General features: G+C 32.3%; 3 protein-coding genes and 1 long non-coding RNA gene across 6 annotated transcripts; 1 reads left to right on the top strand and 3 right to left on the bottom strand.

Moving 5' to 3' along the window:
* Positions 1-14,316: 14,316 nt before the first annotated feature.
* Positions 14,317-29,239, bottom strand: LOC111711706 (transmembrane protease serine 12). Its single transcript, XM_023486122.1, has 13 exons — positions 29,186-29,239; positions 29,034-29,082; positions 28,376-28,435; positions 27,299-27,354; positions 26,161-26,205; positions 25,337-25,363; positions 23,080-23,178; positions 22,892-22,934; positions 22,441-22,518; positions 18,685-18,707; positions 17,499-17,547; positions 15,671-15,709; positions 14,317-14,395 (listed from the first exon to the last, which is right to left on the bottom strand). Exons 6-13 carry the CDS (start codon positions 25,353-25,355, stop codon positions 14,317-14,319), a joined length of 429 nt encoding a protein of 142 aa, XP_023341890.1. The 5' UTR covers positions 25,356-25,363; positions 26,161-26,205; positions 27,299-27,354; positions 28,376-28,435; positions 29,034-29,082; positions 29,186-29,239.
* Positions 29,240-36,546: 7,307 nt separating this feature from the next.
* On the top strand, positions 36,547-41,188 carry LOC111711708 (cytochrome P450 2J6). Of its 3 annotated transcripts, none has more exons than XM_023486123.1 (8): positions 36,547-36,859; positions 37,053-37,366; positions 37,887-38,071; positions 38,446-38,577; positions 39,025-39,117; positions 39,993-40,094; positions 40,486-40,627; positions 40,944-41,188. In XM_023486123.1, exons 1-8 carry the CDS (start codon positions 36,555-36,557, stop codon positions 41,126-41,128), a joined length of 1,458 nt encoding a protein of 485 aa, XP_023341891.1. In that variant the 5' UTR covers positions 36,547-36,554; the 3' UTR covers positions 41,129-41,188. The 3 variants fall into 3 exon arrangements, with proteins under 3 accessions (XP_023341891.1, XP_023341893.1, XP_023341892.1); XM_023486125.1 differs by lacking the exon at positions 40,944-41,188 and adding an exon at positions 40,800-40,904; XM_023486124.1 differs by lacking the exon at positions 39,993-40,094.
* A 4,755-nt stretch (positions 41,189-45,943) lies between these two features.
* On the bottom strand, positions 45,944-55,013 carry LOC111711702 (uncharacterized). Its single transcript, XM_023486108.1, has 17 exons — positions 54,961-55,013; positions 54,841-54,899; positions 53,749-53,822; positions 53,327-53,400; positions 53,005-53,081; positions 52,642-52,680; positions 51,982-52,059; positions 51,140-51,208; positions 50,840-50,921; positions 50,138-50,180; positions 49,988-50,039; positions 49,832-49,884; positions 49,265-49,331; positions 47,584-47,669; positions 47,157-47,284; positions 46,659-46,768; positions 45,944-46,054 (listed from the first exon to the last, which is right to left on the bottom strand). Exons 3-17 carry the CDS (start codon positions 53,771-53,773, stop codon positions 45,991-45,993), a joined length of 1,047 nt encoding a protein of 348 aa, XP_023341876.1. The 5' UTR covers positions 53,774-53,822; positions 54,841-54,899; positions 54,961-55,013; the 3' UTR covers positions 45,944-45,990.
* A 1,052-nt stretch (positions 55,014-56,065) lies between these two features.
* On the bottom strand, positions 56,066-57,511 carry LOC111711704 (uncharacterized). The gene is made up of 4 exons (XR_002767306.1): positions 57,259-57,511; positions 56,907-56,957; positions 56,640-56,739; positions 56,066-56,109 (listed from the first exon to the last, which is right to left on the bottom strand). It is a non-coding gene; the product is annotated as an uncharacterized LOC111711704 (long non-coding RNA).
* Between the last annotated feature and the right edge of the window lie 14,578 nt (positions 57,512-72,089).

Genomic DNA, 72,089 nt, shown 5'->3' on the forward strand with positions numbered 1-72,089 from the left:
ACATGATAAATTTTTGTTCATAAACTGATTTGTATTAGGCCTTTGAGTATTTAGATTATTTACATTATATGTTGGTCTTTTATTTTGATATGGCAGGGATCGATGTCCTCTATGTATGGGAGGGGGATAAGAGTAAGATCTAGAATTATAAGTTTTATTATTATTATTTACTCGAGTAGAGAATGTATTGGTTTTAAAACGAGGGTTTATGTATCTGGATGGGTGAATTTTATTTGTCCAAGCTCCATTTTGTTTAATATCATCATCAATAGAAACTCTTAGTCCATCTAAGGATGAAACTAATTCAATAAATGTAGGGGGTCTATGAAATTCAGTCATAAGAATTCTATACTGCTTATTTACTTCAGCAGCAGATCGAGGGGGCAAAGCTCTAGGCAGGGCTTGAATTCCCTTGAAATCAGTTATTAGTTTTTTCTCTTTATCGGAAATGCAAATTTTAGCAATAATAGAGGCCTTATCAAGTATATATGCTTAAGCTATAGCAAGATTTTTGTTTCTTTTTACTTTATAATCTAAGAGAAGCTGCTTCACGGCTTCTGGGGCTGGACTTTGATCATATAAAATGAGAAGTTTAAAATTAATTGTTTCAGGCGTGGCTTTTTCTTTAACTAGGGCTCTGACAAAGCTATGGGCCTCTTTTGTACAAGAATGAGTTAAAAATTCTAAAAATTCGGGCAATGACAGTTTACATTTAGATTGTGCCATGTTCATGGCATGCAAAAATTCTTGAATGTCTGGTCCCTGATTTGGGTGACCAGTAAATTTATCCCTCCCCTTAGGGAATATGCGGATTATGTCAGAGTACTTAGAAGGAGTAACTAAAATGTCAGTTGGAGATAAATAATCAGGGCATTTTATTCTAGGAGCTATAGTATGGTAATGTAATTTGTTATACAGAAGGCCTTCTTTTATATTCTCAGTTTCAATTTTTAAAGTGTCCTTAAATGTTTTTTCTTCACAAGATAATTTATGTTTGAATGCCTGAATAAGACCGGGCATGCTAATGAGCGTATCAGGCTCCTTTTGCTTACATGCAAGTTTATTATTTTTTGCTACTATGTCAATGAGGATCTTGCCTAAAGGATCTTCATTTACGTCATTATAATCCTTAAGAAACTCATCCTTATTTTGTAAAACTGTCATTTTGTCATGATTATCTAATACTAAGTTAATAGTTTGGTTGCTTGCATGGACATTTTCTTCTTGTTCAAAATTATTCAAAGATTCAGAAGATTGCCTTCTGCTGCTATTTTTTGAAGTGGACTTAAACATTTTCCCCTAATATAAGACCAGGTGTATTGAAAATTTGAGTGTGAGGTATTTATAACTTAGGCAGAACTAAATATTTTATCTAATATAGTAGAGTTTAAGTTGTATTTAAGAAATTGAAATTTTTCAGATAGAGTCTTAGAGCACCAAAACGAATATGTCAAAGTTAAAACAACTATAAAAATTATAAAAGATACGAACCGAAAACACATTCACTGTTATAATTCACTTTATCACTGTTAGAATTTGTCACTAATTCACTGTTATAATTCACTTTATCACTGTTAGAATTTGTCACAAAGGGGCAAGGGGCGGCCAAGGGAAGTTTTTTGAAAAATAAGATTAACAAAAAAATATCTATTTAGATGCACCAATTTATGTCAAGTTCTTTCGAATATTTAAATCAAAGCAAACAATTTAAAATTTGATAGATTTCAGTCTAAGTATCAAGTAAACCTTTTAATGAAATTATAAGACTTCTAATATTTAACAGTGTGCTCGCAGAATTAAATAACAGGAATTAAAGTTTGATTTATTGACATATAATATTTGCGAGTTAAAAATTTGACAAAATTCGAACAAGTACGAAAGGTGCATAAAAATACATAAGTTTCAAACTAGCCCAGTTTATAAGAAAAATTTACAAGTATAAAAATATGCATAAAAATGTTAAGTTAAAAACTAGCCCAGTTTATAAGAAAAATTTTACAAGTATAAAAGATGCATAAAAATGCTAAGTCAAAAATTAGCCAAAAAAATTTACAAGTATAAAAATATGCATAAAAATGTTAAGTTAAAAACAAGAAGATTTTAGAGAGGGAGGGTTTAGGGGAATATAAATATATAGAGGAACCTGGTTAGAAGAGTAGTAGTAGTTCTGCCTGTGAACCCCAGACTGAATCTATTAGGAAAAAGTGGCCTTTTTATACGGCCGGGTATTGCATAATGATGATGAAAAAACTAGGGCATATTTCATGGTTTGTAAAAGAGAGAACGTTCTAGAATATGCATATTGCACAATGATGATAAAAATATAAGGCTTGTGAAGGTAGAAATTGTAAGAATGAGCTCAATTTATAGTTCAGAGATTATAAAGATAGAATAGGAGGGGAAGGGGGAAAACATGTACAATGAATACAAAACATATATTTCTGTAAACTAAGTAAAATTTTCTTGATTCTTGATTGTCCAGAGTAACAAAAGGAAATGGTCTCCATCGATGCTGAATATCTTATGAGAATCCTCTCTGTCATTTATCTCATCTCCAGTAGGAGCAAAACAGTTGTTTTGATAGAAAATATCGTTAGAATTATAATCTTGGAGATTATAACATCTTGACACTTTCTTCTATTAATTGCTGCTCCCTGGCCTCTCGTAGAGATATTGCAGTCCTTTTGCTAGAAGTTTTACAAGTCAGGCATTTAGAACACTCTTGTCACTGGAGTCTTCATCATCTAGAGCATTCCTCAGTCTTGCAATGGGTATTCTGGCTTTGAACACTCCATTTAACCTTTCCACTGTTGGATGCTTCACCTCCAAGGCTATGATAGAATCACGAGTTGGAGTTTCACACTCCTCCGCGAATTCTTTCATATTCCCTGACTTATTACCTTGATCCATCTCTGTTTGGTTCTTATACATTCTTTCTTCCTTGTTTGTTGTAACTCCCTCGTCCAGGGCTGTGAGAGAACTACGAATTGAAGAATTACACTCCTCCGCAATTCCATGCACACTCCCTGAATTATTACATTGACCTATACTTCTTCCTTCTCCATCTTCTCTCTTATTAACAAGGGCTATGTTGGTATCACGAGTTGGAGAATTACATTCCTCCGCAATACCATCCACATTCCCTATCCTTTCAGGCTCTATTTGGTCCTTGATCCCTGCTTGATCCGATATGAGATAAATAAATGATTTTACCATTTTCATCCTGCTATGCAACTGACATAAATTCTCTTGATCTTCCAGGACTAAGCTTAACTTCTCGTGATCATCCAGAGACTCCTCAAATTCATCTTCTATCTCTCCATTACAATCTTCAATATCTTCTCTATTTATAGGATAAGGATTTACTGCTAAACCTATTTTCCTATTCGTTATGATGGAGTAACATCTTTCCTCTAATTCCATCTCCATCTCTTCAAACATCCTCTCTCTTATCAAGAATACTGCATTAGACATTTCAGAATGTTTCCCATCATCTCCTTTTGTGAATGATCTGTGAGGTCCTGCAAAGATCAACCTTGATCCACAAATATCTTTGAAAGGATTCATGTACACTGCTATACCTGATGGTAAAACCTTGATCAGAACAGGATCCAAGTTTGTGTTCTTGATCCCTAGTAACAGGATCCTCCTACTTTCTTTGGAAGTACTTGATCCCTTTCTTCTTCTGTGGCTTGATCCTTGTATTCCTGACATATCTCAGATAGGTCATAAGTACCAAATCCTTCGGTTACAAGGTCCATACCCACACATACAACCTTGTGGAACTCTCCTCTATCTCCAGGTCCTAGATTAAACCTGAAGGTTCAATGATTTGATCTCACCTTTCTCCCTCCTAGTACTGTTAGATTTGTTGGATTACTGGACACTTTCTGCAATCCCTCTCTCTCTGCTAGTGATCCATCTATAATATGGATGTTTGCACCACGATTAAAGAAGATCAACACTTCAGAATTTCCAATCTTGATCTTCTTCATCTCTGGGAATGGAGATCTCAACTCTGCATGCTCCTTCCTCCTGCAGAACAGTACTGATAGAAGTGCCAAGTTCTTAGTTTGGGCCCAGGACACACATCCTTGGCATTTCAGGGATTCCGGAACCTTGGCTTCAAAACTACACCTTCTGTTTACCCAGACAAGCATAGCATATTTTTCCTTTCTCCATCTTGTTCCACCTGTCTGTAGGATTTAATGAGATGATTTCTGCACAAGTGCTCATCTCATGCTGATGATTGCATAAAGAACAAGGGAACTTGGGGCCGGCAATGTACAATTTAGCATTGTTGAACTTTGTTGCAAATACAGTACTGATGGGTTCCTCTTCTGGCTTCTACTTACTGAATTCCCCTATTTTATGAGCAGAATTCACCTTATTCCTAGGGGATCTTGGAGTTCTAGGAAATCTAGGAGATCTAGGCCTACCAGATTGCTCAGGCTCTCTTGATCCTTCGCTTTTATTCCTCTCAATGATGCACAAAGTGTTGAAAACTTTATATGCAGTCTCTCCAACAGGGTTCTTGAAGTCTAGACCAGCTCTGGTCATTTCCGTAATCCAGTCAGCATAAGTTTCTGGAGGTAACACCAGGGATAGACCATTATACGTTGCCTGTGAGTATACACAATTCTCCAATTCCTCCTACCTTAGACAGTCTCTCCATCCTCTGCAGAGCTCCTGACATACATGCATAAAATGCAAACTTCTGAGCACTTCTGTTTGGGTTTGGTTAAGTCTTCTTGTTGAGATCATTCAAAATATCACTTATGATCCTCGATACTCCTCCATAGTTTGCTATTAACCAACTCTTCATCTCAGGATAAGAATCAGACATGTTTATAAGTTTATTCTTGATCTCCTCAGACAGATGTCTGTTATACAATCGATTGGCTTTCTGCTTGGAATTCCCCCAACCTAGATACAGACTCGTAGATGGTTACTTTGGCATTATCTGAGAAAATTCCTACATCTGCTGAATCTCCTTTGGATGTGTTGAAACTATGGACTTCAGCTCTATTGTACATTTCTTCTACTTTCAAACACCAGTTCTCCGCACAATCTTAAAACTCGTTCATCTCATCACAATACTAGTACTCTACTCAAGGAAAAGTCACGTACTTTTGTAAGATTTCTGGATATTTCCCACAGTAGAGTGTACTGCAGGTACATCAGCAGTTTTGTACTTTTTTATCAAAGAAATATCCAAAGGGTTCATCATTAGATTCACAGAAATAATCTGTTCCAATTGCTTTCTGACTCACTTAATACTCTTCCTCACAACCTCTCTCTCCCTTGACTTAGATTCAGTCTGCATCACGTCCTTCTCCCACACTCTGGAGTCCAACATTACGGAGTTCATGGAGCTATTCATCACTTGTTCCGATAAATCTACCACTAAACCTCTCAGACTTTCTGCTACTTGTTTGCTGGAATCCATAGAATCTCTAATCTCATCAAGTTCTACTCTCATCCTATTCACAGCTAAACCTGGTCAACTATCAGTTATCACTTGTTGGATAGAGTTGACGAGCTCCTCAGGGATAATCGTCGTTGCCTGTCTTGTCACATGTACAAACCATTCTTGAATCATTTCCACTTTCTAATCCAGCTATGTATCCAAACTACTCATGCTAGACTCTAGCTTGGATAATCTCTGCTCATCCGTCTTTAGTCGCTCCCATACTTCTGAGCTTGCGGATTTCAATACATCTACATCCTCCTGCAGAGTTTGGAACATTGCCTCAGCTCCTTGAAGAGCTGTAGAGAATTTGCTCATCCCTTTGAAAATTTTATCAACCTTCTCCTCCACCAAGTTCTGTCTGTGTTTCATCAGCTTAGACCATTATTCAGCTTGATCATTGACATTTAAGCTCCCGCCAGAGAATCTGGACAATACCTCATCCATAGAACCATTTACATCCAGATCTAACACTCTTCTAATAGGGGCTCCATCAGGTTGCAATACTATAGGAGTGTTTAGGATAGGATGAGCGGGTTCCGATTGAACAGACCCCATTCATCCCATTCCTGTAACTCTACTTCCTGAAGGAACACTAAGTTGGCATCCTGCATCCACTCTTCTCCGACCTGGGGTGTTACAAGTTTGTGGACCCTGTATCTCATTTAGCCTAGTAGATCCAGGTCCCAATTGAACAGGTCCTGATCCTACCATTGCTCCATTATTACTCCTGGATTCACTCTGGCTTTCTCCCCCCCTGTAAATGGGTGCGGATGCTATACTGTATGGGGATGATCTCTCTGTAGGTTCTTCATCATGGAACACATAATCTAGATCACAATTTCTCACCATCATCTCTTGATACTCTTTACCGGGATTACGTACCAGTACATGTTCTTCAAGCTGGGAACCTTGTTCAGGGTGCTCTTTGGATACTCATTTAGCTTGTTTCTGGATCACATTCAGTTTATCCTTAAGGCTAGCCAATTCTCCCACCAAAGACAGGTCCCCCTGGTTAATAAAACTTCCGAGAATTTCAGTTCAATATTCCCCAAAAATGTATTATGCTTAGACTCAATAACATCTCCCATTTGTGGAACAAAGCATGCAATTTCCCCCCACTTAAGTATCTTATTTTTAAGCTGGTGAAATCCTCTCTCAGTTTTAAATCAATAGAATTTGAATCAATGGAATTAAGATTATTAAATTGGTTTAGTCGTACGGCTTCTAGCAAGTTCAGGGTGCTACTCAATCCTTCCCCTTCAGATGTAGACCTCCTTCTACCTGCCCCACATGGTTTTAGAGAACCTTGAGTACTAAACCATTCAATAAATTCCCTCAATAAGTCTCCCCATAAATTTACAATTCAGGCATTCAGAGAAGATCAGGAAATAAATTGAAAACTAGTCTCAAACTCAAGTGAATGAATGCCCTGTTGTAACCTTTCCAGATATGGATCAGGTAGGTACAAATGTAGTAGTTTCCACAAATAAACATGATTCATTTTGGATTGACCTTACTTAATCAGTAATAAATGAGATAGGGTTATATAACAGGCTTATTCCTAGTGCGGACTAATACCTTATATTTCCCATATCTTTATAACCTGGTTGTGTCCCTTAAATAATAACAATGCATCAAGTATGTTAACATTTATTTAAATACATTACTAAATGAAACATACTAATAGTGCATAGAGTAGATAAGTATTGATCATGATTCTTATTTATTAGCATCATGATCAAGATCCCTAAGGACCTTCTCAACAAGCTTTTTACATCTATAATGAATTACCAAGATTGAGTTTAAACCTTCGGTCATCCTTCTATCCTCCTTATTCCAGGTGTGGTGCTTCACGCGGTTCTGCATGATGCTCAGCAGGTTGTAGACCTGATCAAAGAGACACTGATCTAGATCATCCAAGGAAGTGTTAGGAAACAACTTGTATTCCTTCTCCCAAGATCTTCCAGAATCCCAAACATTAACCTCAGAATCCGGAGGGGGCTGTTTGGCCCATGTGCCCCCTTGAAGGGGGGACGTGAGGTCTCTAAGACCCCTCTCCAATTCCTCCATGTTCTCCAGTGCATCACACATCATCTTAAACAGCCCTTCTACTCTATCATCCTCATACTCAACTTCCTCTCCATCCTCCGAGGCTGGGGCTGTTACAATTGGTGCAGAACCACTCATCAAGGGTGAAAGATCTGCAGGATCAATATCACCCACATCCTCTTGATCTTCATCTGCTTCCATGGCTACGTAGGTAGGGTTGCAGTCCATCTCTGATGCTCTATCTTATCAACACAGCTCATCCAATAGTGGACCCACTGTATATCGTAAACTGTATGTTCACTGTATGTAGTACAGGTCCCAGAGTGGCTCAATGTAGGAGACTTTATACAAATAGGGATTAGAATCATTGAATAAATTGGATCTCAAGGATTAGATTTGCTTGGCTCAATCATTCCCTGTATTTTTCCATACTGGCAAACACGACAGGAAGACAAGAAAGTATCTCAGATTAAATAGACTCAGGATCAATTAGACGCCCTGTTGTAATCATTACAGATATAGATCTGGTGATTACAAAGGGATTAAAAAAAGGAATTCAATCAAATTAAATTCTCCAGACAAGGATTCATTTCACTCAATCATTCTTTGTATTTTTCCAAGTTGGCAAACACACTAGAAGATAAGAAAATGTCTCATTAATTAGCTTAAAAGACTACTCGATAGTAACCTACTCTGATACAGATCAAGTAGATACGAAAGGGTTCACTTTGATTAATTTTTAAAATCAATTCTTTTTTTTTTAGGGTCTAGACTAGTTGGTACTCTTAAAAGGAATTGTGACTGAATGTTTCGCAACTGGCATTGCCCTGGGTTATACAAAGTTAGTACTGTGCGGTATTTCGTTGGGACGAACCTTAAGCTCCGTACTATCCCTCCTCCTCATCATAAATCAAAGACAGGAATAGGCTTCAATTTTATTTTTGGATCTGTGCTTCAGTCTGACAAAAATAAACAGCATAAGGTTACAGAAAAGCTTCAAAAAGTACAATCAATCCATTCTTAATCAAAAACATTCATTAGAAAGTACTAAACGGGCGTTAAAAACTGCAACCAGCCTATATCACATAACATACGATACAAAACATACAAAGAATAATTGAATAAATATATATTTACCGCAGTAGTCCTCCGACTTTTGCATGGTAAAAGGCATAAATAAAAATATATAAAACTCATGATTTGAATACATATGCTGGCTAACTGACAAAACACATGGGTTTAGACACATGCACAATACAGGATAATTGTCGGTAAAAAAACAGGTTATATAACTACATACTCTCTTGAAAACAAACATCTTGAACAGGGGTGAATAGTATGAACAGGGATACTTGACAGACTTCTATCACAAGGCGTGAGCTGCGTAACAAGAAGATATTCAAGCTTAATTCTCAAAAATATTTATATAATCTGTAATATATTTATATCCTAAAGTATCAGTAAATATATAATCTTTAAAATACCCTTACTAGTATTTTAGACGGGCTGTTACAAGAGCAACTGGCCCAGTCCCAGAACTAAAGGATATAAATCTCGATCTGGATGAGATTGAGTGGATCTCCTATTCCTGTCTGGATCATCTAGCTGCTCCAGATATGTGAAGACCTATCTACAAAGAGCAACCCCTCCAATCCCAGGATGGTATAGCACCTGATATCCTGGAGTATCTCATTCATATCTAGATATCCCGTCCTCATAGATCCTCGTTGTCAAAGTAGGAGATAAGTCTAGGACATCCTGGTCCTCTTAAACATTCTCTCGGGTAGTCCAGAGAGGCCGGTATGAGAGTATTTAAACTAGCTAGACTGAAGTAGAACCTCATTGTCTTAGATTTATTACTTTCGTTGTATCTCCAGTCGACCTCTAATTAGGCTCAGCTAGAATATATAGAGTAGTTGAATTATCTGGAGATTGACTCTATACCTCCAGTGAACCATAAAGGGAGGCTCTCCTAGAGTATCTAGAGTAGTGGATGATGAGAATGAGACTGTTCGAGCTGCTCTTGATCTCCAGTGTCTTTGTTCATAGATCAAGCTTGAGTATCTAGAATCCCATTGGAAATCTCTTTGTTCATAGTGTACTATCTAGCCTTAGTGAACCTCTCACTAAGCTCAGTTCTAACATCCAGAGTAGTCGAACTAGTTGTAGATTTACTCTGCATCTCCAGCGAACCTATAGGGGGGCTCTTCTGGAGTATCTAGAGTAGTTGAACCATCTGTAGATTTACTCCATACCATACCTCTAGTAAATCTATAGAGAGGCTCTCCTAGGGTATCTAGAGTAGTTGAACTCAGTGTGTATCCGAACCTCCCAGAGGAAGGGTGTCAGCAGAGCTTTCTAAGCCTGTTGAGAGAAAGGGCGCTATGTGCTTTGTACTTGTATAGAAGTCTAGATAGCAAGGACATAGTAATAAAGATGAATACAGAAGGAATACAGAAACTCAAAACATCAGGGATGAAGTACATGCTGATACAGGTTTTAAAGGGGGAACAGAGCCTTCAATAGATTTTAAATCAAATACTATAAACTGGTTTTTCACCCTCAAAATGTAAACTGGATTACTCATGGCAGACCTCTGACAATGATAGGCAAAGGACACACTCCCCGTGTTTTAAAGCAATGGGACAGCCTGCTTAGCAAGTTATTTTTACATCTAAATCACCTTGAACCTAGCCGAATGCAGTTAAGGCTAGGAGGTCTTTTAATTTCTTTCTAAATTACTGCAAGACACTGATACATGTAATGCAGCTGACAAAGGGAAGTTCTCATTACAACAATGTCAGCAATAAACCTGCATAGATGGCCGATATCAAAAACAACTGGAATAAATACAGAAACTCAAGAGCTGATATTGAAATACTACAAATTGCCTGATCAGCATCTCGAAACTGCATATTAACCACCCTAGGGGGGGGGAGGGGTATGCAGCTAATTGAATGAGCAAAACAGGACAGCCAAGAAACAAGAAGATTGGAAAAATGATTATCTGCATTCTGCATTAAATACATGTATCAAATAATTTGTTTCATAAAAAAAATTAAAAATAAATAAATTGATAAAGTTAAAAGAGTAGTTGAACTATCTGTAGATTTACTCTATACTTGCTTCAAGAGTATGAGATGACTCCACAATATCCAGAGTAGTTGAACTAACTGTAGGTTTACTCTATACCTCAAGTGAACCTACAGGGAGGATCTCCTAAAGTATCTAGAGTAGTTGAACTATCTGTAAGCTTATTATATAACTCTAGTGAACCTATAGGGAGGCTCTCCTAAAGTATCTAGAGTAGTTGATGATGAGAATGAGGCCATCCAACCTCTGGTAGTCCTTGTAAGATATATCATCCTGAGCACTGCCAATGAAGTACAAGTCCCCAGGCCCTGATTAGAAAACAGTGGAGCTAAGCTCTAACGTGTGTTCTATCTGAGATCTTGGAGTGTACTGATCCTATTCTCTGGGTCAGAGTCAGACAAATGGTTAAAGGCTTTTGCATCAAGTCATTCATCTAAATATTACACCATGCTTTAAATACAACACTGTTTTTATTGTTGCAAACAATAAATTTTTATAGGTTAAATAAATGGATACCCAAATAGGCAATCAGAAAGTTTATTTATTTGTTTAACATTTTGTTTAATGTGCTTCAGAACATATTACTCTCCAACAGCAGTTTGGAGGCTTTTTAGTTTAAAACAAACAGACAGTGTTTTTACAATTACTTTTGTATATTTGTTTCCCGAGCTAATCTGTTAAAGGTTGATTGGAAGTACCACTAAGCCTCAGACTCTCTTGGATCAAATCTACTTCTTTTAGACTCTCTCCTCAAACGTAACAGTGTTATGGTTGGTGATGATACAGTTCAATCTAGGATAGATTGACTGATATTATTTTATTTTTTAACAAAGTGTACATTTACACAAGATAATAGGAAATTAAAGATTTATCATATATTCGAACAACAAACAAATATACATTTTCGTTAATACAAGGATAAAATCCAGACATTTAAAAGCTCATAAAAAAACTGCGATAATCTCAATAACTCAAAACTCAGTTTATTTCTAAGATTCCAAGGAAACAATGTGATAAAATAATAGACAAGCTCATTCTAAAGGTATGATAATATATATAATGCCTAATTAATACCTTAATGCGTGGTAAGCAAATCACAATTTGGTATATCACAACTGAATATCAAACTGAGCATACAGTGAGCGGGGGAAGGCAGGCGGCCATGAGCAACCACTGTTTCCCCTTCCGTACCACATATTAGCTTTTTTCTCTTCCGGCAGCCATGAGCCACCACTATTTCCCCTTCCGTACCACCACATTTGACTCTTCCGGGCAAAACTACTTTTTTAAATGGTATATTTAGGGCCTTTAAAGTGTGATTTTCAAAAATCCAGCCGCGTCATGCAATACATATATTTTTAGATCTCAATATTTCAGTGTTAATATGTAATAAGGATGATTTCTCTTAATGTAAACTGTAAAACTTTTTTTTTNTTCAAAATCCACAAAATTTTTTCATGAAGTCCGCGAAATTTTTTGTTTTTGTTTAACAATTTACCGAGAGAACATGTTCACAATTTAGATAGAAGATGATACAAATAATAATAATATAATATTTTTTACAGATTACATAAATTAATTTAGGAAGATTAAAGCTAAAAGGTAGGTAGCCTTTTATTTGGTAAAATTTGTTAATGCCATGAACAATTGGGAAATCAAAATCAAATCCAATTTAAACCATAATTTGATATATTTCTTAAAATCTCTAAATATGCCTATGACTGCATGAAAACATGATTTTTCTCTGTTTATGGCACTCAGGTTTAGCCATGAATGCATATTGAGTAGGAATGGGCACTTTTGGTTGTTGTTTGAAAAAATTTTAAACAACCATTTTTAGAATTTGTCGTTTTGGAAAAAAATCATTTTCTGTTCAAAACGAAAAAAAAATATTTTTATCGTTTCAGTTTTGAAACAAAAAACGATATTTTATAGTTTTTCGTTTTGAAACGAAAAAGAATATTTTTTTGTTATCTGTTTAAAATGAAAAACAATCATCAATCTTTTTCAGTTTTCTGTTTCAAAATGGAAAACAATTTTTTTGTTTTGTTTTCTGTTAAAAAAACGTAAAACAAATGTTGATGAACTTTTTACTCTAAAGTCAAAAAACTAAAGAATGTAATAATACAATAAAAAATGCGGGAAATCAAAATGGTCGTGATAAATATGGAAGATATAGCTTAAAGTTGCAGTTTAAGTTAAGCCAGAAGTGGTGCCGGGCAGCACTTAAGCTGGAATTTTTTGTTCTTTAGTTTTAGACTTATAGAAGAATTATTTAACCATCTCATCCCTTGATTTATATTAATAAAGATATTGAGACAAGCATAGTAAACAAAAGCATACTAGTTAAAAAGTTTTATTGGAAACATGCCAATTTCTCATTTAGACGATTTTCCAATATTTTGAAAATGGACCACTAACAGATTAAGTTGGTCATTGTTTTTATCCATGTTTGTAGAACATTGAATCTGTTAATTGGCTTTCAGATATTTTAAATAATTCAGAATTTTATTCTTAGTATATTTATTTTGACTCTGACATAAGAAACAGGGTTTCCTATAAAATATAACACCAGAAATTTTTAAATTTTAATGGGCTGAAGGTTAAAAGGGAGTGTTAGCGATAAATGAAAGGGGGTATAGTCTTACGTCAAAAAATAAGAGCTTTTGATCGCTTCTAATCTTACTTCTATCTGATGAGTCTATAAAGAGAAATTTGATAAAAACAACTCATGAAAGTGAAAATGAACATTCAGAAAGTTGCAAGATTCAACTCAGACTGTATAATAATCAATTTAATTCATATATAGTTAATATTTCATAATATTTTTGATTTTTTTTTTTTATATATATATTTCACTGGTGCTGGATTTTCGAACATTCCTGGAAAATATGAAAATATTGTCTTCATTATTAAAAGTCCTCGAAACAGGAATAAATGTTTTCAAAATTAATCAGATCATAAAAAAAGTATTATAAAATGTCAGCTATAAACAAATGCGTCAAAAAATGATCAATGATTATTGGTCGTAATATCTGAATTGTTGTTGCATTGTATTTGCATGGACGATACTTTCTTCGGTATGAGTCGTTTTTAACAATTTTCTCCTGAAACAGATAGAAGTAAGATTACTAGCATTCAAAAGCGTTTTTTTTTCACCGTAAGCCTATACCCCCTTTCATGTTTCAGGAACACTCCCTTTTAATTCGGTCCTAAACCTTACAATTTTTCAAGTTTTCGTTTTTTAAGCAAAAACATTTTTTTTCGTTTTCCTTTTTGAGAATCGTTTTAGGGTTTTTTAAAACGATTTTAAAATTTCAAAACAATCGTTTTGAAAAAAATTGTTTCGTTTATAAACAAAATTATTTTTTTAATTTTTTAATGATGAAAAACAAACCAATATTATTTTCCAGATTTTATAACCTGCAATTATTAACATACTTTCAGATATACATGATTTTAAGGTAGAAATCCAGTTAGGTATTGAATCTAGGAATTGTTTTAATATAATCTTAAATTTGTTTGTGTTCTGTTTAACTAACTATACACTATTGAAAAAGCTCAGACTGAACGAGATCAAAGGAGAAAATAAAATATATGCAATATTACTGTACCAGTTTTGTACTTTCATATGAAAAGCTAAATTATCAAGTTATAAATTTGAAACATTAAACATCATATAAATCTTAAATGAAATTTACTTATTTTAGACGTGTAAGATGTATACCTGTATGTCCACAATCTTCTTCTCCAAATGATGTAATTCCCACCAAAAAATATCTATGAACGAAACAGCTGTTGTAAATTTTTTTTATAAAAAAATGATAATTTATGTTTTATTAAAATGGAGGAAGAGCATTGGTTAACGTATAAAATGCATTTTTTTGCTGAAAAATAGGTGATTTTTTTTATAAACATAGATATTTTTCTTAAAAAAGTATACGAATTTCTTGGAAAAATCTTTTAAAAAAATAAAATATTTAGCAAGAAATTCAACCCTACAAACTACAAACTATAAACGGAGACAGACATAAAGGAGCATCAATCTTGATCCTCATATCATCTGTTTTACCATAATCCTTTTTTTTGATCCAAACATTCCCTGTAAATAAGCAAAGATTGTGCATACATATATTCATCTTAAATCATATATATTGTTATGGATTATTATGTAAATAAGAACATCACATTAGTTACTGTTAAAATATGATAATCTAATCCTTATTCATTGGGAGGATCTCTGAGGGAGTAGGCAATACTGTTCAACTTTACCTTCACCAAGATGTTGTTCAACCCATCATCCTCGTCACTTGCAGAGGCTGACCTCCTGATGCGCTCGTTCATGTGACTACGCAGATTTCTAACTTGATCGAATAGAGGAATAAGGACTTCCTCTACTTTAGAGTCCGGTAAACCTTTCCCAGAGGTTGCTTTGGGGGATCCCAAATACTCCAATTACATTAAGGCTCTTCTTCATCCTCTTCAAGTGGAGGCCGGACTCCATCAGTCTCAGAGTCTGTTTCATCTAGCCACTGTTTAATCTCATCATCATTGGGTTCTACATAACTGGTTGATATTGATGGCTCAGCCTTGGGTCATCAGAGGACTATTCATCAGACTCTAAACCTGGTATTCTACTATCCTTGGCCTTGTCTTCCTCAGTCACAATAGGAGTGATGTGGCAGCTGATCAATGGAGCAAGATCAATGGAATTAATATCTTCATCATCTGAAGATCCAATGTTATCAGGATTCCTGAAGATAAACCTCGGACTGCTCATGTTTACTGAGAGCACTCGTATGCTATATGTAGCACAGGACCCAAAACCGTATGTATACAAGAGACTTGTGTCTACTGCTTCAGTCGGGTGTTTCTGTGTATTGCCTTGTTCGCAGCAATCCTTGGGTCGCATCAAAGGGACTGTTCTATAGTCCCAGATGCAACAGGAAATTCAATTGAAAGTTTCCCTTTCCATTTAAAAAATGATTCAGTCATTTATTAAATTTAAATCTGGGTATTTTACAAATGCGCAAACATGATAACAATTATATTTACCTATCAGTGGTATCATCAGATATTATCAGTCCACCACCACTAAACAACATTTTTGCTTGATATTAAAAAAAAATTATTTTCTTGCTTAAAAGATTTAGGAACCAATGAGTGAAAGAGATTTCCCATTTAAGTCAGAATTTTTAATAAAGGTGAAACAGCTCTTTTTTATTATGTAAGAGCCCCCACCCCCTGTGAAACCTACAATACCCCCCTTCAAATACTTTCAGTTAAGGACCTGGACACATTTTATGTGATAATTTGGCTTTAGAGTTTATATAGAGTGTAAAAAGGTGCAAAATAAAAAAGCCCAAATTCCGAAAAACGAAAAAAATGTCAAAATAAAACTAAAATATCAAGTTATTATTTCAGGGTTAGGTTTGGTCACAGACTATGCAGACTGCTTTTACAGGGTGGGCTATGTAGGCCTATAGATGACCCAACATGACATGCTACATTTTTACAAGGTTATTAGAATGCTATATCACTGCCACTTGTTGCATATAATACCCATTCAGGGGTTAAGTTTTACAATTTTTAAAGAAATACTCCAATTTAAAACATGAAACATAAAATTGATGAATTCAGTCATTTTTGAAAATTTTGTGTTTTGTATCCAAAGGATCCTTAAATATCGATCCTGAATACAGATTTTTGCCAATTGGCTGTGTACAAAACTTGTACACAATAGAATATGCTGTGGAAAATATCATATGTTTCAATTGATCTCTGTAAATCTCTTATCTCTGGGTTAGGTTAAGACTGTTTCTTTGTAGTAATATTTTTCTGAAAAGTTAGCCATGCCAAAAGTCATTTCTCCAGTGTTTAGCAAGCTGTAGACAAGAAAAAATATTTTTAGAATTCCTAAATCAAAGTGAAGATATTTATTTTTATAACTTGAACACTGATTACGCTATAACCGTGCCAAGTATACTTAATGAAATGAAAGTTTAAGTGAAATGTATTTTAACTTCTAGCTGCGGCGCTGGGCCCCCTAGCCTGTCCTAGCCAGTCCCTGAAATAATACATCCCTTTTAATAGCAATTTTCTGGTAATTGTTCAACTAAACCAAAAAAAAGAACAGTTTTATTTATTAGTTTTTTAAAATTTAATATTTTGAATGTTTGTTTTTTCTCAGATTATATATTCCATATGAAGTTTAGACATGTAAAACCTAGGATGATCATTTTAGGAAAGTTTTTGAGAGTTTGAGTGTTTGTAATAAAGGTTTTCTTAATGAGCCAGCTGTGAGCCATTAAGAGCCAGGAGCTGCCGACCATAGCAGTGTTGAATGGGATATAATGTTCAATCAGATCCTGTTCATGTTATGACTATGTCCTAGTAACTATTAATTGCTGTAAATATTACATTGAAATCAAAATTTGCTTCATTTTTTGTCCCCTACCACTGTAGATGAATACAGATACAGCAAGCTGTCCTGCAATGCTTCCGTCAGACTTCGGAAAACTGACTTTGAGAAATTTCAACAGAAAAGTTTCGAAAAAATTCGAACATTACTGTCTTTTTTCACATAAAAAGTGGATTTTTTGTAACATTGGAGGTTTTGTAATTTTGCGTTTTGTTGAATTGGGGGTTAGGTAACATTGGTCGTTTTGTAATTTGGCATTTTGTAATTGGGCGTATTGTTGCATTAGGTATTTTGTTGCATCTGCGTTTTGTAATAATTGGCTTTTTGTTTTTGGGCGTTTTGTTATTGAGTGTTTTGTACCCACTCCTTTTGAAGTAATGCAATGAAAAGGTGAGAAGAAAGTTTTACTTCTTTTATGTATCTAAAAATTAAGCAAAAATTGAGTATAATATTGTTAGTTCCCTGTCTCCTGAGCAGGTGTCTGCCAAGCGTTGATTGCCTATTGGGTTTCCTGAAGAAAATTGTTTTAAAATTATTTTCATGACCTTCATTTTATGCAGAATCATATTTTAAATCATATTAATACTATGCCAATTATTCCTGTGCATCTAATGTTTTTATATCCCAAGCCTTAGGGGAAGTCCCATAAAAAACACAAACAGATAACAGTCATGAAAATTGACATTGATAGTTTAATGTAACTTCAATTAAATCTAAGTCTACATGAGATTAACATGTTTCTAATGTTATTCTATTTTGTATTTAATATTACTTTATAGCATATATGAGATTAACATTCTTCCCATCCCTACCTTCTTATCCTGCAATATCAATGAAAATAAAAAGAACAATGCAGTTTATATTATTCTGATACTTGGGGAAGCCATCTATTTTGCCCTACTGTTATGTCCCCCACATGTGTGAAGCGGTCGATAACGATCGCTCGAAAAAGCTGCCAAAATTATACTAAAACAATAATTTAAACCATTAAAATGTGAATTATATAAAAAGTAATTACTTTAGACGTATTTTTTTGAACAAAAATCACGAAAATGTTAACTTTGTAAAAAAGTGGAGGGGGTCTCACATTTTTTTCTTATTTTTGCGTATCCTCTCAATACCTGCCAAGATCTCCACTGAATAAAAACAAAAACAAGCAAAAATATGCTTGAACTTGGTTTCTGGGTTTTCAAGTTACGCAAAACTTAAAAAAACAAATTAATTTGTAAACCGATAAGGGGGTAATGGGTGACTAAAGTGAGCGGGCGATATCGACCACTTCGTACATAGATGGTTAAACAAGTATTTATAATTGTTATTATTTTGAAAATATAATTTCATGGTTTGTTTTGAAACAAATAATCTTAAAAACTAATTTTCAAAACAAAAAAAGATGGTTTGAAAATTGTTCGATCCATACAGAGTCTTGAAAGTCATAAATAAATTATCCTCCTGTCTACACTTGGTAACTAGCTTTATTGGGGTACATTTTTAATTAAACTTTATTTACCTAATTTTTAAACTAATGAATAAATTTTTTCTGTTCTTATTTGTCATTATTTTATTGATTAATTTTTAAAAATGTTAATTCATATTTTGGTGTCTCAGTCTATAAACTTTGTTAAAAGTTAAACATCAAGATGATTACCTAATGCACACAGTTGGTTTCCTCTAAACAAATCAGTGTTTACAATGCATTCATTTATTTTTAGCTGATGCTCTGGAGAATATGGAATAGAACAATTTTTGATTTTATTCAATGATTTTTAAAATTAGAACATGTAAGTGGATGTTTAGTTACTGATTTTAAGTAGAGATTGGCATTGTTTTTTGAACAAACAAATTTTTTAAAAACGAACAAAATTTATGTTGAAAATGGTGAATCTCAGAAAAAAATTTGAGTGGATACAAAACGCCCAAAAACAAAATGTCCAATAAAAAAGTATAAAAACAAAACACTCAAATCAATGAACACCCAAGATAACAAAAAGCCAAAATTTACAAAATGTCCAAAGTTACAAATTTTCCAAAGCTACAAATTGTCCAAAGCTATAAAATGTCCAAAATTAGAAAATGTCAAAATTGTGAAATGTCCGAAATTACATAATGTCGAAATTTACAAAACTTCTAAGGTCTGTCCTAGCCGCAGCACCTGGTTCAAAAATTGTCTTAACCCGACCTAACCCTGAAATAATGCATACATTTTAACTATTTTTGGGTTCAGTTGAACTATTTTTATGTTCATATGAACACAAAATTGTATTATTTTAGAAATAGGTTATGTTAAGACGGTTCCTGGGCCAAGCACTGTGGCGAGGACAGGCTGTAATTATATCTTATGTTACTGAACCGTGTGTTAAAATCTTACTAACTGTTATTATTAATTAATAATTAAAAGTTTTTTAACTTAGGACATTTTGTATCTTTGGTTATTTTGTAAGTTTGAACATTTTGTAACTTAGACATTTTGTTACGTGGGCTTTTTGTTGTTTTGGACATTTTGTAACATTGGACATTTTGAAATCTTGGGTGTTTTGTTTTTGGGTGTTATGATTTGGGGGTTTAGTTATTGGACATTTTGTTTTTTTTGGCGTTTTGTATCCACTCCAAACAACTTGAATCATCAAGAAAAATGAAAAATCGACCGTTTTTTAAAAACGAACAGAAAAATCAAAAATTTACAATTGTTTGAGCAAGCTTCAAAATTAAGTAAACGAAAAAATTATCCTAAAGATTTTTTAAAAAGAAAATTTTTAATGAACAAACAATTCTTTTTAACAAACTTTTAAGAAACGATATTTTTTTTTCTGAATATTTTTTTTAAAAAGACTCTTATTTATTACTTAACGACCGATTTTACTGAAAAAAAAACAATAATTTTACAGAACCAATGATTTCAGTGAGAAAATGAACCAAATAGATGAAAAATGAAAGATAATTTTGAGAACAAACTACATTAATTTTATGTTGAACGATTGAAAAAACGAAATGGGTCCTTCACAAACAATGAACTTAAGAAATTCAAAATACCAAACAGGCCCATATGTAAATTTTAGAAGCAGTCTATACTCTATATGATGTGAAATGTATAAAACTAATTTAATATTAGTTTGATTAAATGAAGGATGTAAGTACACCTCTGAAAAATGCGAGTACACCCTTGAAGGATGTGAGTACACTCCTGAAGGATGTGAGACAGTGAGTACACCTCTGAAGATGTGAGTACCCCTCTAAAGGATGGAGTACACTCCTGAAGGATGCGAGTACCCCTCTGAAGGATGCAAGTAACCCCCTGAAGGATGCAAGTAACCCCCTAAAGGATGCGAGTAACCCTCTGAAGGATGCGAATACCCCTCTGAAGGATGCAAGTAACCCCCTGAAGAATGCAAGTACCTCTCTGAAGGATGTGGGTACCCCTCTGAAGAATCCAAGTACCCCTCTGAAGAATCCAAGTAACCCCCTGAAGGATGAGAGTACCCCCCGAAAGGATGTGAGTACCCCTTTGAAGGATGCAAGTACCCCCCTGAAGGATGGTATTACCCCTCTGAAGGATGAGGGTACCCCCCTGAAGGATGCAAGTACCCCTCTGAAGGGTGCAAGTACCCCCCTGAAGGATGTGAGTACCACTCTGAAGGGTGCAAGTACCCCTCTGAAGGATGTAAGTACACCCCTTAAGGATGATAGTAACCCCCTGAGGGATGTGGAACCCTCTAGGAGACCAGAAAAGAAACAATAAACTCTTCTCTACTTTTAAACCAAAGCTGCACCTGGAAGAAAGCAGGGCGGCACCTAAAGAATACAAGGTAACCCCTGAAAATTATGAACTAGCCCCTTCAGGACATAAGGCCTCCCTTTCTATCCTGCTCAACTTTCCATAATCCTCAATTAGATAAAATTGAATCTAAACCTATGCAGGAATCTAACCATGAACCAAATATCCATGACCAACATCCAATCTCTGAATCCCCTGACCAACCTCCTCCTACCAGATGGTGTAGTAAATCCTGTGTTTGTGTATTGCTTGTATAAGTTCTGTATGATTTGCCCATCAAGAACATGGACTGGGCAGGTTCCAACGTTCTCTAACCTTTCTGTTAACAGTTAGTTCTAACCATTAAAAGAGTAAAATTTCAAGTAGCTGTTAATTTTAAAGTTAAGAACGGCAAGTCCGTTTGTTAACAGCATTTACAGTTTTTTTGAAATTACGTTAGTTTTAAATTTTATCTATGGTGTCTACCCAAAAATGTCAACAACCAGTTAAAGAAATTTGTCTCAAATACTAGAAATTTGTCTCAAATACTAGAAATTTGTCTCAAATTCTATAAATTTGTCTCCAATACTAGCTGACCAGCTGAGGCCAATTCTGTCTCTCGCCTTCCTGGATTCAAGCATCAGAAACCCAGGACTAGGAGGAGAAGAAGATAGAGAATTATGGACATGCAAGATGTACCTCTAAGGATGTGAGGTCTCCCTTGCAGGCTGTAGGACCCCCCCAGTTTGGGGAGAGATCCCAACCATAGGTAGCAGGACCCCCCATGTGTGAGAGTACCCAACCACAGGTAGCTGGACTGTGCCAGGTGAATGAGAGTTTCAAACCACAAGTAGTAGGATCACCCAAGGTGGGTGAGAGGTCCCAACCCCAGGTAGCTGGACCCCCCAAATGGATGACGGGTAGTGAGACCCCCCTGGTAGATTGGAGTTTTCAACCCCCCGGGTAGATTGGAGTGTTCAACCCCCCCTGTCAGATGAGATGTCCCAAATGTCCTAAGTCCCTCAAGAGAATGAAAGAAATCCAGCACTGACTGTAGAGACCTCCTTGATGGAGGAGAGAGTCTGCAGGAAATGGTTTAGGCGCAATGACACAAATTACCCAAATCTTCCTCTCCTTTAATTTCTTTTACTCCCTCCTCCAATATATCTCAGTTAGACGGTGAAAATGAACCTGCAAAGCGAACCTAAGCCAGAACAGAGTCAGACCATGAATCTTATATCTGAACCCATTCCACCTGAGCTTGAACCAGCGCCTGGCCTGAATCCTCCACTCAATATTGTAAATCCTACGTTCGGATTTTGTCAATATACTACATGTTCAATATGTCCCAATAAAACCAAGGAAAAAATTGGAAATTATGATGCCTGTTTTCCTAGTACGGATAAATCAATACCAGGATGTAAACATATACACTGGCATAATAAGAATAGACACTTTTTTACAGCTAGTGAATGTAAAAAATCTAAATTGTGGTAAAATTTCTTTGCAATAATTGTATTGCAATAAACATTTAGATTTAAAAATAGATTTATGTAAATTATTTGTAATGATAGTTTTTTTTTTTAGTAAAGGCTGTTTATTTTTGAATGGGTATTGTCACTTGTTAATTAATTGCATGGACTGGTTTGTTTCCTTAAGTTCCACTCATCACACCTCTCTGTTGTGATTTGGACATTTGCTTTCTGAAGTCTTGTTGTTGGAGTCCCAAGTCTAAATATAGATATTTTTTTCGTCTGTCATTGATTTTTAATTTTTCACCTGCCTTTCTCTAACATTTATTTTTATTTTTTACAACAAGTTATTGGAGATTTAGCAAGACCATATTGAAACCCCAGGTTTCTGATAATAACACCAAGCTTATCATTTGAGACCCCAATTTTTTCATCAGAATCTAGGGATGGGCAACATTTTTATGAACAAAAAACAAATGATTTATAATTGTTCGAACAAACTTAAAAAATACATTACATGTTATAGATATGTAACCCCCTCCCTCTGTGGTATTAAGGGCAGAGGAGAGGTTGGTTAATGGTTAATGGTTAAGGTTAATGACCTAATATTTTTTCTATTTATTTCAACTTACTTTTTTAATCCGAACCCTATAATAAATGCAGTCTTTCCAATTACTAAACAGTTAACCATAAAATATAAAGATTCTGCTTTCTAATAATATTTAGAATATATATATGTTTTGTCAAATTTTTCAAAAAGAATAAAAAATGGCATTAATAAAGCATTATGTAAGTATTGTTTAAGTAATGATGGTTTTTCCTGATGGTTTAGGTGCGTATGGATAGCAGATAGGATTGATGGTTAAGTAGCATTCTAATTCCACGTAGGTCTTCAAAGTAAGAACAGCCAAATCATGTCCTGAATTCATAGAGCTAATGTTTATTGAACTCTTTAAGTTTTAAACTCAGTTTAGGGGGGTATGAAAATCTAAAAAAAGTTTAGTAAACTGCTGTTACTGCAGACTAAACAGACGGCTCATACTCACTTGTTACATTCAGGGGTTAAGTTTTTCAACTTTTAAAGAAATACTTTAATTTTAAACATAAAACATAACATTTTTGAATTTTGTCTATTTATGTTTCATATCATAAAGGATCCTTAAATATCCCTGAATACAGATGTTTGCTGATCGGTCGTGTGCAGTACTTGTACTGCTGTGGAAAATATTGCATAGGTTTCAATCGATCAAAATTGTTTAAAACATAAAATTCTGCTATTAGAAGTCAGTCGGTTTTTATACCCCAAAAATGCGTAAATTTTGCGAAAAAACAAATGCAGAAAAAAATGTGTGGAAAACTTTCCAAATCGCAAGGGAAAGAAAAATTGGAATGATATATACTTTGGAGAAAAAACTCAGCGGAAGCGGTTGAGATCTAGCCTAGACTCTATGCAGTCTAGAATAAGAAGTTCAACTTTTTTTCTCAAATTTAAGATTTGTTCATCCACTAAATTTGTATTTTATTGTTCTATTTTTATAAAATTTTCATTAGTTCAACCGCTGAGATAATACATTTTCTTGCTTTAAACAGTGGTTTTAAAATTTTTCAGCAATTTTTTTTATGAACTGCTGTGTTTCTGATTTTCAACATCTTTTTGCTTTTTCTTGAAATATGTTTTTGCTTTTAACCGCTATGTTTAAGTTTTTAAATACTTTTTTTGACTTCAAACACTTAAAATTGTCAACAACTTTTTGTGTTTAACCACTGAAAAATATATTTTTTTTAAAGTCTTTTAGATTTCAACTGCTGTGTTGAAGATATTAAATATTTTTTTTTGCTTTCAACTGATGGTTTTAAGATTTTTCGGCAAATTTTTTCTTTCAACTGCTGGCAAACAGTTTAATATGAAAAACTGTTCTTTTAACAGCTGGGTTTTGGATTCTAAACAACTTTAGCTTTCATCTGTCGGAAGAATTGGAAAGTTATTTATAAAAAATGTTTCTCTTTCAATTGCTGAGTTGTAGATTTTTAATTGCTTTTGCTTTCAACCAATGAAAGTTTTCATGAAATAAATTTTAGGCTTTTAAGATTTTAAAGATTTTTCAGCAACTTTATTGCTTTCAGCAACTGGAAAAGTTTCTCTTGAAAAATTGTACAAAAAGAATTTGCAAAAAAAAGTTGGTCAGCCCATTGCTGATTTGCTTTGGGTAAACATACATGGACAGACTGAAATATAGTTGTATTGTATACATACATGGAGTTCACTTCATTAAAAAATTTTTAAGGAAAAGAAATGAATTAAAACTTTTAATGTGTAGCAGATATTTTCATGTAGTAAAAATTTTTTTGAGCAATCAATTATTGCAGCTGAAACACTATAGTTTTGTTCGTAATTTTCTTTTATGAAAGGATTTTGGGATAAATTTGTGACAGAGATTGTTGATCTGTTGATATTGATGAGCAATGTTTAAGTTTGGCCTAAGTCAGTATAAAAGTAGTATTAGATACATCAAACTATTGAAAAATTGGGACAAGGAATTCTTAGCACAGATTTTACATGTTGTATGTCGATTTATAGGTAATTGGGCAAAAGGAATTCATTTCTGGGGTAAAAATAAATATTAGAGCATTCTGACCGGCGCACTAGTTGCCGGCAGTTACATTATGGGTTATCTTAGCACAGATTTTACATGTTTAATGTGGATTTATAGGTAATTGGGCAAGATGAATTAATTTCTGAGGTCAACATAAATATTGGAGCATTCTGACCAGCGCCCTAGTTGCCGGCAGATACATTATGGGTCATGTTGTATGTCGATTTATAGGTAATTGGGCACATTTTGCCAAATTATGTAACAAGGCTTTATGCAGCCTAGCATGGGTTATCAGTTTATTTAGTATTAGTAATCAATAAATCATTACATTATATATGCTTTGCAAAAAAATTGTTTGTTTATTTGTGAGCATTCATATCAGGTGCAGCCAGGGGCGTATTCAGGAATATGTGAAATTTTGTTTTATTTTGTGGGGTTTCTCTGCACCCGTTGGGGCCTAAAAACAACCTTAATCTTAATTACCTTGTGTGATTCCATCCATCACCCAACCTAAAATAAATTAAATATAGAAATACAAAATATAAATTAATATGATACATTTATAACCAGAGTAAAAGTACAATAGCAGTTATACCCATATATCTTTATGGAGTATGGCATTTACCACACATAAACTTATACCCATATTAGAATGATTTGAAGTACTTGGTAATGTCGACCAAATTTAGAGCAATTCTTGAAAATCCCCAGAGAAAAGTTTTTTAGAACCAATTTCTGGGAATTTCCTGGCAACCATTCCCAATATTTTCTCCAGAATTTCTCAGGAACATCTTGAGAAAGTCTTAGAATATTACTGAGTAAAGTTGCTAACCAATCCATTTTTTAAGCCTAATAGCAGTAAGCATCTTATCCCACAACAGGCTGGGGGGAGTTTATACAGGGCGGTAAAAATAAGGATGCAAAGAAAGCAGATTTTTTTAGAGCAGAGATGAAATAAGGAAACCACAGAGACACCTATTTGGAGAAAAAAAAACTTGAAAAAACTGTAACTTGGGTGACCAAGTTCTGAGAATTTTTCGCAGAAATATTTCTCAAAATTAAGTCTCTTATTTAGTTTCCCAAAAAGTCTCTGAAATTGGAAACAATTTTGAAGAATTACTTGAGAATTTCAGAAGAATCAGTCACAAGAATGTTTTACGAGAAATTCTGCAGAAATTTTAGAAAATTCATTACTTTTGTTACTTGGGCAATAACATACCCAATATAGTAACTTGTTGTGCTAATTTAGTTAACTATATCTTTAGGTACTTCCAGCTTATCTTTTATCTGGTAGAAAATCCTCCTACCTGGATGAATATCAAGTTTTTCAAGATTCCTCAGTTTTCCATAGCCTAAAAAGAGATCATTTAGATGAGAGATACATGATCCAACAACATGTAAAACTAAATATTTTAAATTATATATATTATATAATATATATTTTTTTTGCTAATTATTATTCTACTGAAAAGAAATCAAATAAAACTGCAATAATGGCGTAAACAAATGTTGCTGAAAATGTTTTCTTTCCAATGTGATCAAAAAAAGCCAAGAAGTATTTGATTTAGAACTGTATTTATGTCTGCTATTTAATCTAATGCTGCATTTTCTATGGCCGGGTGTATAATTCATCTTTATAGGCCAATTTGCCTTACTAGTTAATCTTAAAAAGTTGCAAAATTATCTGTTGGAAAAATGTATAAAATAAAATAAGACCTTTTGAAACATCAATTGTCCTGTACCAACCTAGTGTATATTTAAGAGCTTTTTTTAGGGCCTGCTGTAAATTTCCTCTCAATAGTATGATTTACATAACTTGAAAATGCACTCTAAGAAATTTCAAATTTTCATTTAACAAAATTTGTTGGAGCACCAGCATCAAATTTTGTTGAATGAAAATTTGAAATTTTTTAGAGTGTGCTCAACTTCTTAACTTTTCCAACTACTTCTAATGATGCCTAGGGTTGTTAATCGTTTTTTAAACTGATAAAAAATTATTGTTTTTTGAATCTTATTTATTTTCAAAAAAGGATATAATCTATCAGCAGCTTTCTAAAAATGTATAACTAACTTTGTTAAATCAAAAAAGGAACTGTTACAGATGTAGTGCATTTTTATTGCAAAATCTGTGCAAATTGTTTCCAAAAAGAGGTTCGCTGATTTCAGCTTTCTAAAAAGCTATTGATCATTAGGATTGGATCAATTTTAGTTGTATTATAAGCAAATTTATTCTAGGAGGCAAAACAGACTTATTCAGGCAGAAGACCTGGACCCTAAGACAGTTTTCAATAAATTACATTTTTTCCCAAGATTTTTGCATTTCACTTCTCTAACCTTAATAGTTTTTAGCTGTGTAAAAATAGGGTTGGAGTTGGCCCCTCCCCCTTGCAATAGAAATAAGATTAAGAAGCATAAGCATAGTTTGTGATATTGTACAAAACTGACCTGACTTGCTGGAATCAGTGACCCCCAAGTAAACTTGTACATCATGTACTCCAAACCTGTTACATGTTTTGTTAACATTCATAATTCAAGTTTGAGAATTTTATTTGTAGGTTTTAAGGTCCTTTTGTTAAATAAAGTATGTCAAATTCAGATTCCTAACTGCCTCCAGAGAAAGCGAACCTATCTTATGTGGTTCAAGAATTACAATTGGGGGAGCACTGTGTATAGTTGCGCATCTTGTATCCTGCAGGGGAAGCAAGGAATATACATAGATTAAACAAGGAAACTGAAAGAAGCGGTTTAGCCCTTGATGGGTAAACAAGTCATGCACAATGAAGCAGTTTTTTACTTGACCGGCTGTGAGGGCTGAACTGCTTTGAAAGATTCCTCTCAAGAGAGCTTTACAGGGCTTACAACTTCCCATTTTGCATAAGTGGTGCATTTATGGGTTTCCTTAATTAATGGAGGGAAATCTCCAATGTCAAGCTGTACACTGTCATATTTTTGACAGCGAATATAGACAACTGTTGCTGAGAGTTCAATCCAGAGTTCAGAAAAAAGATGAGAAAGTCAGGGATGGGAAATGCTCTATGCTAAATTCCTTGAGATGGTCATCATTTTTGTAAACAAACATAATTTTTGTCATTCAGAAAAAAGAACGATCTGGATGAACAACTTGATCATTCAAAGAAATGAAAAAAACGATATTTTTTTAAAACTAACAAATAAAACAAAACTAAAGGATTTATAACTTTCAATTGATCTTGATGAATGATTTCTACAGCAAAATTTTGCATGGTATAACACAGCATATATGTAAACTATGGACAGGGCTAAGAAATCTTTTAAAACATTACTTTTCGGCAAATTGGACAATTACGGAAATGCCTAACACTTAACACTTACTGCTTAATATAAAACTAAAGCTGAGAAAAATTGCGATAGGAATAGAAAGTTCTATTTATTTATTAACAGAGATTTTGTTGAAATTTAGAGTTTAAAGAGTTAAATATCTTCTTATCACAAGTTTCTTAGGCTAAGAGTTTGAGACTATAAAAAAATTTTAACATGTGTTTCCTAATACAGTCCGAATTGGTGCAGTCTTCGTCATTGTCATGAAAACAGTGGGCCGCTGATTTTCAATAAAACAAACATTATGATGATGTGTTGATTACATTAACCCTATTTTGATTGTTACGTCATTTATTATTGTGACACAAATCTATGCAAAACAATTGCAAATTGGCAAAAATTGAAATATTTATTGCAAAATTTAATCATTTAGCAAAAAATGCACAAAACTAAAATTGTGCAAAATACAACAAATGCTATAGTTTTTCCCATTTTTTGGATATTTTTTTTCAACCCTTCCTATACTATAGAAGTGGGTCTAATTTTTTTTTTACAATGAGCTGGCCTTGAAAAATTCAAATCTATACCTACTCTCAGACCTTTTTTAAAAAAAAACACCCAGTTGGATTTGGATTAACAAAAATTTTCTTTATTGTTAGGAGAAATTCTTTCATTTTGTATGTATTATTTAATCTACTCAAAGTATTTAAAATTGTTCAAAATTATTGATATTGTGTTCAAAACTCTAAATATCTTGTTCAGAATTTTCAATATTTTATTCAAAATTATATATATTTTGTTCAAAATTATAAATATTTTGGTAAAAATTATTAATATTTTGTTAAAAATTATAAATATTTACAAATTTGTTTTATTTCCTGATAGTACATGGCGTTTAGTGATAAGTACACCTCCACAATGACGATTCGTTCCTAAAATTACAAGGAAGGAAGTTTCAAAAGTGTTAGATTTACGCACACTTGTAAATTCAAACTTTTTTTGTACATGCACATTCTTTTCTAACAAAGAACCAACCTTGAGACCTAGGCCAAGCAGGAGGATTTAAGGAGAAAATTACACTGAAAACTGTTAAAAAATAATTGCTTTTTTGGCTAATATGTCACAAATTTGCCTCTAATCTAGGGTTTTCCAGTTGTAATTATGTTGCGAGTAATTACATTTAATTATGTGTAGCTCTTTCTTTCACTTACGCAGGAGCAACGCAAAATTACATGTTTATTATACAAAAGAAAGTCTAGTTTTCTGTAATTAAGGCATAATTACGCAAAATTACATAACCTTTCCCAAATTAGTAAAGTACATATTAATTCTCAGAAATGAATATAGCAGAAAAATGTGTGTAAGTAAATGAAATTTACATTAACATAGTATTGGATGAAATTTCTGATTAACCTGAGTGACAGTACTTTACTAGTAAGTTAGTTTTTTACTTAAATTTAAAAGTTAATACTTCAAAATTTCACAAAATTAGGTTGTAATTTACACAAAATTTTAACTTTTCTAATAAGGCGCAACAATAGCAAAAATGTTTGCAAAGTTAATTTGTAGAAATTCTACTAATTTTGCATAATGATAGTAAAATTTTACGAAATTACATTTTTTAAATTAAGCAATATCACGCCGTAATTTTGCGAAATTTAAGTTTCGCTAATTACGCAAAATTGTGCTGTAATTTTGGGAAATTACTTTGTAGAAATTACACGAAATTATGTTGTACTTTGGATTGTTCTTGATAAGAGTGAACAGTCCCTTGAATACAACGGGATACCAGGGATCAGTACAACCCGAGCCGTAGCAGTAGACACAAGTCTCCTGCACAATACCGCTCTGGGTCCTGTGCTACATACAGCGCACAGACAGCATACAGAGGGAATCTTTCTGGACGAGTCACAGTAGAAGAAGATGAACCGGGTTCCCATTATNAGGTGTAGAGAGATTCATGAACTATACACAGCAGTTATAATAAAAAAATTGTTGATGAGTTCCAATCTAAAATTTAAGTAAAATTATCTACACTCATTATATTGCCTACGTTGATAATTAACCTGCTAAAAAATGTGTTCCAAAAATGATAGAATGCGTTTAAGAGGGAATTAGTTACATATTGTTAATTCTATATTACTGAATACATATGTAAAATGCATACAGTACCTAGTACAATTCAGTTGTACAAAATGTATATTGTCAAAGGGAGATGCCCCCCCCAGGGGGGATAAACAATATGCAATAAATTTCATATACTCAGCTGTATTGAATATTGAACCCTAAAATTAATTGGCCTCAATATTTTGCTGAATGATTGTAAAAATGTGCTGAATTGGAAAACAAATAGTTAAGCTGAACCCATATCAATAAATAATGGGGCCAGACTTGGCTTTGCATCAAACCCAAGGTTGAAAAGGGTTAATACCCCTTTTTCACCCCCTTGAATATCTGTGCAGGACTGCCTGTGGAAACTGTACCAACCAATGGCATACCAGGATACACAGGGCTCCATCCGTAACAGAGGTGCGTCATCTTCTCTGCCAATGGGATGAAGATCTACGCCTAATACCGTTTGAACCAAAACACACAATATTCAACCAAGGGCGGAGATAAATGCACCAGGAAAATGGGAAAGATTGCTCATTCCGATTCCAACCAGGATAAGAAAAGGACTTCAGGTATACCCTGGACTTAAATTATTTAGACAGACGGACTTTTAGTTAGTTAATCTGTAGGAATAATTAAGTTGCCTAGAGTGTAGGGTAGATAGAAATCTCTAGTCCAATCCATCCTAAAACAAGAAAGTGAAAACTTTTGTTCATATTATTATTAAATAGTTTCGAGTTCGCAAGAATTAGAAACTTAAAAGTTCACTTGGGTTACCCCAAATCCCTGGGAATAATTATATATAATATTAGTTTGAGTTCGGAAGAATTAAAACTTTTAGTTTTACTTGGGTTTCACAATCCCTGTGATCAATTATATATAAATTTGTTAGTTTTGAGTTCGAAAGAATTAAAAACAACAAAAAATTTGTTAATTTTAAGTTCAAAAGAATTAGAAATAAACGAATAGACTGAGTTCCAAGGAATTAAGACTCAATACTCTAAAGTCCCGAGTTCAATTGAATTAAGGACTGAAAAAGTAAAATTTAACCCTCTAAAATATTCTCTTAAAATTATTCTTAAGGCAGTGTGGAAAGATTAATAGTAATTGATCTTTAACAATGCCTGGAGACGAGAATAATCCTAATCTCCAGCCTACTGGAGCCTCCGCTGGGACGGGAGAAAATGTTATTTCTCCCCGCGCCAGGAGTACAGCAAACTGGAGGAGGAGTTCCAGACCCCACTCTGCAGGCAGTAGTTAACCTCCAAACGGTGTATAATGCGAATGGAGGACCTCCTGCAGAGAGAGGGAATGGGAGGAGTGGAGCAGAGTATGAAGGGAGGGTTCAGAATGGAGGTAGCAGACGCACCTCTGGTCAGAACCCCCAGGATTCACCTGCTCCTCCTCCTAATCCAGCACAGAGTGACCCTCCTGTCGCTGACATGGCGTTGAAGGAAGGGAAGTTCTCCGTGCTGGACAGGCTGGAACCCCTAGGAACAGAAGAGGAAGACCGTTATGTACCCGACCAAAATGAAGTCCTGTTCAGCAAAATGAAATGGAATTCTGATGGACAGGACAGTTTTGAAGATTATGTGGTACGAATTGGAGGATATGCACGTACATTAGGAGTAGGAGAAATATGTTTCAAAAATACATTATTTCAATCCTTCCGCCCTCCTTGCTCATTTATTGTATCAGATATGGAACCTTCTATGTCTATGTACAGAAAGATGAGTATAAATGAGTATGTACAGGCCCTCCATGAACGGTTAGAACCTGCCTCTGCTTGTGACCTCATTTATACACAATTTAAAGAGAGGACGCAAAAAGCAGGGGAAGTATACGACCTATATTTAAGAGATAAATATAATCTCTTTATACGGTCATTTCCTACTGGAAAAACCAGGATTTTTAAAGAATTCTGTGAATCCAGTATTAGAGGATTGCATAATGAAATCCTGAGGACTAAAGCACCTGATTTCCTCTCAATACAAGCCCTCAATGGTTTTAAAATTGAAACTTTTGATCAATTAAGACGAATCATTCAAGTTTCAGTTGAAAACATTCAAGCTAGAACCATTGCAGGAGAGCTTGATGCATCAGATGCAGTAGGCACTGACATCCGTCTCATGAATTATAGCTATACTAATGCTGCAAGTTCCCGCAAAAAGGAGAGGAAAAGCAGATATGAGGTAAACGTAATAAATGAGAATATGGATGAGTAGGAGATTGCAGCTTTTAGAAGGTTCAAGAAATATCAAAATCAGACTGGTTATAAAGCTAAAGGGATTAAAGGATTTACTATTCTGGGAAGGCAACCTGTAGAAGACGACATTTGCTATAATTGTAACAGGAAAGGTCACTTCAGCAGGAATTGCCCCCGGAATAATTTACCTGGACGTTATCCAAATGTCAATAAGGTAGAGAAATCCAACCCTGACACCTCTGATGATATTACAGGAGACAAGGACACTTCAAGCTCTGATTCCGATCTAGAAATAGATTATGTGAAAGAGAAGAAGAAACCTAAGCCTAGCCAAATGAAAAGTAAGAAAAATCATCACCATATCTATCAGATAGTTGAAGAACAGGGTGAACAAATTAGTTCGCTAAATGCAAAAATGTCTGAAATTTGCACCCTGAGCTCACAGCTGTCCAAGATGATGTCAACTATGTCAGGAAAGAGAGGTGAAGTAAACACCCTGGGTGCTACTTCAGTATTCCCTCCTGACATTGATGACATCAACAGAGAAGGCAGTGACGACGTTTTTGCTTTTTTATAGGCAGCTCATTATGTCGCCCTAGCCCGAATGCACAAACAGAGAAATATGCATCTCTTGGATACATTCGGGCTATGAAGAGAGGATCCAGAGTCTTTATCAAAGCATTGATAGACTCTGGAAACCTCTTTGGCGACATAATGAGTGAGAGGCTAGCCAAATTACTAAGTATCAAATATAAACCATGTACAAATAAAGCTGGTACGGCTGTTGCAAACCAGAAAGTACATGTGTTGGGTCTAGCAGATCCATTTGATTTAGTACTAGAAGGGTTAGAGGATCCTATTACAATTCAACCTTATGTAATTCGTTCTTTAAGTCATGATTTAAATCTTGGAGAACACTTTTTACGGAAGGTATAAAGCAGGATTAAAATTTGAGGGAAATAATGTGACCTTAAATTTAAACAATCATAGCTTAGAATTGGTTAGCAGGTCTAAAACACTAATAAGGAACTTTAAAGATCAAAGATTTATTAGTGTTATGGAGAAGGATAAAGAGTGTAGAAATATTATTACATCTATACCTGAACCTAATCCTAATTGTATTGAAGTTGATGATACTGCATTCTCAGTAGAAACTGTACTTAAAACAGTGCTACCTAAAAACACATTAACATTTGTTGAAGTGTATACTAAGATGAATGCAAGTATTGGATTTTTTAAGTGCAAGGAAAATAATGCATTTATGAATTCAAACCAACTTTTGCCTTTGAATGGTTTGTTTAAATGTGATAAAAATAATTTTTTTGTCCCAATATTAAACATGGGGGATAGAAACACAATTTTACAGTCAAAAAGAAGGATTGGAAATGTGTACCCCACTTCAAATTTGTGTTCAAAGGCAGAAATCAATCAATCAACCAATCAATCAATCAATACACTAAGTCATAAACCTGTACATGAATTGTCTAAGGAAGAAGTTCAAGAAAGAAGAACTTTTCTTAAAGAACAATTAGATGTTAAGAATATGATTATAAATCAAGATCAACAGGAACAAGTTATAGATCTATTCATGAAACATTTCGATGCTGTGTCAGTTAGCAGTGAAGATTATGGTTCATCAGACCTATTACAGTTCCATATTACCCTTTTACCTGGCTCTCATCCTGTACGAGCTCCTTGCAGGCCATTAAATCCACTTCAAGAACAAGATTTGAAAATTCAGCTTGATGAGTGGTTGGCCAGCGACGTCATAGAACCTTCTGTCTATTCAAACTATATTATATATAAAAATGATAGTATCATTCAGTATCATAAACAAACAAAATTATTGTTTCATAATATGTAATGAATTTTTTTTAATTCCCTAAAAAAATATATATATAAAACTATATTATATATAAAAATGATTGTATCATTCAGTATCATAAACAAACAAAATTATCGTTGTCCTTTGGTTTATATGTGATGAAGTTTTTTTAAATTTCAAAAGAAAGCAAAAATTTGAACACGTTTTTATGTTTAAATATAAATGATGAATCCAACAGTCTATGGTTGAGTTAAGTTGAAGTCCCATTACTATTTATGATCCGTATGGCAGAGAATATATTTAGTGTATATGGGCTGCTATGTGAAGCACCAGCGAACATTCCCTTCAAGTTTATGTGAACGAGGTTTTTTATCTCTTCCTTCCCACTCCCCCATTTATATTCTAAACCAATTCCAGATACTCTCATCAACACAAGCTGACATACTGTTCATCCTCTCATTCTCATTCTCATCCTCATTCTTATCCTCATTCTCTCATCCTCTCATACTCATTCACACCATCTCATCATCATTCTCATTCTCATTCTCATTATCATCATCATTCACATTCTATCATCCTCATTCTATCATCCTTAATCGATCATCTTTATTCTCATTCTCATCATCATTCTAATTCTCTATCTCATCTTCATCCTCACATTCATCATCATTTTCATTTTCATCCTCATTCTCATTCTATCAATCTCATTCTCTCATCCTCATCCTCATTCTTATCCTCATTCTCATTCTCATCTTCAGTCTCATTCTCATCCTTATTCTCATCCTCATTCTCATCCTCATTCTCATCCTCATTCTCATCCCTATTATCATCCTCATTCTCATCCTCATTCTAATCCTCATTTTTATCTTCATTCTCTTTATAATTATATCATCCTCATTCTCATCCTTATTCTCATCCTCATTCTCATCCTCATTCTTATCATCATTCTCATCCTCATTCTCATTTTCATTCTCATTCTCATTCATATTCTCATCCTCTTTCTCATCCTCATTCTCATCCTCATTCTCATCCTCATTCTCATCCTCATTCTCATTCTCATCCTCATTCTCATCCTAATTTTCATTTTCATCCTCATTCTCATCCTCATTCTCATCCTCATGCTATCATCTTCATCATGATTCTGTTATTATCGTTCATTCCTATTTCATCCTTTTCATGCTATTTTTCAATATTAGGGGAGGAGAACTAATGTTTCCGAAAGGTTGCTATTGCCTGCAGCCTTACAGGCTCTCAATATCATTGATGGTTTCTTGCAGTTTCTTGTGTCTGTGTGTGTGAATGTCGGGGTGTACGTGTGTGTTTGTTAATCATTTTCTGAGCATTCATCATGTTTTATTTGATTAAAGCTGTTTCTGCTTCTATACTATACAGATCAAAGGAAATCCCCCTTCATTCCCTTACTATCTTCTTATCTAGCAGCATTTCCCCCTAGCAGTCATTTACCATCTTTCATATCATTTACTTTCCTTTCCTTTACTTTCATATTCTTTACTTTCATATTCTGTACTTTCATATTCTTTACTTTCATATTCTTCCTTTCTTTTCCTTTACCTTCCTATCTTTTACTTTCCTATCCTTTACTTTCATATTCTTTACTTTCATATTCTTTATTTTCATATTCTATACTTTCATATTCTTCACTTTCCTTTCCTCAACCTTCCTATTCTTTCATTTTATATTCTTTACTTTCTCATTCTTTAATTTCTTTTACTTTCTCATTCTTTACTTTCATATATTCTTTTCTTTTATATCCTTAACTTTCGTATCCTTTACTTTACTATTTTTAACTTTCCCTTTCTTTAAAATTTTCTTAATTTAATTCTTTTTTATTCTCAAACCACTTTCATCTTTCCTGTTCCAATCTTTTCTCTTTTTTGTTTTATTTCATTTCTTGGAAACAGAAACAAAATTAAATATTTTTTTGTACGTATATTTTGAGCTTAATGAGAGAAATGTTAAGAATTTTCATTTTAAATAACACCTGTACTATTTTTGTAAACGAGATAACAATCCAAGTTTTATAAGAGATAAGAACTTTATCCCTGTTAAATATGGGATGAGGTAAAAATAATACATTTTTTTCTAAAATTTGTTATTTTAGAATCCAAAAATTGCGTTCTCAGTTTTCAATTTAATTGTGTCCATTTTTAGCACAAATATTTTATTTATTCCTTAAAATCTCTATTTATTTATTTGTTAATGAAAAATAAGTTCAGTTCATATTTATATTTGACGAAAGCATGTTTACAGTTCTACTAGCTCTAGTTTTAATACTTGCTTGTTACTGGTTAACTGCTGGAGTATCTAGGAAACTACCTGGACCAAGGGCATATCCACTTATAGGATCAACAATATGGCTTAAGTCTAAAAAAGGATGGTTTGATTGGGCCATGGAACCAAGTGTGACAAAAAATCCAATATCATGTGTTCAAATCGGACCAACCAAGAACCTACATATCATTAATGATTTTGATATTGCAAAGGAACTATTTTCTAAAGACATATTCTCTCATCGTTCTTGCCTTGGTTACCAACTCAAACATAGGTTCGTAGGAGGATATATTTTATAATATTAACCGGGGNCTTGGAAGAAAACAAATTAAAATATAGACTTGAACTCTGCTTTCCTTATATTTCACCCTTTCCTTGTAAAGTTTTTAATTTTGTGTTGCTAAGAATAGCATTTTTGGTTTTAACAGGGGGCGGGGTATTTCTGAAGAAAATATATCTCCCTGCAGGTTTGTGGAGGTGGATAAACCTTCAGGTATAATCCTAACCAATGGTGAGCAGTGGAGTAACCAGCGAAGGTTTGCACTAAAAAATCTTAGAGATTTTGGATTTGGTAAACAGTCCCTTGAAGGGGTGATGAATTTTGAGATTGATGAATTAATTGATGGATATAGAAGCAGGTCGGGTGATATACTGATCAGTACAGATTTCAATATACCAATTATCAGTATACTCTGGCAGATTGTTGCAGGATCAAGAATAACTTTAGAGGACTCAGAATCTGTAAAAATGGTCGATCTTGTCACAGAAATATTTTCTAAAGGTAACGCTGATTTTGGTCTTCAAACAAAAATGGTCTGTTCCCTATATTTTTGCAACCTGATGGTGCAAACCTAACATTATTTGATCTAAAAGGATAAATAACTGAAATTTCAAAGTTCTATACGATGTTGGGTTACAAAGAAATAGGGATTAAAAATTAAAGTTTGTGGCAAAAACTCCTTTTATTTTTTGATATTTTACATTATACAAAGGTTCTATTTAAAATCAAGAAAACTTTTCTTAGTATTGCATATTTTATTCAAGATATTCCTGAAATTGTCATCAGAAATATTTTACAACATACTGACCAAAATGGTATGCAAAATACTGACATCTGATAATGAAAGGAAATTGTGAATAGATTAACAATAGTTTTGTTTCAGTTTTAGGTTTATGATAATTTTTACTTTTGAGTTGATATGCCAGTATAGATTACAAAATTGAGTTGATATGCCAGTATAGATTACAAAATTGAGTTGATATGCCAGTATAGATTACAAAATTGAGTTATCTTCTTTCAGGTTTTGGACTTTTAATGATTCTACCCTTGAGAATATTACAATTTTTTCCTAATATAACCGGGTATTCTGATAGAGCCAATATTATGGAGGAACACAAGGCATACATGTTAAAAATCATTACTGAGCATGAAGCAAGCTTTCAAACCGGGCAACATAGAGACTTTATTGATGTGTACTTAGCTCAGGTGGGTTCATTTGTTCTAACTAATATTGTTTACCAAGATGTATAGCTTGGAATCGGCAGCGATCTGATAACGAACAACTAGGATTTGAAAATTAATGGAGGATTCATTAAACAAACGAAAAAATCCGTTAATTTTTAGTTCAATCATAACGTAAATAACTGTTTATAAAAAATGGAAAGAAAAGTCCGAACAAATACTATGAATTCGGTTACATCAAATAATCTTGAAATATCAATAGTTTACGCCATCAGGTTTCACAGATACAGGGATTAGAAAATTTTAGTTGGCGACAAGGACTCAGTTCCTTTACTCCATACCCATATGTATATGCATGTATAAAAAAGAATCTTTAAACAATAAACAATTAAATCTAGATGATGGCGGATAAAACTGGAAAATACACGAAGGGAGATCTTTGTTCAGCAATGTTAGATTTTTTCCATGCTGGGACAGAAACATCATCAACTAGTCTCAAGTGGGCTCTCCTCTTCCTAGCACTTAATCAGGTATTCTTTTCTGTGCTGGGACAGAAACATCATCAACTAGTCTCAAGTGGGCTCTCCTCTTCCTAGCACTTAATCAGGTATTCTTTTATGTCTTAAACAGGATCCTATTTTGCAAATATGATATTTGGATTTTTTGTATAACTTAGCCCGCCATTGGTCGATGTCAAGGTTTTCAAAGAAAGAAAAGGTGTGTTCGTAATTTTGCGATTCGTGCAAATTTGGAATTTCTATGAAAAATTCCAATCGGTATTCTTCTTCAAAGAACTTTTTCATTTAGAAATATGATTAAAAAATACTAAACAAACAAATAAAATATCATTAAATTAAGCCAAAGTCTTAAAAATGGCCGCCTGAATGTTAAAATTTTAATTGAAGCTGGCTAAGAAGCTGATTTTTGTGTTATATTTTAAATTCTTTAATTAAAATTATGTTTTCTTTCTTTGATAGGAGGATCAAGAGCTGTGTAGAAAAGAGATAAAACAAATAGTTGGAGACACCAGACCACAGGTTTCTCATATGCCAGATCTTCCATATACAATGGTAATATAATCTTTTATAATCTTTTCAATCGTTCTATAAAAGGGACTGCGGGCACAATTTGAAGCGATTTTCATTTTTTTGATTGGCGCTTCCGATTCACAATGGTTCCCTTCTACCCGTTGTCCAAGCACAAATGAATTACGTATATTTTTTTGTTTTTTTCACTCAAAATTGATTGTTTCAATTGTGGTTTTTCTATATTGTGACTTGCGGACTTATGCAGCTGAATTGACACTGGAAATTAAAAGAATTTAACACTTTTCAAGACGATGTTTTCCTTACTGTTACTCAGATAAAGGTTTATAGAGAGAGTACATTTGTAAATCGTACATTCCACTCTGTAAATTAAGGATCACTAAAAATACCCCTACAGTTCCTTTAAACAAGAGATTGGTCTGGTTCTAAACCTTTTTGAAATTTAATGACGAAACTTTGATGGTATCTTAAACCTGTGAAATCATATACTCAGACAGCTAAGTCATTTTCAACCTTAAGGGTTCAATCTTAGACGTTATATACCTAAATCAAACAAAAGGGATGATTCATTTGGTGTACTTTCCCGTTTTGCCTTTAAATATCATATGCAGAACTGTACAGCGTGCTCTAGCTGCTTCAAAGTTGGTCCGATTCTTGTACTGAACCAAAATTTACAATGAAATAGCGCACGTCTTGGAAATGGACAACTTTTCTCGATTTAGCGCGTTAAATACCATTCAAAAGTTTGTGTTTGTTAAACAGTTTTGCCCTCTAATTTATTTCTCTAAATCTTGTTCTTGAGAACTTGGTTTCGAAATATTCCCTAAAATATTTCTAATTTATGGCACACCATGATCTGTCTTCTGTTTTGATTTATTATAATTTCTTGTGATATTCAGGCCACAATAACAGAGATACAGAGATTAGCTAGTGTTGCTCCGATGTCGTTACAACATGAAACATCGTCAAAATATACTCATCAAGATTACACATTTCAAAAGGTATTTTTTGTTATTGTATGTTTCTGTAAGCTGTATCCCGTAGTTCTGACAAACTCTTGTACGAGTATGAAACGGATTTTTGTATTTTAATTGTCGTCTTCATTCCAATTCCCAATTAACGTGATTTTTATTCACATTATTACGCTTTTTAAAAAAAGTTTTATGGACACTGATTTTATTCTATATATGTATTCTTTTTCTCAATATCAATATTTCGTTAATTCTTCTCTTTATAATTATTCCCGAAAATGTCTTTTCCTTATTCCGAAACATTTCAACAATTATGACTTCCAATATTTCAACCATTTTACAATTGATTCCCAGTCCTATATAGAACCTACAACTAAAATAATTTTTTTTCAGAAAATCCAGCTTTAAAATACTGTTTTAGGGATCCCTGGTTCTGGTTAATCTCAGTTTTATAATGAAAGATCCAAAATATTTTGAGAATCCCCTGAAGTTTAATCCACACAGATTTCTGGATCAAGATGGAAAATTTGTCAAGAATGAAAGAATAATCCCTTTTGGTATAGGTTAGTTTAAAACATTTTATTATCACATTTTACTAAATAAGTTGATTTCAAGTTAGTGTAGATAATGGTGAAAATATTTGCTTTATAACAACATCCTATATACCAAGGACTTTAATAATATGCATGATATAAGATCTATCGAAAATTAATTTTGAAATTGTATATATTTGAGGTTTTATGTTATGAAGAAGTTGAATTAAGTATGGTAAAGTCGAATTCAGGTTTTCAAGTGAACTCTCATCCACCCAAAAGAAGTACTTTTATCTGTACCTAGTTCAACTACTTCTTGGCATTCATTAATTCCGACCTTTGTTAGGTAAAAGGTTCTGTATGGGTGAGGTGTTGGCTAGAAATGAAATATTTCTGTTTCTCGTAAACCTGATACAGAAACTACAATTTAAAACTCCGATCACCCATCCACCACCCGACCCTGAGAACTACTTGACCAACTTTACAAGAATACCAGATGATTTTTATATTAACATTACACCTGTTGTGTAGTTGGGATAATCAAAAATTTATTTATTTGTTTTGCTTATTAAATAACAAGTTTCAATGCTATTTAAGATATTCACTCTATTAGCGCTAGCGTAAAGACTTTGGATCAAAGTGAAATAGTCTATTGTCATTTAAAATCTACTAATTTTACAAAAATTAATAGATTCTCATAAAAGAGAAGACGTAAATTAAAGTGAACTTCTTTCTGAAGATTGGGATACCTGATTCAAAAGGTACCATTTAAACCTATATCTGAGTAACAATTTTTATATCTTAAACGGATTGAATTTTCCTTTGTTTATCTGCAATATAAATTCCGCAGGTTGCTAATAATTTTATATAGTGGCCACACTTAGAAAAATCAAAACAGGAATATCTCTCTTTCATCCTTAATCAGACTACGGATTAATGGGCAGCGTTGTGCACCGGACATTACCCTCCATAAATTAAGGTATTGATGTCTGCAGTTTCTCTATTTTTATCTTATCACAATTACATAAGGAAAATAAGTTTAGGAATACAGACAAGATTACGTATAAATCTTATCAAAGGAAATGAGTCTTTGCCACAAACTCTGATTTTCTAATCACTATACCTTTGGAACCAAATGTTGCAGACGTTAGATATTTCAAACTATGAATTCTGTTAGATCAAATAATCTGAGTTTGAAATATCAAAGGTTTACAACATCGAGTTCTAAAGATATTGAGGTTTAAATATTTGATTTTGTTCAAAAGACTCCATTCCTAGCTTTGCTGGTTGATAAGTGGCATAAGAAAAAATAAGTTTAGGAATAAAGACAAGATTTCGTATCAGTCGTATAAAATTAGCTGGTTGATAAATGGCACTTGAAGCTTATAGAGTGTGTTTATCGATTAGTGTACTTCTCAGGCCTAAAAAGCTATTGGAAGTGAAGAGGTAATGTCTCTTACTCCCCCTCCTCCCCCCTTCGTGAATCCTCTACTTTGCCCCCCCTCCCCATCTTTACCCGCATCATAAAAAGCTATGCTATGTTGAAAGTATGTATAAAGACACAGTAAATATAAAACACAATGGGTTAACTAATCTTACTGCAGTAGAGTTGAACAATGTCAGTTTAACCGGTTAACTAGCCTAGACTTGACAACTAGAACGATATAAAGACAGCAGGGTGAATATAACGGTTGGATGAATTCAGAGTATTTAAGAACATGTGCTTCATGTTATACATTCATTACCCTATTCATCTTATAATTCATTATCCTATTAATCCTATACATTCATCACCTTTTTCATCCTATATATTCATTATCCTATTCATCCAATACAGTCATTACCCTATTCATCTTATGCATTCATTATCCTATTCATCCTATACATTCATTACCTTATTCATCCTCCACATTCATCATTATATTCATCCTATACATTCATTACCATATTCATCCTATACATACATTACCCTATTTATCTTACACATTCGTTATCGTATTCATCCTATACATTCATTACCTTATTTATTCTATACATTAATACCCTATTCATCTTATACATTCATTACCTTATTCATCCTAAACATTCATTATCCTATTAATCCTATACATTCATTACCCTATACATGTTATACATACATTACCCTATTCATTACCATATATACAGCTTATACATTCCTTACCCTATTCATCTTATAATTCATTATCCTATTAATCCTATACATTCATCACCTTTTTCATCCTATATATTCATTATCCTATTCATCCAATACATTCATTACCTTATTCATCCTAAACATTCATTATCCTATTAATCCTATACATTCATTACCCTATACATGTTATACATACATTACCCTATTCATTACCATATATACAGCTTATACATTCCTTACCCTATTCATCTTATACATTCATTATCCTATTCATCCTTTACATTTATTTCCCTATTCATCTTATACATTCATTATCCTATTTCATTCATTTACCTATTCATCTTATACATTCATCTACCTATACATTAATTTCCCTATTTATCTTGTAAACTCATTTGTTTACTAATAATAATACAATAATACAAGATTTAGTGAAATGATGCGCTAAATTTGAATTATTATTCTGATATCCAGAACAACAGAGACACTGGAAACTAGTTTTTTGTCCTACCAATATAAATTCTTGTTGTGGCAAGCAACAAGATGAATTTTATATTTGTACAGATAAGTTAGCCAGGTACAGATAAAGTTTTACGCTTTTATTGCGCATTGGAAACCCCAGTTTAAAAGCTCGAAAAATATATTCTGCACAATTTGTTCTCAGTTAATATTTTGTTCAATTTTAATAATCTAAAAGAATTGAAATAAGTGAACGTGAAGTCTTCCATTTCTGGCTCCTATGTATCCTTTTCAAATCAAAGATAATTTTATGTTACCCTCTATAGCAAAGATGGCAGTATCCTTGAAACCTTCATAAAAAATGTCGAAGATAACGTCGTCCCTAGCTTTACTTCAAATACACTTAATTCTTGACATCTACAATGATTTGCATTATTCTAAATTTTTACGTTTGTCTTGAAGTTAGAACCACGTTGCAAGAACTGAATATCATTTATCTTTTATCTTCAAATCTTCTGGAGTTATGCCAAACTGTTTACTGCAGGAACATGCAGAAAGATTATTCAGATTTTATTTTATCGAAATTGCGCGAATTATATTCGTTCCACAGGTTTGATTCTGCTATTGCAATATTTTTGCGAATTTTAATTAAGAAAGGCGAAGCATTTATAAAGATAATTTTTAATAAAATATCTAAAAAAAAGTATTTGAAATAACAAAAATAATTGATCTAAATACTTGATTTAGCCAGAACCAGGGGAGGGGGGTTCTCATCTTAAATTGTGTTCTTAACATCAGGAAGTAAATCAAATATACATTTTTATTCCAAATTGTAATTGAAGCCTTTTCGCGCGGAGGCCCAAGGGAGAAATTCACGTTAGTGTACAGAAATACGGGAAAGCCATTTTTGGTTTTTTACCTTCAGTATTGGACATTTTTAGAACCTATTGTGACTATAAAATATTTTTGATTACATAATTTATAATTATGTTTCTAGCAGGAGAAAAATAGATCTGCTTAACCCTATTCCTGCTGGGGGGGGGGGGTCAATTTGACCCCCCTGTAGTTTTTTTTACATAACTCAAAAAGTATTGGCCTGAGGCTGTTGAAATTTTCTGACTTTTCTTACATACCCAAAGCCCTCCCTTTAGGCCTAAAACCGGGCTTTAATACTAACTGCCTGAGTCCTCAGGCACACTGCCTGAATGACTGCTTTTGCCCGTAACAAACTAAATCTTTGTTTTGACCCACTTTCACTTGTCAGATTTTGATAAAATTTAGCTTTTTGGAAAGCCTGTGACATAAGGAAACGGATTGCACAAGTTTTGCGAAAAAAAATTGCAATTTTTTTGCAAACAACCTGTCAAAGGAAATTTACACATTTTTAGTTTTTCTTGATTAAAAATCAGGTTATTTAAAATTTTGCAAATTTTTTTCATATTTTGCATATTTGAAATGACATGGTCAAGGGCTTTTCAAAAATGTATAATTTTTCATTTTTTGGACAAATTTTTTGCAAATATTTTTACTTTGTAACTGGATTTTGCGATAAAAAAATTCAATTTTTGCAAATTTGCAAAATTTTTTTGCAGATTCTAAAAGTAGAGAACATGAGCTTTCTAATGATGCATCATTTGTCATATTTGGACATACAACATGGGATTTAGAGTGGGGGTCAAATTGACCCCCCCCCCTGCAGCATATCCTGGTTTTCAAGTACCCCAGCAGGGATAGGGTTAATTTGGCCATAAGTTGAGAATTTTATGGCGTTTATGGTACTAAATGATGCTCTTAACTTTCTTGTGCAAATCCTATAATGGCCTCTCGGTGCGAAAGAGCTAGGTCCGTTCAAGCAGTTAAAAATTGTTTTTTTTTTAAATATCAGAGATGAAGAATTGATTTAAAGATATTGTTAAAAGTATTACCGAAATTTTCCAGAATGTTTTTTCTAAGCATGATGTATAGGACGGGAACATTTTATTTTACTTTAAACAATATCGGTAGTATCGATAATTTGAACAGCAAAGCAAAAAGAGCTAATGTTGTTCATCGTTTTGGGATCATTTTAGATTGTTTTGGATCGTTTTTAAACTAAAACAATCAAAACTTACAAAACTGTATTAAGTTAAAGTTTGCTTTTATTAAACTTTGCATGAATATCATTTTCCTAAAAAAATAGGAAAAAATGATCCAAAAACTAACGTTACATCACATTCCTTTTTTGCATATATTGTCTATCAGGGTCAAAGTTTAACAAACTGTAAAAATGACAAATATTTAAAATAAAAAATTTAGACAACATTTGCTTTTTATACACTATGCCAAATTTTGACTTTGTAAGAAGATATTGGCAAAATATGTCCCAAACACGAACCAACTCAATGTTGAGTCTTGTTTTCATTAAAATCCGGAATGTGCCAATTCCAAACGTGAAAATCCACCAAATAGAATATTAAACCGGTTTTTTAAACTGAACTCTGTGGAAAATAAGATGCAGCTTGAATCCAAAAGCTCAAGCAGTAAAAAAGGTCCAACAACAGCTTAGACCCGAGCTGTATTTACCCGAATTTTTTAAATCGCGGGCCGGCTCAGAACAGCATTACCTTTTTATATTTTCAGCAAACCAACTTGTATTTCAAGTTTTCAGAATTTTCCCGAAATATTCCTTCTTTAGAAAAGATAATTGAAAATGTTTGGGAAAATGAAAAAAAATTCTTTATTTCACTGCAGGAAGAAAAACAAAATTAATACTTTTTAAATTTTTAAACTTTTTATGATTTCATTTGTTTGTTTTTATTCTCGATATTAATCTCGGGGAAGAGAATAAGCGGGAAACGCCTTCTCTAAAAAATTAAATGTTTAGTTAAAAAAACTGTAAAATAAATATGACAGAGGAATTAGTTATTACAAAATTTTATTTTTTGAACCTTTAATATTTAAAACTCTGATTTTAATTATCAATGATCCTAGCAGAACTTTATAGTTTGAAATATGAAAGGTCTACGACGTTGCAAAGATATATGATAAGATACTTTCAGTTTGAGGAGAGTAACAAAATCCTTAAATAAGAATGAGAAAAAAAAATTTTTTTACAGAAACATCTAGATTGGATTTTCATTTCTTCAGAAAATAAATTAAAGAAAAACTTGAAAACCTATTTGTAAACCAGTGGTTATTTCAAATGAAAACCAACCTGGGAAGTATTGTTACACGCCCTCAATCATTTTAAATTAGTTAATTCCTGCTAGATATAAAATTTAATGGAAAATAAAACCAACCGTCTCTTAGATGTTTTTGCAAAGTCAACATTTTGCACGGTGAAATAAGATTTAGAGCAAACAATTTTGGAAAATGTCAAACCTTAGTTTTTGCTCTTTCTTAAACATACATACAATAGAAAGCAGTTAATTTCTCATTTTTTAATTTTTTTAAAATTTTTTTTTTAACCTGAATTGTCTAAACCATATAGAATATAGAACAGGGTTGACGACTGAGTTGAAAATGCCAATTCTGTAGAATATTACAGTTCGAGCAAGGGCATGTAGTTCATCCATAGCCTAAAGATATAAGTTTTTTTAATTTAAAAATCCTAAAACTGTGATTTATTATTTTGTACTTTTATCATAAGAAAAAATCTTACTTTCAAAGTATTGTTCATTATGGATACAAACTTTTAAAATATATTCTTATTATCCAAAAATGACCCTGTATGTTGGCTAGAATTATTGATACGTTCTACCAAAAATCCTGAAGAAACCCTGTTTCGCCACCCGATTGTGTACATATGGGATAATAATATTTCAAACTTTTGGTTCATTGATCTAAGGAAAGGTCTTTTACACCAAGTTGCAAAGATAAAAGGATTTAAAGAAAATGTGTTTTAGATTGAACCCATTCAATACGATATACGGGGTGGTTCATTCAATTTTTATTCCTGACCCTTACCTGATGGATAACTTGGCAGAAGTGAGAAGATTGCAAGTTAACTGTGTCTGGCAGTGTACAGATTAGACCAGAATCAGCTGATTCGTACACCATCAACCTCAGGCAATCTCCCAGGTAGTAATCCTGGTCTAGAAATCGTATTTTTTGCAAGAAATTTTTTACATTACACGTTTTTTAAAATGATTCATTGTTTTTAATTTTTCTGATTTTACTTCCAAAAACCACAATTAATAGCTAAAAATGATCTAATATGATGTGGGACACCCTGTATTTGTATGTATGAATACATGTTAAAATCAAAAGTACATGGTTAGAATCTGCCCCATGTAGAAAAAAAAACTTAGACTTAATAGTTTACAAAAAGCAGGCACACTGAATTAACAGCAAAAAAAGTAATATCATGAATTTATGAAAAACTGAATCCTTCCTTCTGACCAATGGAACGGTTGTGTTAAGTTGGCGTTAAGATCACATTCTCCAGCATGTATATCATCATAGTATCCTGTGTACAATCTGTACAAATAAAAACTTACTACAAGGTGTCCCACAAAACATGACAATTGGTGATAATTTTCAAGTGTTTTCTTCCATAGTTTGTTAAAGTGACTGTTAAAAACATTTTAGGAGTTGATCGCGGCTAATATTAGTTCTATCTGATGTCCATGTCTTGAGAAATTGATAAAAAAGTTTAAACTGTGTAAAATATTTCCAAATGTATGTATAATGGATCCCCATTCATTTTAACTTAAAGAGAGTGACCGGCAATTTATGGTATTATTTGAACTGAGAATGTAGTACTGTGGAGAAACTTTTTAGCATTGATTTGAGACACATAAAAAGTTTTAATGATGAAAAATTACTAAGTTTGAATGCAAAGTCGAAGTTCAAAATCATCCATTTGGGTGTTTACGTTTTGAGAATTGATTTTTTTTTTATTTATTATAAAACGACAACAAAAAATGTATCAAAAATTCTACAGTAAAATAATTAATTGTTTAGGAACATATTTCTCAATTAAAATTTGTTAAAAATCAATGTTAGAATCAATTATTGCTTTTTCATCATTCTATTAAATTTCTTATTCTTTGGAAATTTTTTCGCAAATTTCTACAAATTCTTCAATAGTCATCTTTTCAATAAAAAATAAAGAAAATCAACAGAAAATGTTTGTGAACAATGAGAGATTACGGGAAATGAGTAACCATGAATAAGATTACTTATTTTTGATGATAAGAGTTAATTTTTATTTTCTCAACCTGTTCCTAAACAAATAATAAGTTTACTGTAGAATTTTTGTTACATTTTTTGTCGTCGTCATTTAATAATTTTTAAAAAAGTCGGCTTTGTCCTCAAACTCAGTAATTATACATCATTAAAAAGTTTTATATGTCGCAAATGAATCCTAAAGAATTTCTCCACAGTACTTCAATCTCAGCTCAACTACCATACATTGCCAGTCACTCCCTTTAACAGTCCCATTAAGTTGTGACTAATATGAGACTAATATGAAATATAAAATGGCAGTCATAATATAGAAAAAAATTATTTCAAAGTAAAATATATTTGAGTAAAAGATTTTTATAACGAAATAAATTGCAACAAGTCTTTAACAAGTATATGGAAGAAGACATTCAAAATGATTCACCAACTGTGATGTTTCTTGGGACACCATGTGCAACAAGTAAACATAAGAGTTTATTATATCTTTCTTTATTTTGCTTTACTTTCATTACATTAAAGTAAAGCAAAATGCAAATACGATAATGAAAATGTTGAAACATTAAAGATTAAAATAATAAACCCCTGGATAGACATAAATATGTTTGTGATAAATCATTTCTAATTTTCATAATTTTTCATAGTAAATGCTACAAAGTAATCACCACACAATATTCTCGGCCTGATATCTTTAAAATCTAATTGATAAAACGTTTTATTTTGACTTTTGATTTTTTAAAATGCATTTTTTAAAAGATGAAAGGTCTGCGACAATGTGTTGAAAAGATTTAGGGCAGTGACGCATGTTCAGTTTCTTTTATTTTAAAATTCTTTATTAATATTAGAAATTGAATTATATAAAAGTTCCACAAAGATATTACGTGACTGACCTGACCGCTACTAGAGAGTGGTACATGAACATGGGGGAGTGGAAGATACAGAAAGCTATCAGGATAACTACACTCATGTCATCATTCATCATTCAGAGTAGTCATTTAACATTTTTTTTATTCGAGGTCGGAACACTTAGTTGAATATCTCTTTGTTGCAAAGACCAATCTCGATATCCACAATAAATAAAAACTTTTAATTTGAAAATGTAAGTCCCTAAATCTTGGGCGCTAGACCAATGCTAGACGTTTTCTCTGTTCTGATTGGCTTTCCTGTATCTTATCAGAGCTCTCAATGGTTGAGGTAACCAAAGTCTAAGGTTCAGCCGTCTTGGGAGGGGGCCAAAGTAAGTGGGCGGCCTGGGGGAGAAAACCCGATTTAACGCTCTTAAAATACAGGTTTAAACTATAAAAGTTACGACTTATTTTAAGTCTAGGTTTTTGTTCACTTTTACCAAAACAAGAAAATGTCCCAATTGAAGATAGAAAAAAAGAAGATGAGAAGAAGATGATAGATGCTAAAACTATTTCAAAATAACAGAATTCAAATTGTTATGATGTTTGATCCTAGGATATATCTTGAAGATTGAACATACTTCACATGAAAGGAAATGCTCTGACTTTAAAATCAACAATTTCTCTGTTTAATGTCGTCTTCAAATTTTAAGTGTATTGATTGAAAACCAATTCATATTTGAGTTTGGCGTCGCCATGTTGATTTTCCTTAAAGTGTTTCGTTTTTTCTTTGTGTATTTAGTAAAAAGTTTGCAATTTCCTAAAAATTGAAAAGATTAAAAGCTATTTTCAAATTATAGATAACTCTTGAAGTTCAATTTGGAATCAAAGAGAGGATTTAAAAAATAAATGGTTTACCTTTTTCATTGGTTATCTTGAATTTCTTAGTATCTACGGGGCCCTGAAAAATGTTATAAGAAAACAGTTTCATTTTTTAAAATTAATTTTACCATTTAGCATTATAGTGTAAAGATAGAATTTATTTAAAATATTTCTAAACTCCAACAAATCTTTCTGAGCTTACTCTAAATGTTATATATATTGAAAAGTTTGGCAACTTGTACAACTTGAAGCAATTTATTCAAGTAAACTCTGGAAGGAATAGAAAGGAAGTTTAGATATAACTTGCTTTGTAAATATTTGCACGGATCTTCTCTCCTCACTTGTTATTATCAAATAAACACTCGCAATTTTATAGAATATTAGCTTTCTGTCAATAGATTCATTAGATAGAAATATAAACAAATATATATTTGAGATGATAGAAATTAACTTAACACTTACCAGAACTCCAATTTTCCTAATCCTCATATAACAACTATATAAACCATTTAAAACGTTGATGATAGAACTAGTTGAATTGATAGTATGAAAACTCTAAACTTGCAAGCTGCAAAGATATAAGAATTAGAAAATTTTGAGTTTGATACAAGCGTTCAGTTCCTTAATACACCAAAACGCTTTTTTCTTTCAGCAATTTCTTAGAAAAATATATTTTTTTTTAAATGATAAATTAGGGGCAAATTTTATAAGTAACCCAACTGATAAAATAAATACGACCTGTGGGAAAATAGGTTGATCAAGTGATAAAGGAATGATATAAGCTCTCGTAGCAGAGAACTTTGCATCTACACCAATCCGTCTTAACAGATTATCACGATAGTTTATTGTTTCCTAATTCTTAAAACAGTCAGTTTTTTTTTAATTTAACAAAGTTCAATTTGTTTCCTAACATTTTAAAATAATTGAAATCAAATTCTATTACAGCAAATTAGTTAAACTTCCATCACGGGGAAAAGCAATTTTTTTTTTTTTGATAACATTTTTTCTTTCTTTTGATGAAATTTTTTTTATTGTCACCGTAGTCTCTCTGTAGCTGTCTGTGGGTCCTTCATTGCTTCCAGATATTTCTTCTGGATATAGAACTTTCTACAAATATACCGGATATAGAACTTTCTGCAAACATACCGGATATAGAACTTTCTACAAATATACCGGATATAGAACTATCTGCAAATATACCGGATATAGAACTATCTACTAATAAACCGGATACAGAAGTATTTACAAATATACCGGATATACAACTTTTTACAAATATACCGGATACAGAACTATTTACAAATATATACTGGATGCAGAACTATCTGCAAATATACCGGATATAGAACTATCTACAAATATACCGGATATAAAACTTTCTGCAAATATACCGGATACAGAACTATCTACAAATATACCGGATATAGAACTATCTACAAATATACCGGATATAGAACTGTCTACAAATATACCGGATACAGAACTATTTATAAATATATACCGGATACAGAACTATCTGCAAATATACCGGATATAGAACTATCTACAAATATACCGGATACAGAACTTTCTGCAAATATACCGAATACAGAACTATCTACAAATATACCGGATACAGAACTATCTACAAATATACCGGATATAGAACTATCTACAAATATACCGGATATAGAACTTTCTCCAAATATACCGGATATAGAATTTTCTAAAAATATACAGAATATGGAACTTTTTGCGGACTATAAAAAAATTTTCGGGAAAAAATTTCAAATATATGAGCGAAGAGCTTCATTATATAGACATATGTATCTTTTAAACTTTCCATTCTCTTAAATAAAATAGTCAAATTTGATAATATTAATGGTTAGCTAGTATATTACCTTAATATTTTCCTGTTGACGCAGAATACTGTTATAAGAGTTGACAATACAATTATCAGAACAACAGTCTGATAAACTCTAGAATATAATATAATCAGTACAACACTCTGATAAACTCTAGAATATAATATAATCAGAACAACAGTCTGATAAACTCTAGAATATATTATAATCAGAACAATAGTCTGATAAACTCTAGAATATAATATAATCAGAACATCAGTCTGATAAACTCTAGAATATATTATAATCAGAACAACAGTCTGATAAACTCTAGAATATATTATAATCAGAACAACAGTCTGATAAAATCTAGAATATATTATAATTTGAAGAGAAAAGACTGTTGTGAAAACTCTAATATTTTGTTTGTAATAATACTTAACTAACCTTAAGCATTTGGAAAACGGATACGCAGGTATGAGAGATATTTTTAACTATTTTCGAAAAAAATGTTCGATATTTTGGAACGTTTTCGGTAGTACGATACAAAATGTAGACATATTTCAACCCATTTCACTTCTGTACTTGTTCAAGAGAAGTGGTTCAATTCAACTGAATGTATTTTAGTTCAACTCGATTTCATTAAATTTGGTTTGTGGTATATTTAGATTTAGGAAGATAGACTCTTGAAAAATTTATAAACAATTACATACTTACCGGTCCAAAGTAAACACAAATGTACAGATGTGGTTTTTCCTAAAAGGAAATAAATTTTCAAATTATAGTATGTAAGAAAAGGATCAAGAGTACAGAAACAAAAACTAAACTCTAGAAATATTATAAAAAGAATATTTCTAAATTAAAATTAACATAAATTAAGGTTGGCATAAGAGGGCTACGAAAAAATTCGAATTAAAGAACCCGATTACACTTCATAAAATCCTAATTTTTCTATTCTTCTCTCTTTGCAACAAAATAATGTAAACTGAAAATAGTTGAAACTTGAACTATATTCAGATCTAACAGAATATGAGTTTGAGAAGAATAAGCAGTTCATTTAAAATTAAAGTTTTGACTAACCTTAAATATAACGACGAGTATATGGTAGAACCCATGGCTAAGCAGAATATCCAGGTTAGAAAAACCATCCACATTGTCTAGATACATATTTTTCATATGTATTTGCAGGGTGTCTCTTTAAAAGAAAAGTAGGTTTTTGTGCGCCAATGGCATTATTCAAGACCGAATTAAGATTATGGCCTTTTTGGCTTTAAATATATTTTTGATCTATACATGTATTTGCAAAATTCAACTTTCTTTCGCATTTTTAGACATTCCTTGTAGAATTATTCTTTATAAATATTTAACAATGCCATGAAGTGGAATTAGCATTCAATTCTACCTTTTTCACGTTCATGATGTTAGTGTACTGCAGAGGATATTTTACACTAATGTACCGATCAATTGAGAGCAGCACTAAATATATATTTATTTTATTATTATTTATCTTTTATCTTCAAGTCTGGTAAAAATGGCAAGCAAGTGTTCTGTGTATTTTTAATATTGATTGAACATTCCTTAGTACACACATAGATCCAGACTGTTGTTAAAAGTTGTATTCATCTTTACGATTTGGTCGACTTTAAAGTGTTACATCGTCTTGGTCTTTGGTTTTACCTCACTTATCCTTTTTTATAGTCACAGACATAGACATTGTACATTTCAGATTTATAAAACACTTTCTTAGCTTCTGTTTTAGAAATTAATTGGCAAAATTCTCTTCGATATAAAAGTTTTGACTCAGATAAATGTTATATATCTAACCTAGTGAGAACAAGGCATTTCCCATTACAACTGTAAATACTGTTTGTATCAACCGACATTGTAGTTCTCGATCCCTTAACAAATACTTGTATCTATATATATATATATATATATATACAAAACATCACTCTCCACTAAAACCCGCTATTTCTTTGGTCAGAGTTCTGCAAATCACTGCAGTACACACTGAAAGCTTAGTTAAGGGTGACATATACATTGAATACTTTGGAACCCAGCTTTAACTTAAATTTAAACTTTTAAACTAGACTAAGAACACTCCTGTGGGGAAAATCGGTCCATTTGCCCCAAAGAACTGAGCTTTTGCCACAAGCTCAAATGTTATGGTCCCCATATCTTTGCAACCTGCAGGAGTAAACCTTTGATATTTCAAACTTAGATTATTTGAAGTAACAGAATTTATAGTTTGAAATATCAAAGGTCTATGGTATGGGGTTGCAAAGGATTAGAAAATCAAAGTTTGTGGCAAAGATTTAATTCCTTTGATTTTAGTTTTTTAGGCGAAGCCTGGTTCCCAAATTAAAATATATATAGAAAAATCTCGAATTTGTTGTTTTTGTATTTGTGTTTGTATGTCCGATCCTAAATCATCATAAACCTTTGTAGTAAATTGTCTAAAATGTTTATTCGAGAGTTTCTTATAAGCACAGGAGTTATTTTAGTCGAGTTGAGAAGGTTAAAAAACTCATTTTCCAGGCAAGGTTGGTTTTCCAAGATAGTTAATTACAATCTCTTTTAATATGTAATAATGATTATATTATTTTATATTTTTTAATTAGATTGTTTTAAGAATAAAATTAGAGAGAGAGTATTTATTTTCAAATACAAAATACAAAATAATAATGCATGATGGTTCAGCTTAAAATAAAACACAAAAGAAAATTTATTATGAGCCAATTAAAAATTGGCGTGTATTTAGTTAAAAAAAAAAGATAATTTTATTCATAATATTCAGGGTCTAAGGAAGACGGTTTATAATAGCATCAAATGGAGAATGAAAATAAATAATTAATTTGAGCAGAGTTCTATTATTAAAGACCCCTACATTCTAGTTAAAACATGAAATATAATTACTTATGTGTAGAGGTGCCACCCACTTCGGTGCTGTAGAAATGGGTAAAACTCAAAAATGTCTGAAATAATTTTAACAAATTTTAAATTTCCAATATTTTCTTTAATATTTTGTTCTCTCACCTGGAGTAAATATTTTGAAGCTACACTTGATATAAGAGGCAACAAGAAATCACTGTAAAGTTTTTAATTAATATTTTATAAAAATAATAATCTTATAACTTAAATAATAATCTTATAACTTTAATAATAATCTTATGACTTTATGATAATCTCATATCTGTAATAATAATCTTGTAACTTAAATAATAATCTTATGACTTTATGATAATCTCGTATCTGTAATAATAATCTTGTAACTTAAATAATAATCTTTTATTTTTAATAAGAATCTTATAGATTAAATAATACTATTATTTGAACATAAATAATAATCGTAGAACTATAATAATAATCTTATTTCAACTAAAATAATAATAGAATAATTTCATAATAAACTTCAATCATTAATATAAATCCAGTTCTAGTTCTTTAATATCCGATCAGATTCAAAGATAATATTTGTAAATAATTAGCGGTAAAGGAGTTGAGTTTTTGCCACAAACTATGATTTTCTTATCTCTATATCTATGTAACCCAATGTCGTAGATCTTAGATATTTCAAACTATTAATACTTAAAGATAAAATAATCTAAGTTTGAAATATCAAAGGTTTGCACCATCAGGTTGCAAAGATATTGGGATCAGAAGATTTGAGTTTGTGGCAAAAACTCAATTCCTTTGTTTGATAAAAATGTTAAAAATGTAAAACATGTTTAGCTTGAACTCCATTCAGGAAAATCATAAATTGTGGTTAAACTAAAGTGATGAATCAATTAAAAGTTACCAGAGTTATTATTTATAAAAATACAAAATAAGTGTTATTGTAGATTTTACCGCCTTTTAACCAACATTACCGACCCATGATTCCCTCAACAGAGGGACATTAAGTTAATTTATGTCCCTTGGGACAAATAAGTAAATAACGACCCGATCTGCGAAATTTTCATCTCAAAAGATGATGAAATTGTGTACAACTACTTTTTCGGGAAATTAAAATTATACCTAACCACAGGTTCCCTCGACCAATTTTGCTTACAAAATTGGTCTTGGTAACCCTTGGTAAAGTAAAATTCCCTTAACTTCTCTGTAAAGTGAATAATTATAAAAATACATGTGTTTATGTAACTTACCAGTACAAGGTGCAGGCAAGAACAAAGAAAACGAAGTTAACTAAAATAATTAATATTTGTAATAGTATACTAATAATAGTAATAGTAATTTTGCATATATTTGTAGGGCTTAGGCATATTTGGACAAGCCTGAACACAAGGAATTGTTTGCCAAATTGGCACTAATTTTAAGCACATTTGCAATAGTTTTGGGATATTTCAACATTTATGGATTGGTTTGAAGACAAAAATTGTATTTGTTTAAACAATTATTGCTCATTTTCTCGAGCGTAAAAATATTAAAGGACAACTTATAAATAATAAAAGAATTGAGTCTTTTTCACAATCTCTGATTTTCTAATCCTGATATCTTTGCAACCATATTACGTAGACCTTGGATATTTCAAACTATAAATTCTGTTAGATCAAATAATCTAAGTTTGAAATATTAAAAAGCTTAAACGATCAGGTTAGAAATATATCAGGTTTAGAACATTTGAGATTGTGCCAAGGACTTAATTTCTTTGTCAAGACGAAAAATGTTGTTGGTGTTTTCATAATGTGTCTGTATTAAAAATATACCAAATATACCTATAGCGATAAGAAATCCTGAATAGTAGCTGATATGTACGACCTGAGCCTCGATGTTCAAAATTTTGTACAATTCTTCTATATCTGTCGGTCCTACCACCTACGTAAATAAGGAATTTATTAAATCGGTATAATCTAATTATATATTGGCCTTTTCTGCTGGCTTGTTTACTAAAATATCAATATAAAAATTCAAATTTTTCAAATTTTGGAAATTTTATTTATTGTTATTGTTTTAAAATTCAGTTAAAAGTATTTCTAATTTACCTCATATAACAAATCTTTAGTAAAATTCATTTTTTCGTACACTCGTGGGCTCTGAAATAATTAACAGCTGAAGTTGTTGAATATATCAAAAGGATTTGAGTTTTTGCCACAAACTCAAATTCTCTAATCCAAATATCTCTGCAACCGGTTGGTGTAAACCTTTGATATTTCATACTTGGATTATTTAATCTGACATATTTCATAGATTGAAATATCAAAGGTCTACAGCACTGGTTTGAAAAGATATAGGGATTAGAAAATCAGAGTTTGTTACAAAGACTCAATTGGCCTTCCAAATGTTTTATACGTACCATTTATTTTAAAAATTTTACTTAACATTTTTTAAAAATACCTTATTAAAAAAACTACGGTTGATCAGAGCTGAGCACGTTCAGCCTTCTTTGTATTAACGTTCATGAACGAATAGTTACAATCTTTCAAAAGACAAACTCTTCACTTATCTGTTCGTTCTTAGCTAAGAACTGAACGTTAACAATATTTTCCTTTCTTTTTAAACCTTGACGGCTTGAAAACAGCTAAGAAATGTGTATGATATATTGAGAATTGATATGCTGAATATTTCTCTAATATCTGAACCTTTATATGCAGCAGACAGCTTAATACTGAAGTGTCAAACCATTCATTTGTTTATTTACATAAAGTGTTTACTGTTTACCAGAACAGCTAGGAGTGCCAACAATAACATATTTTTAATTTATTCATTTTAAGCTCTTTACCTTTTCAACGGAAATGCACAGAGAAAACTGGGAATATACAAAAAGTCTAAGTGGCCTGCACAATTGAACGTGTTTACATGTCATATTACAAGTTGTAACCTTAGACCAAAAACGGATTAACAATGAGAAAGATATCGTCGTTTTTACTGCTTAAAAATATTGAAAGTTTCAAGAAGGGAAAAAACAAAGATGTCTCAATAATTTTTTAAATTACGTCGGCAATTTCTTTGAATACTGTTCATTTATGTTTTTAAAGTGGTTAAATAGGCACCATTCAAATTATTTTCGAGGCGCCTACCTGCACTTGGCAAAAGTTTTAAGATAATAAGGCATTTTTCTAATAAAATTCGATCAATTAAAATTCACAATTTTACACCACGCCCAGAGGAGCAAAACATTGCCAAGTTTTTTCCCAGTTTTGACATTAAACGACGAGTTTCTCCTTCTCATTAAAATGATATGTATCAGATATATTTTCACAAAATCATAAGTTCTCCGCACTTAATTAAACAATCTCTTCCTTATTTGAAGTTTAATATAATAGACATTGATTTGATTAGGCATTGTCGTTCAGGCAGATTTCTAGATACTCATTACAATGCATCAGTCATGCATAATACACAAACCTTGATTAGATTCAACCTTTACAAACTTATCATAACAATCATCAATTTAGCTTATATCATCTTGGACACTCAGCACTGGTTCAAACATGGAGATTCATAGCTATTAGCCTGTATCATCTTGGACACTCAGCACTGGTTCAAACATGGAGATTCATAGCTATTAGCTAATATCATCTTGGACACTCAGCACTGGTTCAAACATCTGTTTAACTTTCTGTTTAACTATCTGTTTAACTATCTGTTTAACTATCTGTTTAAATATCTGTTTAACTATCTGTTTAACTATCTGTTTAAATATAACTATCTATTCTATCTGTAAATTATGTTTAACTATCTGTTTAACTTTCTGTTTGAGTAACTATCTGTTTAACTGTGTAACTATCTTGTGTCTGTGTATTTACTCTCCCTCGTCAAAAGCGGATTAGAATGTTTTATCTGGAAAGTGCCCCAACTGTGCCACTATCTAGTTCCTTAAAGTACCACCTCCAGCACCCTCCCCCCGTATTCCCCTAGTTAAAAGGGGACTTTTCCCTAGGGTCAGAACCCCCCCCCCTCATCTTGGGGGGTTCCTTGAGGAAGGATGATATGAGTCATGAGTATGGGAGACAGTGGGTGTTTCCTGTATGTCAGATAGCTAGGGATACAGATACGTATTTAACATTTGTAAATGTTCGCTGAGCTACGAAAGAACTGAATACTCCCCTCAAACTCTAATACTTTTGAATCCAAGCTTGACATGCGAAACCCTTTAAGAAAAACCAAGTTTGCTTGTATCGGGGTCCAAGAATAGGGTCATCATTACAGTGACTACCAGGAAACTGTGGAATAAGATGACGACCAAATAGCAATACTTTTGTGTATTTCATGTTGTTACAAAGCAACGTTTTAATAGTAACTTTTTATGGAGTCTACACAAAGCTATTGTTGTGTCTCATGTTCATTGGACTATTTAAAGTCAGAACTTGTTTTCTTATTCCAGAGTTTTCTGGTTCTCACTGTATTATTTTTACGATTGAAAATGCTGACATTTTTATACCTAGAAATTATCTAAAATTTTTGATGATATCTGCTGTTTTGAAAAACATTTTGAAATAGAGACAAATAATCTAAATGAGTGTACGTACACTGAATAGGATAAATTGAGCCATAAGTAATACAGAAATCCTTTGTGAAGAAGTTAGTCCTCTAAATTGCCGATTAGTTCCCCTTATTTCTAAATTTATTCAAATACTAAAATCTTGATTATCCCCCCTTGGGTCTGTTATGATTTTAACTACCCGGGACAGGTCTCGAAGGGTCCTATTAAATCTATATCATTTATTGTCCCCAAAGAATTCCCCCTGGTATAGATATCCCCCCTGGAATTATCATAATCCTAGATATCAGAAAAATTACTTCCGACATTTTATTCTTTAGTCGCTTAGTATTCCCTCCGATATAGTTTTATTTTACTGTACTAGATAAGGGACAAAATGTTACTAAAACTTAAAACTTTTTTATTTTTTATTGTACAACAAACGTTGTGTTTTCCTTAGTTTCAATTTGAAACCTAAAACTGAAAAAAATAAAATAATAAAAGGTTCAGGAAACAATGTAAAATATGACTATTAAAAACAATCATTTGCCCCCATTTATTGGTTTCAGTTTTAACATATCCGTATTTTAATATATCGATCTCAATCATTTTTGGCTTAAACAAGTTTTTTTTTCAACTTTTACCAACCTCTTTATATGTAATATTAGTAACTGCACAAAGAAATGAGTTTTTGCAACTCAAATTTTCTAATCCCTATAGCTTTACAACCTGATTGTGTAAACCTTTGATATTTCAAACTTTGATTTTTTTTTCTCAATTAAAATTTATAGTTTGAAATATTAAAGGTCTACGACATCGGGTTTAAAAGATATAGGGATTAGAAAATCAGAGTTTTTGGCAAAGACTCAATTTCTTTATTTGAGTATTTTAGTAATTTTAAATGGTTTGGTTTGCAATGCTTGCGTCAGGGTGTTGAAAATATAGACGAATTAAAAAAGTAAGATTTTTATGGTGAAGACAGAAGGGCATGAAGCGCCCCAAATTTTAAACCTAGTTATTTTCAAAACAATAATTTTAATAGATAAACAGAGAATTGAACTATAAAATGATTTATGTAAGATTTAGCCCGATCTTTGAACAGAAAGATAAATTTTCAAATTTAAATCTCACTCCATGAAATTTATAGATATATATTTGAAGATGTGAAGCGTATAGTGCATATAAATCTAACTTATTCTATAGTTTCATAACATTTATTCTAGTATATAAAGTTTGAATTGTTGAAGTTGATCTGAGAGCTGGATTTGGCAACCAGCTCCAGTCTATAATATAATTTATATCCTTAGAATAATTTCATGGTTGTCCTAAACATTTAAGCAAGGGGAACAAATAAATATGTATTTACAGGACTTGTTTAAATTTTGGAAAAAGGAACATCAACTTAGTTTCAAGTGAATCTGCACTTTGTAGATTTAAATGCATCATTTACAACATTTAAAGCTTTGTCTGATTAAGTATGAATCAGAACTTCATGTTTTTTTTTAGAACTGTTTATTTTTATTTGGGGTTTCTCTGCAAAAGTGACTTGCGCAATGCACAATTCTTGCTCAAAAGAAAAAGAATTAAACACTTGTTGAGTAAAGTCTTCTAAAGGAATTGAGTATTTGGAACAAAATCAAATATTTAAACCTCAATATCTTTAGAACCCGATGTTGTAAACCTTTAATTTTTCAAACTCAGATTATTTGATCTAACAGATTTCATAGTTTGAAATATCTAAGGTCTGCAACATTTGGTTCTAAAGATATAGTGATTAGAAAATCAGAGTTTGTGGCAAAAACTCAACTCCTTTATCAAATTTCCAAAAGTTTACTCATCTTGAATATAAAAATATAAAGAAAATTGAAATTTATCAATTCTCCGAAAGTTTACTTATCTTGAATACAATTCAATATAAAGAAAATTGAACTTTATCAATTCTCCGAAGGTTTACTAATCTTGAATATAACAATATAAAAAATTTGAGATTTATCAATTCTCCGAAAGTTTACTCATCTTGAATATAGCAATATAAAAAGATAAATGCAACCTCTGTAAATAGATTAAAATTGAAGGAAAAGTTATAAAATGATCTAAATTGTACAAAGTTAAAATTTAAGGATTAGAACCATCAACAAATGGTCAATCCTTTATCCAAGCACAATATATACTGTTGGTGTTAAATAAATAAATAGCTCGGCAGAAACATCCACTTTCAAATCCAAACAAGCTAAGATACTTACGTTTCCCTGGGCCGGGGTTAGAATTAAAGATGGTTGGTATTGGATAAGTACTAAAGGCAATCAATTTCAGATTTAACAGAGATAGTTTTTAATTAACATTTGTAAATATCAATGCTATCATCGTTTTGGTTTCTATTGGACACTGAGTTGGTTAAATAAAATGTACGAATTCATAACCACCATACCGCTTTCATACTATATAGTTAGACCGGATTAGAAAGCATTCATTATTCTTTAACTTAGAATACTATAGTTTCCGATTGGTTTCACTTTAAATTTAGAATTGTGTATCTATAATTATATACAGTAGTACTATGAATCTCTGTCTGTTTGCATGTTTGGATGTCTGATCATAACTTAGGAACCCTTTGGCCTATTTGCTTCAAATTTTGATTGGGGAACTCGGGAGAACAACAGGAATGTTCTTAGTTTGGTTGTGAGGGTCTCAATTTAAATGGGTCGACTTTTTTAGGGAAAAATGGCTAAAATCGTAATTTAAGACCATGCGAAAGAAAACGGCGGGAGTAACTATTAGTAACCTGAGGTCGAATTTAAAGAATTTAACCGCGGTTTAAATTTAAGTCGCGGCTTAAATATGGTTGGTTCCACTTAAAATTGTATTTAATGTTTCAAGATTTAATTCGGCACTTAATTGAAACCGGTTTTTAGTGGATTTAAGACGCGGCTCAAATTTATTAAATTCGGACACTGAACAACGATGGGTTCCAAAGGTAGTTATAAAATAAGATTAATATAGCACAGTTGGGTATTCTGTGTACTGTGTATGGATACATTGTATTATATTGTATTCTATTGTATTCCATTGTATTTTATTGTATTCTATTCTATTGTGTGTTGTGTATTTTATATTAAGGTATGGATTCAGAGTACAGTATTGTGTATTCTATATTAAGGTATGGCTACCAAGTATGGTATATATTATGGATCCCGAGGGACTTGTCTTACAGCTAAATATATTGAGATATTTACCATTTTATTTCTTCTTCAATACATCCACATTCCACATATATTTAAACATTTTCCGACAAAAATGGACTTGCTCAGACTTCATAAAGTACAGAATTAAAAATATAATAATAAATTATCATAACTTTGTAAATTGATAATTTAAAAGAACGTTTAAACGTCAAGGAGATCCAAAGAAAGAAATACGTTATGAATATATATAAATTAATTGATATTAATTAAAATTTGTTTATTACAAATTTATGAGATATTTTTTTAAGTTTAGATGCTGTTTCTGATATTTTTACAGTGAATTATCTGGGTTTTAATGACATGCTTCTACTAATTTGATTGTATTTAGTTATTTGGCGTAATTTTGCGATATTTTAACAGTGAATCAGCTGGCAGTATGAAACTGCTTCTGTTGTTTTAAGAGTGTTTGTATACTGATTCTGGTTCCTATTTTACCAGTGTATAAGTTTGTATACTGATTCTGGTTCCGGTTTTACCAGTGTATAAGTTTACTAGAAATTCAAGGCGCTTCGCGCCCTTCTTTCTAACCTTAGAGGGCGCTTCGCGCCCATCTCCTAAATTAATTGTGAACATGTTCTCTTTCTGTACATCATAAAACAAAACAAAAATAATTCGCAGATTTTCACAAAAAAATTCGCGGATTTTCAAAATTTTAAAAAATTTAATGACGATCGAATTTTGATAGAGACAAATATTTAAAATTTCAATCATTCATAAACCTTCCCTGGGGTCCCAAGATGTCCCACAAAAAATTTGGGCCCGATCGGTTCAACCGTTTTGACGTTTATTGGATACAAACAAACAAACAAACACCAAAACAGACAGACAGACTGACAAGCCAAATTTATATATAGATATACTGATTCTGGTTCCGGTTTTACCAGTGTATAAGTTTGTATACTGATTCTGGTTCCGGTTTTACCCGTGTATATGTTAGTATACTGATTCTGGTTCCTGTTTTACCAGTGTATACGTTTGTATACTGATTCTGATTCCTATTTTACCCATGTATAAGTTAGTATACTGATTCTGGTTCCGGTTTTACCCGTGTATATGTTAGTATACTGATTCTGGTTCCTGTTTTACCAGTGTATAAGTTTGTATACTGATTCTGGTTCCGGTTTTACCAGTGTATCAGTTTTTATACTGATTCTGGTTCCGGTTTTACCAATGTATAAGTTTGTATACTGATTCTGGTTTTGGTTTTACCAGTGTATAAGTTTGTATGCTGAATCTGGTTCCGGTTTTACCAGTGTATAAGTTTGTATACTGATTCTGGTTCCGGTTTTACCAGTGTATAAGTTTGTATACTGATTCTGGTTTCGGTTTTACCAGTGTATAAGTTTGTATGCTAAATCTGGTTCCGGTTTTACCAGTGTATAAGTTTGTATACTGATTCTGGTTCCGGTTTTACCAGAGTATAAGTGTGTATACTGATTCTGGTTCCGGTTTTACCAGTGTATAAGTTTGTATACTTGTCCTCTCCTCCATCAGCTGATTACTCTACTGGAATCTAATTTGTTTACATTAAAGATATTCCCTAGGATAAGATATCCCTCAAAATCTGATCCAGCTCCTCTCAACGTCATTCCTGTCATCCTTCAATCCTAGAGCTTTGGCACCCATCCACCCAATCCATCTTTCTTCATCCAATCCGTCATTAGCAATTTAATCCATTACTTCATTCCAGTTTTCCATTTTTACTACACTGTACGTTGAATCCTCCATTACGCTGATTTACAAAATTTTATTATCTTTCTTTTCTTCATTCAGTACTGTATCTCCATCTAGATTAATAATTATTTCTGATCCATTCCATCTGTTCACCTGTTAATCTATGTATCTGTCTTGAATGTGTCTATCTATATATCCATTATCTATCTATCTATTATCTATCTATCTATCTATCTATCTATTTATCTATCTATCTATCTATCTATCTATCTATCCATCTTAGAACCAGGAAGTATGAGTCAGAAAGGATCTGCAGAATACGTGTATCCTCAATAAATTCTGTCAAAATAATTATATCTGGGGAAACTTGAGAATTCTTTCTGTAAAGTTCTTTGTCCCATTTGCAGTAAATATACAGTGAAATATATTTATTACTGAAGCCAATGTACATGTTAAAAAATTGTGCATCATCGATCGAGACCTCACCAAATTGTAATGTCCCCAGGCCTTATTTATTTGACCAAACCGCTAATACTTTAATTGGAGCTTTTGGATTTGATAATTTTAAAGCTACAAAGCGATTATTAAAAGCTGCAAAGATAGATTTTTGTTTGCACTTTTTAGTTCACAGTTTACTTGTAAAATATGTATACATGTTTCATTAAAGAAAAATGTATCATCAAAAGAAAAATGTATCATTTTGGGAAAATGAATCTTTAAATTAATCATTATAAAAAATGTGCCACTGTATGAAGGAAAATAATGTATCATTGAAAGGAAATGTGTTACTAAAAAAAATGTATCACTGAAAGGAACTATATTACTGAAAAGAAAATGTATCAATGACAGGAAATATATTACTGAAAAGAAAATGTATCACAGAAAGGAAATTAATTACTAAAAAGAAAATGTATTACTGAAAGGAAACATATGACTGTAAAGAAAATGTATTAATGAAAGAAAATTAATTACTTAAAAGAAAATGTATCATTGAAAGGAAATATGTTACTAAAAAGAAAATGTATCACTGAAAGGAAATTAATTACTAAAAAGAAAATGTATCACTGAAAGGAAATATATTACTGAAAAGAAAATGTATCATTGAAAGGAAATATATTACTAAAAAGAAAATGTATCACTAAAAGGAAATATATTACTAAAAAGAAAATGTATCTATGGAAAAGAAAGGTATTTCTAAAGAAAATTGTACCACTGAAAGGAAATGTATCAATAAAAGAAAATTGTATCACTGGAAGGAAATATATTACTAAAAAAATGTATCACTGAAAATAAAGGTAATTCTAAAGAAAATTGTACCACTGAAAGAAAATATATTACTAAAAAGAAAATATATCACTGAAAGAAAATATATTACTAAAAAGAAAATGTATCACTGAAAGGAAATATATTACTAAAAAGAAAATTTATCACTGAAAGGAAAAATTGTTAAAAAAAAGAAAATGTAACACTGAAAAAGAAAGGTATTTATAAAGAAATTGTATCACTGAAAGAAAATGTATAAATAAAAGAAAAACATCACTGGAAGGAAATGTATTAATAAAAGAAAATGTATCACTGAAAGGAAATGTATTAATAAAAGAAAATGTATCACTGATTAAACGGTTAAACTGTTTGATTAACGTCCATCTATCTACTGGATTTAAAACTAACAAAATAAATATTCATAATGGAAAATCATCATCATTAAATTAACATTTACCAATTAAACAAACATTACATCATTTTATATATCTTCAACTTCACTAGTCACATTAATACAGGGTTAGTATCAAAGTATGAGTCTTTATGGATGGATAATTGATAGATAAGAAAGATCTGATAATATCTTTACATTTTACATACACTGATATCTATCAATCATTTTTTTGACAGCCTGGGCTTCGGTTTACCTAACCAAGTCACAATACTTTTTTGTAGCCCTCGACACTTACACTTTAAAACAACAATGTGCTTGTTTCTAGCTTAAGTTTTAAAAGGATCAATTGGCAAAATATTGATTGATTTTTGCGTAAGATATTGCACATCTTGGTTCGCATGGTGTATATCCGCATAAGAATATATATACAATAATAAACTGGTATTTGAATAAAAGATTGGGCGTTCTGAATGTCAGAAAGCTTTTTGAGCATTCAACCAACAACAAACCCAACAGAAGAAAAGAACTAAATGGGGGATACAAAGTTACGTTTACGACTTTATGCGATTAAAACGCCGCTATTCTTGTGTTCATAAATTATAATAGAACCATGTTTGATACGATTTGAACGTGATCTACCTCTAGTTAATAAAAAAAATGACGAAATCCTTTTCAATTTCTATCAGGCAATGGTTTAAATGCAAATCTGACAATATAAATAAAGGAATTGAGTCTTTGCAACAAATCCCAATTTTTTAATACCTATATATCTACAACCAAATTATGTAAACCTTTGATATTTCAAACTTTGATTGTGTGATATAACAGAAGTCATAGTTTGAAATATCTAAGGTCTACACCATTGGGTTGTTAAGATATAGGGATTTAAAAATCAGAATTTGTGGCAAAGACTCAATTCCTTTATGACTATACCTACCAGTCCTCTCAAGATCATAGATTATTCTTTTAATAGTTCTTTAATACAAAGATTTTTATTAAAGTAACAGTTACTTTTGTTTCACCAAAGTTAATACTTTTGAAAGAAATCTAGATGCGAGATACTTTAACGATAACTCTACTCAAAGTCTAATTAGAATCTACCTGACTCTATCTCTAGCCAAAACTCAAGGCTCTCTATCCTTAGCCAAAACTCAAGGCTATGTATACGTCCGTATTAAACGACTAATCGTATTGAACTAATTTATTTAATATACAGGTGAAATTCAACTGACCGTAATTGCCAGTCAGGGTCAACATGAAACATGCTAAGATAGATAAACGAACATAGATAAATCAGATATTACTAGCATGATTACAGAATGCATTACACTTTTGCCATTAAAATATTTAGAATAAGTTGCAAAAAAGAAACAATTAAACATTTTTCTGTGCCTATTCTAAATTGCAATGATAAGTAAATTTGATCTTTTCAACCTGAGTAATAACCATTTGATATTTCAGACTATGAGTTGGGTTACATCAAATAGTGCCCCTTCGAAATATCAGGTTTACATTATCAGACCATTTTTTGGCCATCAATAGGGAACCATAAAAAATATGTATAATCAATCTAACGACGATAAAATCTAAATTCAGGTTTATTTAGAATTATGGATTCTGCCTCAAAAACTTTCCAGCAGAAAAAAACCCTGAAAATGTTAATGTGTGACAAATTGAATGCAGTATATGTTGAATATACGAGGCAAATAACCATTAATTTCTTCACCTTTCGATACCCCCCCCCCCCTCCTTCACAACCTTTAGGTATTAATAGGATTTAATAGTGTCATGCTGTGTTTAATGGGATGCACAAAAACCCTTTTATGTCTATTATGTGCACGCACTCAAAGGAAAGTTGAGTGCGCGCACGGAGTGATTAGGTCTTATAGAAGCTCGAATTTTTTCAAGTTAATTATTCACTCGCAGTTTGTAAATAATTTCTTAAAGGAACCGTCAACGCAGTCCTCAATCTAACCCCTTTAACGTCTGATTCACAAAGGTACTCTATTTGAAAATAATCTATTATCTGATAAAGAGACAAAGGTACCATTGTAAACTGGGCTCGCAACACTTCAAATTACGCCAACACTCCCTTTGAAGGGCGCTGGAAAGGGCGTCACATGCATTAAACCTGACTTTTTCAAGACAATCAATCTTTCAAAATAGATTTAAATCATTTGCTCCGACACTGTGATAACAAAGGATGAGAACATGGTGTTTAACCGGAAACCAGTTTCTCATTCCCAGCATAATCGGTTAGTAGGTTCGGTTAAACTCAAGCAGTTACTTGCAGGGGTTGGATATTTCACTGGTAGCTTAACCTAGTGGAGAGGATCTCTATGGGTTCCCAGAGTATTATTTAATAAATCATTTTCTAAACGATCTTGGGAGATATCACCTGCATTAACCCTCCTTCCGCTCATAGACACACACACCAGACATTCACAGACACCAGGCATTCACAGACACCAGGCATTCACAGATAAGGTGGGAAGAAAAGATAAAACCGAGAATATGATGGAAGAAGAACAAAATAATGACCACGTGACCATTCATCAAACAGAAAAACAAGGATATCTGAATTATACTACATCAGACGAAGGTTTTAAGGGTACCAATGTTAATAGGACATTTCACTCTTGAAATTGGAGAGATACTTGAAATTACGTTTAAGAAAATAAATAGATATTGCAAATGAACTAGCTTTTAGAGCTATGTGTTATATAATATATAGTGTATATCTAGTTGTATTCTTGTCAGCCGTTACTAACTAACCATTGAAAACCTATATGAGTCACAAGGGGGAAATTAATGGACACCAAGAAGTTTGTTTGTAAACTTCCGGACCAAAAAAGTAGGGAGTAGGGAGTAGGGAGTAGGGAGTAGGGAGTAGGGAGTAGGGAGTAGGGAGTAGGGAGTAGGGAGTAGGGAGTCCACTAGGGAGAGTGTTTCCGTTCGACAGCAAAAACTAATCCTGGATTTCTGATAAAAACGCTGTTAGACGAATATTATATTTGAAGTGAGGCCTATGCTACAGTCTTCAGGCAGTATCAAGAATAGAATAAAGGAATGTGTTTAAAGAAAATATTGGCCTCAAGGTGAATGATGGTAAATATACCCGGAGATTAACCACAACTAATTCTACCTATTTTCTAATCATTTCTTACTGGATAAGAGGTGAAGGATTATAGCTAATTCTGATAAATGTTTTGAACGATATAAAAGAATATATCCGTTTTGATGTAGTGCTATAAATTTATGAATAAAATGAATAAAATTTTAAGATTTGTTAATATAAAGATATTAAATGTCTCGTTGTTATGTTTAGTTTTCTCCCTCCCCTGTCTTCCTGAGGTTATAAATCATTAAACCAGCAATTACGCCTTCTATCATTTCTATCCACAACATCTAGCTTTAACATACATTTCCAGATAAAAACTATTTTATCATTCAATTTTTGTTGTTTTCTCAACCTTTCATAGATTTCCTATCCATCCTTCATATTATCTTTCTTATATTTTCTTTTTTTACATCTTTCATATCCTTCATATCGTTATCATCTTTCAATATTTTCTATTCTTCCTATCTTACCCATCCTTGCAGGCTTACCCATACTTCCTGTCTTACCCATCCTTTCTGGCTTACCCATCCTTGCAGTCTTACTCATACTTCCTGTCTTACCCATCCTTGCAGTCTTACCCATACTTCCTGTCTTACCCATCCTTCATTTCTTACCCATACTTCCTGTCTTACCCATCCTTTCTGGCTTACCCATCCTTGCAGTCTTACCCATACTTCCTGTCTTACTCATCCTTCCTGTCTTACCCATTCTTCCTGTCTTANTACTTGGAATAAACTCTTTATTTCAACAGATATACATAAATTGTATTTACTTGGAATAAACTCTTTATTTCAACAGATATACATAAATTGTATTTACTTGGAATAAACTCTTTATTTCAACAGATATACATAAATTGTATTTACTTGGAATAAACTCTTTATTTCAACAGATATACATAAATTGTATTTACTTGGAATAAACTCTTTATTTCAACAGATATACATAAATTGTATTTACTTGGAATAAACTCTTTATTTCAACAGATATACATAAATTGTATTTACTTGGAATAAACTCTTTATTTCAACAGATATACATAAATTGTATTTACTTGGAATAAACTCTTTATTTCAACAGATATACATAAATTGTATTTACTTGGAATAAACTCTTTATTTCAACAGATATACATAAATTGTATTTACTTGGAATAAACTCTTTATTTCAACAGATATACATAAATTGTATTTACTTGGAATAAACTCTTTATTTCAACAGATATACATAAATTGTATTTACTTGGAATAAACTCTTTATTTCAACAGATATACATAAATTGTATTTACTTGGAATAAACTCTTTATTTCAACAGATATACATAAATTGTATTTACTTGGAATAAACTCTTTATTTCAACAGATATACATAAATTGTATTTACTTGGAATAAACTCTTTATTTCAACAGATATACATAAATTGTATTTACTTGGAATAAACTCTTTATTTCAACAGATATACATAAATTGTATTTACTTGGAATAAACTCTTTATTTCAACAGATATACATAAATTGTATTTACTTGGAATAAACTCTTTATTTCAACAGATATACATAAATTGTATTTACTTGGAATAAACTCTTTATTTCAACAGATATACATAAATTGTATTTACTAGGAATAAACTCTTTCTCAGCATAGGTTGTAGTTAAATTTGGAATTTATGTCAAAACTCAAACTGACGATCAAACTTTCGGACAAATAACAAAAATTAGTTTTGTTTAAAAAAATTAGTTGCGTAAATTTAGCTGACGCGTCTTAAGGGAACTGAGTTTTTGCAACAAACTCAAATTTTCTAATCTTTATGTCTTTGCAACCTTTGATAATTTGGTCTAAAAGATTCATATTTTTAAATGAATACGACATAGGATTGCAAAGATATAGGGATTATAAATCAAAGTTTGTGGCAAAAATCAGTTCCTTTTCATATTATATGACATTGCACAATACTAAAATGTAAATATATTGTACATACAATATGTAATAGGAAAAGTTTGTCATAAAACATGAACACTCATGTCCCCTGTAATGTTATATAATGCAACTACCCCCCCCCCCACTATGTAATAAAGCAAGTATGTACCCTACCGAGAGATGACAGGTCTAGGTTGAAACCCATGAATAATATTTAGAACGTTCGCTTTCCCTGTCTTTTATGAATATTGATTTTTTAAATGGATTTTTTTATTTTTACTTTTATTTCTGACATATCTCTATTATGGTTCCAAGATGTAGGTTATAGGTTCCTAGTCCTGGATCCCTGGTTTCAAGTTTTAGGTTTCCGGTTCTAGAATATAGGTTCTTGGTTCCAAGCGTAGGTTCTTGGTTCCAGACTTTAGGCTCCTGGTTCTAGGCGTAGGTTTCTAGTTCCAGGCTCTTGTTTCCAGGTTCTAGGATCTAGGTTTCTGGTTCCAGACTCTAGGTTTCTGGTTCTAGGCTTTAGGTTCCTTGTTCCAGGTTCTGGGTTCTAGGTTTCTGGTTCCAGGTTCCGGGCTCTAAGTTCCTGGTTCCTGAAACTAGGTTCCTGGTTCCAGGATCTAGATTTCTGGTTCCAGGATCTAGATTTCTGGTTTCAGGCTCTAGGTTTTGGGTTCCAGGTTCTAGGTTTTAGATTCCAGGTTCCACTTTCAGGATTCTGTTCCTAAGATTTAAGTCTCCAGTCCACGATTCAAATCTGCTCTATGGCGTAGCTGATATATGCAGTCTTGAAGGATAATTGAATTGTCAGATTTAACAAGTACACATAATGCACAGGCAGAAATAATTTCATATTATATACGCTTACATACGCAAACTAGTCTTGCCAAATTATATACGCTTACATACGCAAACTAGTCTTGCCAAATTATATACGCTTACATACGCAAACTAGTCTTGCCAAATTTCAACTAATCAAAATTCTGCACCATTTCAGTCAGATCAAGTCATGAAACAGTGAAACCAGAAAACGGTGAATAGGAAGACTATTGAATTCAAGTTATGACTTCAATTAGTCCAATGAACATGAAACGTAACAACTTTTCTGTGTACACACTACACAGTACACAC

Source organism: Eurytemora carolleeae, unplaced genomic scaffold, assembly GCF_000591075.1.
Source record: "Eurytemora carolleeae unplaced genomic scaffold, Eaff_2.0 scaffold1196, whole genome shotgun sequence".
Lineage (NCBI taxonomy): Eukaryota > Metazoa > Arthropoda > Copepoda > Calanoida > Temoridae > Eurytemora > Eurytemora carolleeae.

Bases quoted from the DNA above. Each gene is read 5' to 3' on its own strand.
- LOC111711706 (XM_023486122.1), bottom strand. The intron at 22,935-23,079 runs GAAAAACCATCA...TTAACTGTTTAG, and splicing joins ATACGCACCTAAACCATCAG to TAATTGGAAAGACTGCATTT. The intron at 15,710-17,498 runs GGAACTAACAAT...AATGTTGTTTAG, and splicing joins GACACCTGCTCAGGAGACAG to TGGTGGTGGACTGATAATAT.
- LOC111711708 (XM_023486123.1), top strand. From the start codon at position 36,555: ATGTTTACAGTTCTACTAGCTCTAGTTTTAATACTTGCTTGTTACTGG. The intron at 36,860-37,052 runs GTTCGTAGGAGG...ATCTCCCTGCAG, and splicing joins GGTTACCAACTCAAACATAG to GTTTGTGGAGGTGGATAAAC. The intron at 38,578-39,024 runs GTATTCTTTTCT...TTTCTTTGATAG, and splicing joins TCTTCCTAGCACTTAATCAG to GAGGATCAAGAGCTGTGTAG.
- LOC111711702 (XM_023486108.1), bottom strand. From the start codon at position 53,773: ATGGGAAATGCCTTGTTCTCACTAG. The intron at 52,681-53,004 runs GTTAGTCAAAAC...ATTTCCTTTTAG, and splicing joins TACTCGTCGTTATATTTAAG to GAAAAACCACATCTGTACAT. The intron at 46,055-46,658 runs GTTAAAAAAAAA...TTAATTTTTTAG, and splicing joins ATATGGTTTAGACAATTCAG to AGAAGGCGTTTCCCGCTTAT.